The 70,102-nt window shown below is 37.7% G+C and overlaps 3 protein-coding genes and 1 non-coding gene across 6 annotated transcripts; all 4 read left to right on the top strand.

Moving 5' to 3' along the window:
- Window positions 1-264: 264 nt before the first annotated feature.
- GAR1 (GAR1 ribonucleoprotein) lies at window positions 265-8,322 on the top strand. 3 transcript variants are annotated; one of them, XM_036920885.2, is made up of 7 exons: window positions 265-488; window positions 850-1,057; window positions 2,705-2,859; window positions 3,309-3,368; window positions 6,107-6,242; window positions 7,810-7,875; window positions 8,041-8,322. In XM_036920885.2, the coding sequence occupies exons 2-7, from the start codon at window positions 862-864 to the stop codon at window positions 8,052-8,054; spliced, it is 627 nt and encodes a 208-aa protein (XP_036776780.1). In that variant the 5' UTR covers window positions 265-488; window positions 850-861; the 3' UTR covers window positions 8,055-8,322. The 3 variants fall into 3 exon arrangements, with proteins under 3 accessions (XP_036776780.1, XP_036776779.1, XP_036776782.2); XM_036920884.2 differs by lacking the exon at window positions 265-488 and adding an exon at window positions 539-650; XM_036920887.2 differs by lacking the exons at window positions 265-488; window positions 850-1,057 and adding an exon at window positions 1,149-1,325.
- A 138-nt stretch (window positions 8,323-8,460) lies between these two features.
- Window positions 8,461-26,060, top strand: RRH (retinal pigment epithelium-derived rhodopsin homolog). The gene is made up of 7 exons (XM_036920878.2): window positions 8,461-11,742; window positions 16,707-16,897; window positions 20,284-20,383; window positions 20,925-21,078; window positions 22,013-22,181; window positions 23,912-24,090; window positions 25,848-26,060. Exons 1-7 carry the CDS (start codon window positions 11,637-11,639, stop codon window positions 26,020-26,022), a joined length of 1,074 nt encoding a protein of 357 aa, XP_036776773.2. The 5' UTR covers window positions 8,461-11,636; the 3' UTR covers window positions 26,023-26,060.
- Window positions 26,061-35,978: 9,918 nt separating this feature from the next.
- On the top strand, window positions 35,979-55,872 carry LRIT3 (leucine rich repeat, Ig-like and transmembrane domains 3). The gene is made up of 4 exons (XM_036920877.2): window positions 35,979-36,130; window positions 38,949-39,421; window positions 47,739-48,044; window positions 49,420-55,872. The coding sequence occupies exons 1-4, from the start codon at window positions 35,979-35,981 to the stop codon at window positions 50,583-50,585; spliced, it is 2,097 nt and encodes a 698-aa protein (XP_036776772.2). The 3' UTR covers window positions 50,586-55,872.
- On the top strand, window positions 51,889-52,055 carry LOC118930104 (U1 spliceosomal RNA). Its single transcript, XR_005031882.2, has one exon. It is a non-coding gene; the product is annotated as a U1 spliceosomal RNA (small nuclear RNA).
- Window positions 55,873-70,102: the final 14,230 nt, after the last annotated feature.

A 70,102-nucleotide genomic window follows, 5' to 3' on the forward strand; every position in this document is an offset into this window, starting at 1 on the left:
CAATACTTTTCTTAACTGTAAAAGGGGGACATTAAAGGTAAGTACACAATATTACCTATTTCGTATCTTCCTTTCAGCCTCTCAGGGAGAGGCACCACCGGCCAATCCCTGTAAGAGGGCGCGGATCACTAACACCCGCGGTCGCCAAGGGCAACACTGGTGGCCGCACTTCCTGCACCATCCCGACGCAAAGGACTCCGCTATTATACGTCACTTCCTCCGCTCGTCTGTCGGCAAGTCGAGCTGTCGTAAACTAGTAGGTGAAGTTAGATATTATTGCTGCTCTTTCATCCCTGAAGTCTGTTTTGGAAAGGTGACAGTATCGCTGGTTCATTCGGTGACTGGCTTTTTTGTAAACCCATTATTCGAGTTTCTGGTCAGTTTCTTCCCCTCTTTTGTACTGGTACGGTGGCCGGGGAGGTGCATCTGCGGCTGAAGTGCCGGGCGGGTCAGCGAGTGCGCCGGGGCCGCAGGGGCACGTGGCGCCTGTGAGTGACCGTAGAGCCCCAGGAGCTGAGGATGCTGGGCTCGGGGCTCAGGGCTCAGGGCTCGGGGCCCAGGGCGGGAGGGAGGGAAGAAAGAAGGGCATGCAGCTTGAAGACCTTGCTGCCTCCTGGGCGAGGAGGTACTGACCTGGGGAGACGAGGCTGGTGAGTGGTCGGTGCTCACAGGCCTAGCGAGATGACACTAGGCCTTCGGGTTCGCCTCTTGGGGCTTGGCAGTGGGTGAGGTGGCAGGGCTGCTATTATTATTGTCTTCTTTTATGGTGTTCTGACTGAGGCCTAAAGGGTTTAGTGGTGTACCCAGAGGCCCCTATAACCAAAAGGCGAGCGCTGTTTTTCTCCCCAGGTGTGAGTGAGCATGTCTTTTCGAGGCGGAGGTCGTGGAGGCTTTAATCGAGGAGGTGGACGTGGCGGTTACGGTCGCGGCGGCAGCGACAACCACTTTCGAGGCGGAGGCAGTTTCAGAGGAGGTGGCGGCAGAGGATTTGGGCGCGGGGGTGGCCGCGGAGGCTTTAACAGAGGCCAAGACCAAGGACCTCCAGAACATGTAGTTTGTATGTCGCCTTTAAAGCTTGGCCTGATTGGGAGGTGGATGCGGAGGTTGCGGGTTTGTGTTATTAGTAAGTTTGGGAGTCAGACGCTGAAAGATCTATCAGCCCTCTCATACAGGGGTTGCCGCTTGGTTGGGGAGGGAAGTGTGCTGAGACGCTGTAAACTGGCAGCAGTCGTGCTTTAGCATGGAAAGGGCGTTCAAGAAAACTGAAAGGCAGTGTATCATGGACTTGAAACTTGAGCTCAGGCTGAAAGGAAGATATGAAATAGGTAATATTGTGTACTTACCTTTAATGTCCCCCTTTTACAGTTAAGAAAATTATTGTATTTCAAAATATGCTTTATAGGGTCATAGTAATAAGTGATCGGTATGTGTACATTTGAGCCACAAAGCCAAGTTTTCAGACTCTAAAGTCCATGCTTTCAGTTATTCATAAGTAAGAGACATGGCGGGGAAATTTGCTTGGAAGGGAAAGTACAGAGAGCAGTGAAACAAAATACCTAAATGCAGTAGTTTTAGAGTAATTATCAATGATGTGGGATGGAAGTCATGTTAAATGAGACAGAGATTTGACAGTAGTAGCCTACATCAAAAGAGGAGAAAGGGTGAACAGAGTCTAATATAAATAATAGATTGCATCAACATGTAAGATGGTTTAAAGAGGGTAACAGCTAGATTTGAAGGACCTAGCCCAAAAGCTGTTTCAACAGCCCATTTATACATTGGTATTACACTCTTTTATAAACTTGCTCTTTTATAAGGGACATATAAATAGTTCCACTGTTCTCCCTTCTCCAGTGCCTATGGTGTCTGGTTTTTTAGTTTTTTCGGGGGTTTTTTTGGTCTATTACATTTTGTTTCTGTATATGACTGTCTTTTGAATCCACATCTCTCCTCTGTAGTATTTTTTGAATAAATGTTTACAACATTAGAAAAAAAAAGCACGCACGGTGGAAGTGAAGGAATAAAGGAAGAGTAGATGGGAGAGAGACTTCCTTGGAAACAAATTCTTAGTACTTGGCTAATCCTAGGAATAAAAGTTCTCCTGTTTTGAGGTTGAATGAGATAGGGCTGGAATATTGGTTTTGCAGGAATGTGATAAGTATTTTATTTGGTGGTAGCAGTCAATTAGATATGAAGGTACTTATTTGAGATTCCAGACTTCTCTGAAAAAGACTGAAGGGTAATTGGTGAGGAGGTGATAGTGGGAATATATAAAAGGGGAAGAAGAAAAAAGAACAAGAAAGACAGGGATGGGGAGAAGAGACAAAATGAAGCATGCAGTTTAATTAAGTAATAGTTACTGTAATAAAGTAACTACTAGAGGTTGAGCAGTTTCAGTGTCCCAGGCACTTTTCTAAGCCCCTGACATTTATTATTGCACTTAATCCTCACAGTACTCCATCTTAGGTGGTAGTACTGTTGTAGCCCTATATAAAAGTTGACACCAAAGCAGAGAGATGAGAACCTTTCCTCAGGTCACATAGCTAGAATGGTGTAGGGTCGCTATATCAACCCAGGAATGCTTTTCTGCCTCACAAGACAAATACGGTGAAATCCCAGGTAGCCAAGAAGAAAGCTTCCAGAATAGGTTGTTCAGTATCATTTGAAATTGTTTTATATTTAACATTTTCTTATCCTATTTCAGTATTAGGAGAGTTCCTGCATCCCTGTGAAGATGACATAGTTTGTAAATGTACCACAAATGAAAATAAAGTGCCTTATTTCAATGCTCCAGTTTACTTAGAAAACAAAGAACAAATTGGAAAAGTGGATGAAATATTTGGACAACTTAGAGATTTTGTATCCTTTTTAATTGGAAGACTTAGTGATCTCATTAAAAGGTTACTATTTGCCTTTTCTTGAGCCAAGTACTAATTGAATTAACCATGCTTAATTAAATGGATGGAATATTGCTAAGATTGGACCATGAAAGAGTCAAGAGAGGATAATGTATTTTGATATATTGAAAAAATAGGCCCTATGAAGGTGACTTCCAATTGGAGGGCTTTATAAATGATCGCCGCTTGGATAAGTGCTATGGGATTAAGGTACTTCGCTTTGGATGTGATGATGCCCCTGGAATAGTGTAGTGGAACTGGAAGTTTTAAAACAAAAGCAAAAACTTCATATCCTCTTGGAAACTCATTTCTTTTCCTAAATACTTCCATATATTCTAACCTTGTTCTTAAAATTTCACGTGCATTTAGAAGTTTATCTTTCTTATTTCAATTCCTTAATAAAATTGATAGTATTTTTCAGTTAAATTGTCAGAAAATATGAAGGCATCTTCCTTTAAAAAACTGCAGAAGGTGAGTCAAGCTTATGGTAATTAGAATCACTGGTTTTAATAAGCAAATGACCTACACTAGGCCAGTCCTACTTAGGGCAGTTGAGACTCCCCCAGTAAATCCTAGTGAAGCTCTGAGATGTTCTGTACTTCAGACATTGAACTTTAACTGATTTTTAAAAGTAACTTAATACAGTATTAAATTATTAACTGCTCATATTAGCAAATTCTATAAGTGCTAGAGTATGTTTTTTACCTTTTGTAAAACTCTTATTGAAATGCTTACGTGACCAAACATTCTAAGTGCAGCATCAAATTATAAAATTCCTATTATTTGGGAGAAGTCAGATATTAATGATTTCACATTTATTTCGATAACATTATGATGTGTTTTATGAAGGAGAAGTGTGGATTCCTATGAGAATTGCTATGAACATGTGCAACCAAATTTACTGTACTGGCTTTCTGAGGAAGTGAACTTGAAGCTGAGATCTGAAAGTTGACTAGGAGTGATTCCAAAATTCAGAATTATCTGGGGGAGCTTTCAAAATGTATTTCTAGGTCCCACTACTAGAAATTTGACCCAGTAGGTCTTAGGTAGGTACCACGATTCAGTTTTAAGAAGGAAAGCCCCTGGGTGATCTTCATGTAATTAGACCAGCATTTAGGAACCACTGTGCTAGTCAAAGAGGAGGAGGAAGTGCATTTCAAGTAGAGAAAACATGTCTGTGACTGTAAGCCACTTCAAGGATCTGAGAAAGGGAACATTTAAGAGGAGTGGGAAAAGTTGTTATTTCAAGAGAAATGAGCAGGGGCTAGATTACTTTCGGATTTCAAGTCATGGGAAAGAGTTTAAGACTGTTTTGTTTTTAAATAGGGATAAATATGGTTAAGTTTATATTTTAAAAAGAGTACCGGAAGAATAAAAGCGCCCTGGAAGGAAGTCAGTCCTGTATGGGAAGGGCCTATGTCAGAGGCTTGTTGCATTAGCCCTGGATTGTATGGCAGTAGGGTAGGACAGTGGAAAAGGAGAAAAGTAGGTGGATTTGTGAGAGAGAGAGGCAGGAGAATTTCTAGGTCTTGGTAATTGATCACTAAGTTGAAGTAAAAATACCACCAACTTTGAGATGTCTGATTCCATTATTTGTGGATCATGTCACCATTTACTGAAATGGGCAACACTGGAGAAGCAGGGAATTGGGGGAAGATAATGAATTCAGTTATGAACATAATGAGTTTGAAGCACTTGTGAGATATTCACATGGGAGGTCAAAGGAGTCTGGACTAGAGATAGAATTGGGAAATTGTCATTATACAGACAGCATATGATGCAGTCTAGGAAGCAGGAACACCAGGAAAAGAGCTTTGGGGACCCCCTACATTTATATGTGTGTGAGTGGAGACTGAGAAGTAACTGCCAGTAAAAAAGGAGACCAAACCAGGAGAGTTTTATAAAAGTGGTGTCACAAATCAAGAGAACAATGTGTCCAAGAGTAAGTGCTTGCCTGGCAAAATACCTGCAAAGTGTGCAGTGGATTTACCAATATGGAGGTCAACAGGTGATGGAGCCAGTGGAGGGGGTTCTGAGCAGACAGATAGGAGATGATGCGGGGACAGTGCCTTGTTGCTAGTGTGTGGCTGCTGGATGGAACAACCCTGACGGATACCCACGGGGAAACAGCACTGCCTCAGGTGGGCCTGAGGGTCAGGTTTCTCATTTAGGGACCTGGAAAAAAAGAATTTGCCTGTGATAGCCACTTAAATTTGATATGGTGCTTGCCTTTTCCCACAGATTATTTATTTGAGCACTTGTTATCAGTGATTTTTATGCCAGATGCTAAATTGGTATATTCTACTTCTACTCATTTCTAGATCCACTGTTCAGGTTCAGGTCCTCCTTATGCAGCCCAGGTTATTAGCATAATCTCTAGACCAGTACTGTCCAATCAGATTCCTGCCTAATGCAATATAGCGTCTAGCCATTTGTAGCTATTGAGTACCTACAATGTGACTACTGTAACTTAGGAACTGAAACTTTGTTAATTAGTTAAAATCTAAATAGTCATGTGGCTGATGGCTGTCATGTTAGTGCAGAGCTAGACACTATTTTTGGGAGGATGGGCTCTAAAGGAAAGAAGAGTGATAAGGTAATATCTAAAGAGGGATTCAGATATCTTGTTATAAGTAATACCTTATAATTTTGAAACCCACAGGCGTGTTTTGTGTAAAACTACAAAGTATACCCTATTATATTTCATTATGAAAAATATCTTCTTTAACCCAAATATGTGGTGGGCTTACTTTCTTTATATCCTTCATTACTTTGTGTGTTCAATATATGGTTATTGATTTAATCCTTTATCAAAGTCTTGCAAAAGCTAGTATGTCAGTTCTTTATTTTGAATTTTAATGCTAAATTTTAAATACTTTTATTTTGGTGGCAACTCTGTTGAGTACAAATGCAATTTTTGGAAGGCATCTATTTCTAAATAGAAATAAGATTGAATTGGTCTTGGGTTTTATTCATATGCATGTTATGTTTAAGTGCTTATGTATATTATTCTTTCCATCCTTACAAGGACTACGAGAGGTGGGTACTTTATGGCACAAAGAAATCAAGTCCTTGCCCAGGCCTAGACAGTAGTAAGTAGTAGGGATGGGATTTGAAACCAGGCAATTTTGAGTCTAGCATGTAGGTTCTTAACAATTATACTATACTGCCCCCAAGTCATCACACTAATTGGTTCTATTATACTCCAGTTTTACATAGATCCATATAAGCTGCTGCCACTGCAGAGGTTTTTACCTCGACCTCCAGGTGAGAAGGGCCCTCCAAGAGGTGGTGTCAGGGGAGGTCGAGGAGGAGGAAGAGGAGGTGGCAGAGGTGGTAGAGGCGGTAAGTAACTTGTGGAAAATTTCTCATGAGATTTCAAAGTCACAGTCAATCCCTATTATAAAATTTGATTGTGTATGGGCAAATCTCCCTTATTTTTTATTTTTATTTTTATAGTAAAGCTGTTTTCAAATCTTGGCAGATAGCCATAGTAATAATGCTTTGTTTCAATAACTTATTGAAGAAAAAAAAATCTAATGAAATGTAGCTTTGAGGGATTTCATCTCTGGGTTATTTATGTTTTGTTGCACATTTTATAAAGGATGAGATTGTGTTAGCTAATTTAAATTTTTTAGTTAATTTAATATCAGTGAGTGCTGATTGTATGCCAAGAGCTGGTCATACATTGTTTTAATATCTATGTATATTCTTTAATATTCAGCAAAACCCTGTGAGGTAGATGATATCCTTGTTTTATCAATGAGGAAATGGAGGCTTACAAAAGTAACCAAACAATTGGCAACCCAGAAGTAAAATCCTTAACTTCTGATGTTATGTCAAAGACTATTGCCATTAAAGTCACTGCTTTGACTTCGGGATTTTGATATATGTATTTCCCCAAAACTTCGGTACGTTCATCATCATGGGCAGCCAGTGATTGGCAGTGTTGGAGATGAGGTGGGGGGCGTAGGTCTGTGAGTGGTTGGGTGGGCGGCTGCCGGTGTAATGGGCGCAGAGCCAAAGTTGTAGGTAAGGAAGAGGAGCTGAAAATTGGGATTGGACAATTCTGTTACTGGGTCAGGAAAGAGAGAATGCTCTCAATGATCATTTCAGTCTATAAATTTTGGGGTCTAGATAGCTAGGAGGTAATCTCTTAGATCTGAATATGTTTCTTAAATATTTTTTGGAGCACCCCTTGAGAATTTGATAAATGGAGACCTTCTGCATTTCCATTCTATATTCAGTCTTATATATAACATTAAAAAAAATCACAACTTTAATCTGTTTTCTTAAAACTTTATGTTTTTATTTTGGAAGTATATGTTTGTTTCTTCTTTATATAATTCATCTTTCCTTACAGATTTAGACCCCCAAAAAAGTAAAAATGAAGACTGAAACAGGAAGCCAAATATGCTTTGGATAATAGAAAAATGCTATAAAAATTCAGAATTTCAAGGCTCATCAGCATGTGAGCATCAGTGATGGTTCCTATGCAGCTCAGTTAACCTTAAATATTATATTTATTGCAGTTCTCCCCAGAGTGAAACCACCTGTTTCTGCTACCCTTTGTTCTTAGGTCAAAAAGCCTTAGTTCCATCAATGATATTTACCATAAACAAAAGTTGAGGTACTCCTACTCTTAAATGGGGCTAAGCTGAACTTTAACAAGCATTCTAATTCATTAAAACAGGGTAACTTGTTTAAAATATTGCGATCTAGGGTTTCATCTTGCTGCTTGTTTGGAAAAGTACTACAGGTTTTTCCAATTTTAACATTTAAAAAATTCTGCACCATAAAATATGTGAGTTTTTATTATTCTTTATGATTATAGGAATTGTATTGATACTATAATTATAGGCTTATCAGAATAAGATAGGCTACAGTTTAATAAATGTTTCCTTATTTTTAGGTGGTTTTAGAGGTGGAAGAGGAGGTGGAGGCTTCAGAGGAGGAAGAGGGGGTGGTGGTTTCAGAGGTGAGTGTGGAAAAAAATCTGTAAATGACTGAATTTCTAGAATTGGTAAAGTATGTTTTCCCAACCATTATAAGAACTAATGCTGATTTTAAAATTCAGATTCGGGTAATAATGCTATTAATTAATTTTTCTAAATCCTTAATACTTTAATTTTCTCTTAATCAGGGAGAGGACATTAAATGTAACAGTTGACAGAGAAACTTGCTGCATGATCTGCTTCTGTGAATCAGAAACTTGTTTCTTGAGCAAGTTTTGAGGAAGTGGTCATCTAATGACAGTGGAACTAAAATGTCAACGTCATGCAAAAAGACTGCAACAGAATAAGCAGTTTTACTCTTAAAGAGTATGAACAAATATTTTACTGTTTTGTACAATGCTTGGAACTCTGGTTGCTTAATGTACAATTTTCATTTGAATTTTTAAAATAAAGTGTTTTATTCCTTTTAATTTACTTTGAGCTGTATTTATTAAACTAGAGCTATTTTTGAAGCTAAAAGGAACAACTAACACTTAAACCCAGTGGATTTCAGGTAGAAAAAATGATTTGTTTTTATTTATAACTGGTCTCTTAAAATACTGGCTAGTTGAGCAGTACTTCATTATTATTTGTAAATTAACACCCCCCCTTCAAAATCTTTGCCTTTTGTTTTTAAGAACATCAACACCCTTTATTGTATTTCCCTTTTGTATGTTAGTACACAAATAGGAGTTAATAAAGTAATTTCTCTAATTGTAATTAATAATTAGCAAATTTTACTATTGATTATGAATCAAAGGTACAACAGGTCTGTTCAAGTAATAACAAATTCAAGAAATTTCTGAAGAAACGCTTTTTCTCATTCAACATAGGTGGAATGTTGAAAAGTTTAGTGAATGTTTTTATTTTACTTTTTTTTAAGGGACTCTAAAAGTTTAAAATGTTATTCACCATAAATATTTGATTGCCTGATGCATGTTCCTGGGTAGGTGCATCACAAATCAAATTGGTTTTGGTCCCCATTGCTAGTGTAGTATCAAGAAGTAACTATGATAGCAAGTTAGAATATGTGATATGGGACCATTTCCCCTCCCATTGATTTTTTTTCCCCTTCACATGTGTTCATTTTCAGGAGGAATGATGTTGCTATATCTTTTAAATTTTCTAGCATGCTATACCTATACTTGGTTTACCTTGAATGCTTGTTTGAGTAGCATGAGTATTGCCTATGTCAGTAGTTTGTTTTACTTATTTCTTTTATTAATGGGATTGTAAAAGGATTAATACATAGGCCATAAATACATATGATGAACAAATATGCAGAATAGTTTTTCACAGGAAGAAATGGTTGTGCTTTTACAACTTGGAAAAGGAGACTATTTGGTTTAGAATCCTTAGGTTGAAATTTTCAGTGAGAGTTAGGACCAGGGTTTTTACTGTTTGTGAAAGACATAGCAAGCATTAGAAGGGTGATAGCATTGGCCCAAGGACAAATAATACTGCAGTGTTCCTACACTTTTTTTTTTTTTAAACATTTTTCAAAGTCTCTGATGGAAGTAATATACCAGTCGGCAGACAAACCACCTGGAGAACGTCACCTTTTACCTTTTGGTCATTGTAAACCTTTGATCACGCTATATCTTTTGGTCATTGGCCATCTTTAAATTGTTACTTCTACATTTTATTTTTCCCTTTTTTATAGAGTTCTTTCTTCTTTTCTTGGGGGCATTTAGTTCACATGTTTAGGGAGCCTTGCATTAATTAATTTGGTACTGTGGCAAGTATCTCAGTTCATTGTAAAAGGCACTTTGATGATTATTCACATATTAAACCCTTTGAGTTAACTGAATAACATTCTGATTGCTTACATGGTATTAGAGTGCACTTGTTGCTATAGCAATTAAATAGTTTAATGGATCCAAGCAATATTTCCTGGTATTCCTGAAAATTTGAGAAGAATCAGGAAGAGAAGATTGGTTTTAGGCCAATTAAAGAATCATGAACTATGTAAACTTGATACACTTATAGTTACATCTTCTAAGCCTCATCCCAGTGACTTGTCTATATCATTCATGAAGGAAGCATGCAAAAATACTTTGAATGCACCTGACACACTCATCTGTAAAATGATTTATGGTAAATGATATTTATTTATGGTAGGCAGCTGGACATCTTTGGAATTGTTTCTCTTCAGTTCTTATAAATGAAAATAATTATTTCTGGAAAATTTTAAATGGATGCTACAGCTAGGTATAATCCATTACAGAAAAGGAAGGGACTATGAACAAAGAAAACTCAAAAAAAATTTTAATCTGCATGCTGAATGTAAAAAAGAAAAAACTTAAGACCCAATAGCTCATAGATTTTTAAATGAGAGAGTTCCTCTTGGGTATTATTTTCATTGCTTTAGGGTCATTTGAAAATATTTTGATACTGGAATACTCATGAGGTTTGTTTTCTTAGTATAGATATGCTGGAGTATTACTTTACATTTATAAAAATCTGAGTACTTGTAACTATAAGATGTGGGACAAATAAACCAACTTGATTCAACTTCTTCAGTGTATATTTAGCTGAAAGAATAGGCAAAAGGATTAGCTTGGTTTGGTCCCTTCCTGCTAGGCTAAGATTTATAAAAGTGGATAAATATAGCCCTCTAGAGGTTCTGTGCTTATACTGTTTACTTGATGCATCTAGCATTTCTCTGAAGTGAACTGATTTTCAGAAATTCTATTGAGAGGAATCAGATTTTAATAATATTACATGGCATCAACAATATTCGGGGCAAAGGTGGTAGGGATATTTTATTCTAGCTGTAAATGTTCATGTTAGATTGTAACCCACTTTTGTAATCTACTTTTTAACTTACAACAAGATAGCAGAATATTAGAATGCTCAGTATTTTACAAGATGAATGATTGAATCCAGATACTTTGCTGATAAATGCCAAGATTATTATCAGAAAATTCTGCATATGAAAGTGTAGGGTAAATGAACTGAGGTGGCTTGGGAAGGAGATCATACTATATTCATGCCATGAAATATATACTTATTAATAAGGTAGACTTAGGTTTATTGACCTGGAATTTCTGATAGGGCTTTAGGGGAAAACAAGTTACAGAATGATTTTATATATACATACTTCCCATTTTTGCTTAAGAGAAAAGAAAAAATGGGGAAACCTCAAAACTTTGTATGAGCATATGTATCAACAAAGAAAAGCAGAAAGGATATACACTGAACAATATTACCTTTAGGGTAGGGTTTGGAAGGATGAAAGAAGAGTATTTATATATTTCTATTTAAATTGTGATGGAAAAGACAAAAGGGACTGAAATGGGAAAACTTGAAAGGGTCAACAGAAAGAAGGACCTTAATCTGAATAGTTTCAGAGGACTAATCCTAGCTGTTAATTTCAGAACTGATTTCTAACAAATTAGCTAAGTCAGCTCCTGCACATATTTTCTGAGTTTATTATTTAAATGAGATATGTGCACTTGATGATTTCCTTAAATATAAGGTTAATGTCCAAATTGTTTAAAATGTGTGGTGCTTGGTTTTTCTCTTTATTTTGCTAATAAGCTTTTCCCTTGTTCTGGGAATTAAAGTCCTTTCCTCTTTAGCCCAGTTAAATTTTTAAGGGAGGGCCTTTATGAAAAAGCCCTTCTTTGAGGTCTTTAAGTGGAAATGATTGGTTCTGAAAATGTTTGCTCCGTGGCTTTTGTAACATTTCAGAAGTACTGAAGGCGCATTGTGAAGGCTGCCTCAATATCGTTCCTGCAAAATGCTAAGGAATAATTTAGGCAACAGTTCAGAGTCCAAAAATGAAGATGGCTCCATCTTTTCACAGACAGAACACAATATTGTTGCAACTTACTTGATTATGGCAGGTAGGAATGTTTACTCCAATTACAGTTACTTTGCTTTCGAATGGGTGAAAAAAGCAGAGTTTTCATCAGAAGGCAGTAGATAAAGCATGGGTCAGAGAGAATGTTTTGAGTTCCATATGGTGTCCAACCTTGACAAATCCATCCTTTCTGAGTTGAGGTGCTCATGTAAATAAGGATGATATTGCTCTATTTCCTGGCTGTAGAGATCAAATAATGTAGGTGATAGGATAAATGAAATCATTGTTAATGGTGGTTAAAGTGAATCTTGGTGAACAATGTAAGAGCAGTTAAGTGAGGCTGAGAAAAGTTTACTATAAAATGAAAAATTATTTTATAGTAAGCCTTATGTGTCGTTATCACTGTCAAATGTTTTTATTGGGGAAGAGTGCAAACATTAAAAACTTAAATAAAAGATTATTTTAACAATATTTACTATTCTCAAATTTTGTAGTTTTGTCTTTGCTGAGGGAATCTAGTTGAGATTCAAAGATCTTGGAAAGAAAATTAAAATTGTAAAAAGAGAGAGCAGAGTATATTGTCATTAAGGACAGAGTTTGAAAATTCAGCTCATTCCAGATGTTATATTGGAAAACTCGAGCTTTAGGTTTCCTCTTTTAATATCTTTGCAACAGTGAGCAAATTCCTTTACCTTTTTGTTCTTCCATTTTCTTGACCTGTGAAATGGGGGTAAGAAAAAGCTACCTGTCACAATTGTTGTGAAGAGTAACATTAAGTGACACATAAATGCACCTAAGTGACACATGCAATAGGTGTTGGGCAAATATATTTGTTTTTTTCCCCACATACACATTCTCATTGATTCACTTATGCATAGACTTGTTTAAGGTAAAGACTTCTTAGCTGAAAAAATGGAATAGGGGAAATGACAATAGAAATTATCTGCCTATCATCTTTTATGTATAGATTGAACTATGGTTAAATTTTATACTGAGCAGTCACTTCATTTCCAACTTTGTGTTCAGTAATGAGTTTTAGAAGTAACTTTTTATTACTGGATTATTTTTTAGATTGACATTAAAATTTTCAAATATATTCTAAAGTAACATGGAAAGTATAACAAATGCTACTGTACCCAGTTTGTTCTTTATAATTGCTTTGCTTCTCGATAATTCCCAATTAAGACTATTCTGTGCTAGAAATTGTTATCCTCAGCTAATTTTTGTAAATTTTAGTGGTAAGCCTACTTGTTCATTTGAATACCTCTGTATGTTAAGTACTGGACAAGTTCCATTGTCTCTTTGATCATTTATTTGTTGCAAACATATGAGAAAACATATGCTACCTAAATGGAAAATCTCCTTATCACAATTACATGGAAATACTTCGTAAACAAACTTTTGGTTTAGTTAGTGTTTTGTAGATGACTAAGAAAAGCTATATTCTGGTCTGGTTACAGCAAGCAAAGCAAATTTCTCAATAAGAAAATATTCTGATTCTAATCTCTGTAATATAGTAACATTGCAGTAATCTTACTGCTAGTACTACTGTATTCCTACAACTATGAGTAGTAAGACCACTATGTCTACCATCTCTGCTGCTAATGTTACCATTTGAATACTTGCACTATCCTAAATTAACATGCAGAATAATTCATCTTTATGCTAATTTAGTAAGTGAATTAGTTTTATTTTCCTCCATTTATACAGATGAAGAGTTTAAGTAACTTGCTCAACACACACATCTATGTAGCTACATCAGGTTTTGCATGCAGGCATTTTCTTTCCTGAGCCTTCACATCTAACCACATGGGTCAGTTTTATCAAGGCAGACTGTGAGTATGTGGTTGCGTTTTTTGGTAGATGAACTGAAGGGGGCATAGCCAACCCCTTTATGCTTTAAACATTTATTGTTCTTTGGGTCCCCTGATTTTACCCCATTAATAAAACCCATTTGAACTTCCAAATCAAAACCAAAGCTATGAGGAAAATAATGCAGTCTAAGCATTTATTTCATTTCTTACTTTTAATGAGAGCCTATTTGGATTTTTCACTTTAAATTCAATTTTTAATTTAATATTTCTGTTGGATTTTAGCTTGTTCAAATTTTTGCTAACTTAAGCACTCTCCCTTTCTCTGATTGAAGCTGGGAGGAAAGAGGGCATAGTAAATTAAGGATCTGAAATAAATTTATTATGAATGAATTATAAAATGAAGGCTGAAGAGGATGGCTGTGTACCAGGTAATGAAGAATCACATAAGTCATAAAGGTGATAAGGAGTCACTGAATGACATGATTCAATTTGCATTTTAGAAATATGCTATAGTAATTACTAAAAGACCATGTAAAGGGCCCCTGCTTGATTAAGATTCAGAAGGTCCTGAGGAGGGAGGGGACAGAAAGAAGTAAAAGGACAGGAGCTAGAAGTTAGAATTGATAGCTGGATGTGGAGATTGGGGGAGAATATGAGGAAGCATCAAAGATGACAACTAGTTTTTTTTTTTGGGCAACTGGACAGATGGTGAAGCTATTCACCAAAAGAGGGACACAGCTGGGGAAGAACAGTTTGGCGCAGGACATGTCTCTGGGTTAAGTTCGAGAAATGTCCAGTAAAAAGCTGAACATATGGGTTTGAATTTTATGAAATCGATCTGGAAAGTATCAGTATGTATCCTTGGATATGGATGAAATAACTCAGATTATGTGTTGAGTGAAAAGAGAGGGTGTAGGTTGGAAACTTGGACAGTACATATATTTCATTACATGGAGATAAAGAAGGGCCAGGAAGTAGATTAAGAAGCATCTGCCAAAGAGATGAGAGAAAAGCTACAGAACCAAGGGGAAACTGACTTAATTTAGACCTAACTATTAAATGATCTTTTGTCTATTCATTAGAAAACACCTACAGATAGAAAAATAAAGCAGAGCCCTTGAGACAGCTGCAGAGAGAATACAAGAGGAGCTGAATTGTTTACCTCTTACCCTCCATTGTATCTAAGATCTCCCCAAAAGTAGTGATGTTATTCTGGTTGCATACTTGGTAGGTAGCAATTTATTGCACTGTGTTTTATCTGACTATTTAAATCATCAAATCTGTAGGTAGCCCAGAAATTTTCTTGAAATTAATTAAGCTTTTTGGAATATTTCTGTATCCACACTACAATACTTGATGCTAAAAATAGAGCCAAACACTCATCAGATTTGTTATTTCTGTGCCTTAATTATGCTTTCAGGAATAATTGAAATTAAGCAATGTGAGTTTTAGTTGGGGTCCATTTATTAAACAAATCTGTTACATGCCACATACTCAAAGAACATAGAAATCATTATGGAGCCTGACATCTACAAGGGAAGACTAGGAATACATAAGGGTTAAATGATACATCATCATGTAAGATTCAGGAGAATATAAGCAAGTACTTTGGGAATTTAGAGAAAAGAGTATATTTAGGTAGGGGAAGGCTCTGAGGGCAGAGCTGGGCTTCAAGAGAAATGTGAAAGATGGGTAGCATTGGGATAGAGGTAAGAAGTAGGGTGTTCTAAGTGAGAGAAATATGAGTCACAATTTACAACAAGCCTGGCATTGTATTTGATAAATAACTAGAATGGAGAGCTTATTTGACAAGTGTAGAAATTTGCTTAGAGTGTGAAAACAGATTGAGCCAAAGAGCCTGGAATAATCAGATTGGGACACGTGGACTGGACACGTGGACTTTGGTCCCGCAGACAATAGGGGGTTATTAGAAGTTTTGAGGAGGAGAAGGGCTGTGGTTAATTCTAGCAGGCTTACCCTTCCGCAACATGGAGAAGGAAAACAGGAATCTACAAGATTAGTGTAATTGGATGCCAAACGGGAAGTTCTGACCAAGGTGCAAACATAAAAGTTCTTCCTTAGCTGATACTTTCGTGTGTTGGTGCTTGGAAACCTTCCCTCCCTCTGCTCACATCTCGGGGCTGTTCAGCAGTAGTACTCTTCATGGTGGTGAACACAACTCCATTTCTTTTTTACTCACTCCTCCTTCAGCCCCCACATATCTGGTAGTGGCTCTAGCTTCTCAGCTAAATCTATTCATCACCCACCCACACCCTTAGGACCTAGTATGACCCACATCTGTTTTATGGGAAATTTATGCATCCTTTGCAGCACGAAGAGGGTGTTCCTAGGGCTAACATGTGCATCTGGTCTTCTCATTGTGAGTTAATTCATTACATTCTGATTAAGAGGTTCAGTCCTGCACCTATCTGAATCCAGCCAAATCTGGGGCACTGAAAAAATGGAGTTTCTGGACCATCAAGGCTAAACGTCAGACTGTGGAAATGGCAATGTCACCCGTAAGGCTTCTCAATGTACCTGAAGCCAGCTTGACTTCCTCTCTGGATAGCCAAAACTTGCGCTGTGTATTCTTGTGTGCGAGTGTGTGTGTTGGATGAAGAAATCAGATTTGGACATGTTGAGTTTCAAGTAATATTGGAAGAGTCAAATGATCTACTACACAGTAGATACTTAATAAATGTGTGATGGCAATGAGTTGAGTGAAAAGGGACGTGGAGCATGAGTTAGGGCTGGAAAGTGACAGATTGGGATAGAATGACAGTTGAAGCTTGAGAAAGGAAACTAGAGAATAAAGGTCTCTGGCCTCAGGAAGGAGAGGAGGAGATTATGCTGCCAAAAGAGAATGATATGGTCATGCATATATCCTAAAGAACAGCAAGGCTAGTATCAGGAAGGGCAAGGGAGGAATTTCAAGGACGGGGTGATGAATAACGATGACATTAACACAGACCCTCACTGCTGCTTATGCAATCGACAGATTCTTCACGTTTTAATTTTCTTCTATTTCACAGAAGGGCTGTGAAGATATTGCAACTGGTGTTAAGAACAGCTGGAGCTCTTCAAATAATTGAACTAAAGTGGATTTGCTATGTTTGTGAAGAGGCTTAAATATTTCAATACTACGTTCAAACATTCGAATTAAAGGGTATGGGTTTTTTGTGTATGTTCTCAGGTATGATAAGTGTTCTCAGCAACATGATAGTTCTGGGCATCTTCATTAAGCACAAGGAACTTCGGACATGCACAAATGCACTTATCATTAACCTGGCTGTTACTGACATAGGGGTCAGTAGCATTGGCTATCCCATGTCTGCTGCTTCAGATCTGAATGGAAGTTGGAAATTCGGATATGCAGGATGTCAGGTATTGGAGATCTCTGGAATGAAAGTAAAATATAGTAGATAAAAGAGATGAAAATTTAAATGTTTGAAAAGTATTCCAAAGGTTATAATAAAAGAAGGTCATGTAGGATAGTAGATATGGTGCTCTTATTGAAAACAACCTCAAGAGTGACTGAGATACAGATTCTTTAATAAGGGAAATGGTGTTGACATCATTACATTTTCAAAATTTCCCCAACCTAAAGGAAAAAAACAAATTAGCAAAAAATTAGCATTTATTTAGAAAGAAAAATGAAAATTTTCATATTACAAATTCAAAAAGAAACCTACTTTCATTTGAAACAATGAAATATTTAATGACTATAACATCTAAACAATATTAATTAAGCTACAATGTCATTGATTTTTCCCTATAGAAAGTCTTCTATGAGAATTGCTACTTTATATATATATATATATATATATATATATAGTATAGTTTATAATTATATACTATTATTCTTACTGACAAGGAAATAAATGTTGATTTGCATTAGAATAGTAGACAAATATGACTTCTGGCCTGACTTTTTTTAAACAGTTTACTATTTTGGGTATGAGATTATAAAGAATAAAATGAGAGCAATAGAGAATAATGAACACCCAAATGTACATCAACCAGTTGTGTCAAATCTTAATGTTTTGCAATGTATGCTTGAGGTTGTTTTTCTTTTTGAAGATATAAAACTTTACAGATACTATTGAAGGCCTTTGCGTACCATCCCCAGTCTTATTCCTTTATCTCCCATGAATGTTTTTCTATTTTACTACATAGTTATGTGTTCATAAACTATATACTGTCTGAATGGTTTAAATTTTGTAAATAAAATAACATTGTTTGCATTATTCCTTTCAGTATGCAATGTTATATTTTTGAGGTTTATCCATGCTGTTGATATAGCTATGAGTCACTCATTTTAATTGCTGTGTGATATTCCATTTCATGAACATATTCAATGTACTTACTCATTTTCCTATTATTGAGCATTTATTACCAATGTTTTTCTGCCACAAACAAGGCTTCAGTAAATGTTCTTATACATGTCTCCTACAATATGTGAGTTTTAGACATACTGCTTAGGAGAGGGATGGGGGGTTGCAGAGAATATTCATCAACTTTATTGGATGTGGTCAAATTGCTTTCTAAAATGGTTATACCAACTATGAGAACTATTATTCCACATTCTCCCCAGTGCTTGGGATTGTCAGACTTTTAAGTTTTTATCATTTTGATGGTTGTAAAGTGGTATCTTATATTTTACATTTCTTTGAATACATAATGCAGTTTTACATATTTTCTTTTTCCAGTTTTATTGAGATATAATTGACAATAACATTGTGTATAACATGTTGATTTGGTACATTTTTATACTGCAAACTGATTACCAACATAACATTAGTTAACACCTCCATCCCCTCACATAGTGAACATTTCTTTGTTATGATGAGAACATTTAAGGTCTGCTCTTTTAGCAATATTCAAATATATATAATACAGTACAGTTTAAATTTTTTAAATTTGGCATTGAATTGAGAGTTTTTGCTCATGCTGTTAAATAGTCTACAGCATCATTTAAAATGCAGTTCTTTCTACCGAAGTAAGAATACCAACAGAAAAGTGTACAGATTAGAAGCAAATGGCTCCATCCCACAGTGTTTTTTTAATATCAAAATTTTTTATTGAAGTATCATTGATATACAATCTTATATTGGTTCCAAATGTACAACACAGTTGTTTAACAGTTACCCATATTATTAAATCCTCACCCCCTCTAGTGCAGTTACTATCTATCAACATAGAAAGATGTTACAGAATCATTATTTCTCCAAGCTGTACTACTGTCCCTGTGACCAACTTAGATTGTGAATGTTAATTATTGTGCCCCTTTATCCCCCTTACTCTCCCTACCCACAGACCCCAAACCCTCCTCCGTAGTAACCACTAGTCACTTCTCAGTGTCTATGAGTCTACTGCTGTTTTGTTCATTCCATTTTGTTTTTATATTCCACAAATAAGTGAAATCATATGGTATTTGTCTTTCTCCACCTAGAGTTTTTGATTACTAATTCAGTGTCATTGCTGGTAATTGGTCAGTTCTGATTTTCTGTTTCTTCCTGGGTTGTATTTTTCTAAGAAGTCCATTTCTTCTAGGTTGTCTTATTTTTTGGCATATTTTTTCTAATCTCTGAAGTCTTTGTGTTTCTGTGTTATCTGTTGTGACTATTCCTTCTTTGTTTCTGATTTTGTCTATGGGTGTACTCTCTCCTTTTTTCTTGATAAATCCAGGTAGGGATTTATCTATTTGGTTTATTTTCTCAAAGAACCAGCTCCTGGTTTCACTGACTTTTTTCTATTGTTTTATTCTTCTCTACTTCATTTATTTCTGTTCTGATCTTTATTATGTCCCTCCTACTAACTCTGAGATTCATTTATTCTTCTTTTTCTAGTTTCTTTCCATCCCACAGTGTTTTTAATGACTCCATACTGTTCCACTGATTGGTGACATGGCTCTTAATTTAACCACTCCACTCCCATTGACTCTTTAATCTGTTTCCAAAATTTCCCTTTTATCCATAAAGCTGCAGTAAGGAACATTTCTAGAACTATTTTCAGCAACGCCAGAAGCCACGGAAGAACTGATAGGTCTAGATGCCACACAATTCTCAACAAGAACACCACCTGGGGCGTGAATCTAGCTGCTGCCCCAACCCCTTTCTGCCCAAATATGAACACTCTTAATCCTGAACCAAGTCATCTTGCCTCCCATCTCTGTCCCGTTTCCTCCAGGCTGCCTAGTCCCTCTGCCAGCTTCCTTGCCCTCTGATGGGTGTGAAGGTGGGGTTGCTACAAAACCCTGTTGGAGATAGTGCCCTGGGCATTTGGAAGGGAAATCGAGTCAGATACTTGCAGGAGGTGAATGTTGTCGGTGAGGGAAGTTATGTCTTTGGTATAGTCATAAACATTCAGGTGTGCTTTTGTGTGACTAACCCATTTTTTTCCTGTCTTTTCCCTTTATTAAATTGCCTGTTTTCTGAATACTAATCTTTCATTGATTATTTTCACTGCACCTGATTTACGGCTCATTTTTATACTCTGTTTATGGAGTAAGTTGTGTAGAAGTTTTGTATAGAATTAAATAAATTTTAAAACTTATAAAAAAGCTTATTTTAATTAATGAAGTACCAAAACACTTTCCATAATGCCTTTATTACACCAGTTATAATTTGACAATGGAAGATACATTTTAAAATTAGTAAACTAAAAAACATTCAATGTATTTGAAAGATACTTTGGCAATGGGATAGAAATGTAGATGTCTCTTGGGAGATTGTGTAGAATGGCGGATTCTTTCAAATTTTGATTTTCAGATTTATGCTGCGCTGAATATCTTTTTTGGAATGGCAAGCATTGGGTTACTCACGGCTGTGGCCATGGACCGATACCTGACACTCTGCTGTTCTCACACGGGTACAGCCCTTCTCTCAACTTTCTCAGGGAATCCATTTCTTGCCTGAGCACCACTTGTCACAGATAGACTTTAAAATATAAATGTGGTGGGTTGCAGACACTGTCACTCTTAATTCTCTGACAATCCCTGTTCAAAAGTTGCAATGATATCCTATTATATTTAGAATAAAATTCATATTTCCTAACAGCCTCCAAGGCCCTGCATGCTCTAGCCCCTGCTACCTTTCCAGCTTTGGCTAAGGCCCTCACACTTCAGGATACTGGTGAAATCCTTTCCAACTTTGGGGTCTTTGCAAGTGTTGTTTTTCCCTAGACTCAGAAAGTGCTTCCCCCTACTATTCCTCTGGCTGATCCTTTTTTTTAAGGTTTCAGCTTATATGCCATTTCTTTTTCAGAATGTGAATTCATATAGATAGGCTTTGTGAACTAGAGTGCTCTGTAAAGAATCTATTTGATAACAACTTTGAATAATCAGCTAAAAGAAAGTGAAAAGATGAATCCTACCCTTGGCAAATGATGCGAATATTTCATGTATTAATAGGAAGAAGAATGACCACCAACACTTATATCTGCATGATCCTGGGAGCCTGGACCAATGGCCTCTTTTGGGCCTTGATGCCTCTCACTGGGTGGGCTAGTTATGCCCCAGACCCTACTGGGGCCACCTGTACCATAAACTGGCGGAAAAATGATACGTAAGAGACATTTACACTTCATAATCAAATGCTTCTAATGTAGATATTTTCTTAGTATTTCAAATTTCAGCTCTGATCAAATGCTTTCCAAACAATGTGGTAAAGGGCTTCCATGTTAGTGACTGGGGGACCCCCGCATTGACTTACACTTTTTTGCCAGTGAAGGCCTTCCAGCTCCCTTTGTCACCCTACACTGTCCCTTCCTCTCTCTCCTCTGGCAACAAAGGGGGTACAGAGCTCCCTTCTGATACTTGCACCTCAGAGGTAGGATCTGAGAGGGGAATGGGGTTGTTAGCATTGCTAGACAGCAGCTCTGCGAGAGCCCAAGCAGACTCCCTACTATCTTTTCAGGATGAACTGGTGCTCACGCATCTGCCGAGAATCACACAGCAAAAGCAGTCGTCCCTGCCCCACCTCCCCCGCGAGGCTTTGCTTGCCGGTTTGTGTTGTTCCTCTGTATTTACCAGGGAAAAGAGGATAATTTGTTAACAGAAATGAAAGATGACTCAGAAAAGCAAATAGAAAATCTGACTCTCAAACTAAATCTAAATCTAAAACATTTTCTGTAAAAGGTCGACAGGTAAGTATTTTAGGCTTTACAGGCAAGACTGCCTCTGCTGCAACTATTCAACTCTGTCCAGCCGCAGGCAGTATATAAATGAATGTGGTTCCAACAAAATTTTATTTACAAAGATAGGTGATAGGCTGGATTTGGCTCACAGGCCATAGTTTGCCAGCCCCTAGTCTAAATGAAATAGAAGTCAAATAATACTTCCTAAGCCATTTAATAATAGAATGATTGCCAGACAGTGCCAGTATTATTTCTAGTAATTACTTTGTTTCCCTCCCCCTACTTAGTATAGTTAACAAGTACTAGTGATTTAAAGTAGTGACTTAAAGCAGTGATGTCATGGTTCCCTTTTCTTACTTCCAGATCCTTCATTTCTTTCACGATGACAGTTGTCGCAGTGAATTTTATTGCGCCCTTGACGGTGATGTCTTACTGCTATTATCACGTCTCTCGAACCATTAAGGGCCACACTGCTGGTAACTGCACTGAGGACCTGGACAGAGATTGGTCAGACCAGGTAGATGTAACAAAGGTAAGACACTAAAATCTTTAAAAATACTTTTGTAATTGAGTTTTTACTCGATTCTTACTCTCTGGATCTCTTTTTTTTTTTTGGTTTGCCTCCATGTTTCTAAACGATGTGCTTATCTGCTGTTTTGGATTTTTTTTTTGCTATTGCTTCTTGATTTTCTACCACAGACAATGAGAATTAATTTTCTTCTCCACCAACCTTTTGTATTCCTCTGCCACAACCTTTCTCCTTTTCTTGTCATTATAATGTTAATATTGGGTTAGAAGAAGAGTCAGTTTTACATTATTGTGATAAACTATTTTAGATAATTAGATTTCTTGCAGATCTCTGTAGAAGTTTATGATTTGTGTTTCTTTTTCTCCCTTGGAGTTCGTAATCCATTCGTTTTCTCTCTCTCCTCCTCCTCCTCTCTTTCCCTCTCTCTCACTTTCTCTCTTTTTGTAATTTTGTTTGCTTACTGTTCTGGTTACTTGTCACTAACTGATCTCAAAACTCTCCAGAAGCATCAACCTCCTTTCAGTATTTTCAAATGCATCAGAACTAGACTAGATTGGTTTTATCTTTTCCTTGGAACTATCCCCACTGGCACTCTCGGGCCCCTTACTCTACGCTGGCCAACATCTGAGACCCCTGCCAGAGAGCCAGCATCCTTAGGTCTCCTCCATCACAGCTGCAGAAGCCTTGGGCCTCTCTCCTGGGTTGGATTACCTGGTTTCTGGATTGCAGGCCTTCCTTTTTCTTGGTTGCTTTCTCTCTTCTGGTGTAGCATGTTCCCAAATAGATTTCTGGGAAAGATTTTGCAAGTTTGAAAATGCCTTAATTCTGTTATCATACTTGACTGATTATTTGCCTGGTATAGAATTCTAAGTAGAAAAAATGATTTTCAAAGGATTTTGAGGGCATTGCTCTGAAGTCTCCTGGCTTCCAGTGCTGCTATCACAGAGGCTGACAGCATACTGGTGACTGACACTTTGTCATGATCTGTGTATCCTTTCTGGAAGCTTTAAGGGTCATCAGTGCATCTCTAGTTTTCTAGAATTTCATCTGGTTATTCAGTTTTAATTTTTACAAGGCTACTGTATAATCTGTGATTCTCAGTCCATAGGAGTTTATATTTTTTTAAACCTCTTTTCCATCATTTTAATGGGCAATCAGGAGGGAACAAGGTAAAAATTATAAGGTTTCATTTAAACGAGATGCAAGGGGAGCTCATCTACAAAACTAGCTGCACTGTACATAGTATACATTGAGTTCAAATTGTATTCGAATTCAATAAACTCAATATAGGATTTTGTTTTTTTTCTAGTTTGAGTTTATAAAGTTTGAAAGTCATTTTTTTAGATTAGCAGATGACAGTGAGAAAACAAAACGCAATGCCTGAAGCCCATAGCACAATTACTAGAAATGGGTGAGGAGTGGGTCTTCATCTTACACTCATCAAGTCAGATTTTGCATTCTTCCCTAGCACACCCAAAGAAAGAGGGCATTCTTTATGTTCCTGGAACATCCTACCCCTTTCACAAGCTCTTCTTATCATAGATGATTTCTGGAACACAAGCAATGACAAGGAAGGGCAAAATTCAGTTTTTCCTTTATGTCATCAACAACATAAACTTACTCAACTTCTAATCTAGAGAGTTTTTCATGCTATTTTAGATATATTAGCTATTTGAGTATTTTAGATACTGCATTTGGCAAATACTGATTTTACATCTTTTTATCTTTTACAGATGTCTGTGATAATGATATTCATGTTTCTGGTGGCCTGGTCCCCTTACTCCATCGTGTGCTTCTGGGCTTCTTTTGGTGACCCAAAGAAGATTCCTCCCTCCGTGGCCATCATAGCTCCGCTGTTTGCAAAATCTTCTACATTCTACAATCCCTGTATTTATGTGGTTGCTAATAAAAAGTAAGTAATGTCTAAGATACTTCTGAATCAAAAAGTGGATACAGAAAGAATGCTAAAAAGGCAATGGAGAGTGTTCTGAGACATTTTGGGAGTAAATGACAGAAACTCACTTCAAATTAGTGTAAAAGTTTTTTTGGCTCATGCAGCTGGAGAAGCTAAGATCTTAAATACCTAAAGCTCCAGTTCTGTGATAAGTTCTTCCCACATAGACATGAGATGATCCTGCACAGCCCCAAACCCAAGTTCTACCGGCTAAGCATCCCCAAACATGAGATTCAATCTCAGATGGCTCTCTGGCAGAAAAGCCCCTGGAAGGTCATTGGTGGGCTCAGTAGTCTTCATGGCTACTCTACCCAAAATACATGGAGTTGGTTTCCAAAGAAGAGTGGGTCTATTACTGGAAAATGGGCAAGGCAAGTCAATGTTGGGTCCCTAAATGGGTAACATAATTATATATTTAATAGAAAGAAGACCTATCATTCAAATGCAGGGGAAAACCCCAGTGCTAAGGTAAAGGGCTTCAGGACTGGGTAGTCATTCAGGACAATGAATTAACCCTCTATTGGGACTCTCAGTAAGGATTTCTTTTCTGCCTCCTCAGGGAAGTTTCGGTTGTTTTATTTCCTGCTACTGTTAAAAGATGGAATGAATCAATATACTGTCCTTAAATATTTGACCAGAGAAGTCTCAGTAGAGGTCAGGTGAAAATTTGATCTTGGAAAGCCAATGCTGTTTCTGTTAAACTTAGGTATTTATGCACATGTTTGGGAGAGCAGCTTTAGCTATAGGAATGTGAAGAAACAAACAAACAAAAAATAGACCTGTCAATCAATAGATGAGTGAATAAAGAAGTGGTATATGTACACAATGGAATACTATTCAGCCATAAAAAATACTGCCATTTGCAAGAACATGGATGGATTTAGAGGGTATTATGCTCACTGAAATAAGCCAAGCAGAGAAAGACAAATACCATATGATTTCCTTATTTGTGGAATATAAAAACAAAACAAAACAAAATGAACAAAACAGTAGACTCAGAGACACTGAGAAGAGACTAGTGGTTACCATGGGGGAGGTGTTTGGGGAGGTGTGTGGGAAGGGGAGGGGGATAAAGGGGCACAAAAATTCTCAATCATGATATAAGTTGGTCATGGGGATAGAAGTACAGAATGGAGAATATAGTCAATGATTCTGTAACATCCTTCTGTGTTGACAGATAGTAACAGTACTAGATGGGGTAAGGATTTAATAATATGGGTAACTGTTGAACCACTGTGTTGTATATTTGAAATCAATATAAGATTGCATATCAATGATACTTCAATAAGAAAAGAATAAACATCCATATAGAAGAATGAAGAACCACTTTTAATTCAGTGTCAATTGGTAGTTCTCTTGAAAAGATCAGTCATTCTCAAGCTCCCTTTAATTCTCAAAAGAACAAGTACATGAAATACACATTCTCAGTTCAAATAAATAAATCTTTGCACCTGACATTAAATGTGTCATCTTAGACATAATTATTGTTAGTAAATGTCTTTAATGTTTATAATCGATGACACAAAATTGGTCTTTAACTGTACCATATAATTGATACATTTATTAAAGTTCTCAACTGGAGATGTTAAAGTTGGAGGCAGAAATTTATTTGAAGGTGTCAGTTGGCAGTAGTGGCATCTTAATCATATTTGAAAGTGATTTAAAAGTTCCAAATCATTATAGGATAATGCCATATTTTCTCTTTCTTATTATAGGTTCCGGAAGGCAATGTTTGCCATGTTAAAATGTCAGACTCACCAAGCAACTCCCGTGACCAGTGTTTTACCAATGGATGTATCTCAAAACCCACTGGAAGAAACTGAAATAAGAGAAAAAGCACACATTGCCAAAACATGTTATTTACTTTTTCCCCCCACTGGTTTAATTTAATTTGGAATTTGAGTCCAATTAGATTACCTACTAAACTGTAAATTCTTTGGAATCTGAGTCCAATTAGATTACCTCAAGTGTAGCTCATAGGTCTTCTGCTGGCACACTTGTTACTCTAATGAATGTGTCTCTTTATTTCCTTTATGTGAACTGGCTGCTCATCTCCTTTGATGAATCCAGGCACATGAGTTTAAGGCCCCTTCTCTTTCACCCTGTCATGCATGGCATGCATTACACTGTATTGATAACCTGGTAACTTGCTTGGGTTCTAGAAGCAGCTGCTAGTTTGTTAGAATAAATCAATAATAATAGTTAATAGTCTTCAAGAAGTAATTACTGAATGAGTTGCTGAATGTTTCCATCTAGAATGGAAAACATTTTTAGCACTTCACAATTTAAAAATTTTAATGCAATTATTAATTTATACTATTTGACAAAAATAATCAATTAAATACTTGCTTCTAAATCAGATGTCGGTCAATGCACATATATATATTTTATATAGCCATATAATATCTGTGCATATTATTGTGTACTCTGCATTTTTAATCACATTTTTTCTGTATGTATTTCCATATATTTGCCACTAGAAAAAAGTTCAATCAGAGTCAGGGTGTTTTTATGTTTGTGCTTTTCTCTCCCATCATTTTTGTTTGTTTGAAATTTAATTTATTGTGGTCAGAACAAAACATGAGATCTACTTTCTTAAATTTTTAAGTGTACAATACAGTATTGGTAACTGTAAGGACAATATTGTACAGATCTCTAGAATATATGTATCCTGCTTAACTGAAACTTTGTGTGAGAATAATTTAAATTATTTAATTTAATATTTAAATAATTTAAATAAAATTAGCTGTGTGTTCGTTCTTTGATGATCTATTTTGCCTGGCACATATAAATAAATATTTGTCGAAACTTGAATGAATTTGTAGACTCTCATATTTGTCTTGTAAATGACCATTAAGCATAGCATGGTAATAAACCATTGTTTAAAATAGTGTACATTTAAAATATATAGTATCTTATTTTAATTTAACATATTCTTCTGACTCTATTGTTCCTATGTGTATTCTATTTAAATATTATTTCCTGTAATTATCATATTTTTATAGAATTGATTTTCTTCTAAAAAGTTTTTGGTGTAAAGAGGATAGGTAGAGGGGGGCGGAGCCAACATGGCGGCGTGAGTAGGACAGTGGGAATCTCCTCCCAAAAACATATATACTTTTGAAAATACAACAAACACAACTAGCCCTAAAAGAGAGACCAGAAGACGCAGGACAGTGGCCAGACTGCAGCTACACCAGCGAGAACCCAGCGACTGGTGAAAGGGGTAAGATACAAGCCCCGGCCCAGCGGGACCCGAGCGCCCCTCCCCCCAGCTCCCGGCGGGAGAAGAATAGGCAGAGCGGGAGGGAGACGGAGCCCAGGACTGCCGAACACCCAGCCCCCGCCATCCGGGCCAGAGCGCAGACACAGTATATGCCCAGGGGGCCCTGGATACTGGGAGAACAGGGGGTAAGACCTCAGAGCGGGTGCTGAAGCTGATGCCCCTGTGACAAAGAAAAGCGGGGGCTTTTTGAAAGTCTTAAAGGGACAGGGACTTAACAGCTTGACGGAAACAACCCAGGTCACAGTACAGCAGCTGGAAATTACAGGGAAAACCGGGTGCACTAACCCCCTGGGCAACAGCTCTGAGACCCCTCACGGAGGCAAACAGTCAAGCAGCCCCCCCATCCATCACCCCACCGGGCGCTGCGAAAGCAGAGAAGCAGCCTGAGACAAATTCCGCCCACAGAAAGGGAAATTTCTCCCTCCCGGCCAGGCAAGACACAAAGACCCACTCTACACGCAATTACCCAACACAAGCCACTAGGGGTCGCAGTTGCCCCAGTAAAGAAAGGCCAGTAGTAAGTGAAAATTTTGGCCCTCCCAGCTGACAGTCAATAGCACCTGTCAACATGAAAAGGCAAAAAAATATGATTCAGACAAGACTAACCCAGACAGCTTCAGCATCTGCTACATCTTCCCCTGAGAAGGAATCTGGGGAGATAGATTTAGCCAGTCTACCTGAAAAAGAATTCAAAACAAAAGTCATAACCATGCTGATGGACTTGCAGAGAAATATGCAAGAACTAAGGAAGGAGAATTCAGAAATAAAACAAGCTCTGGAAGGACTTCAAAACAGAATGGACGAGATGCAAGAGACCATTAATGGACTAGAAAACAGAGAACAGGAACGCAGAGAAGCTGATGCAGAGAGAGATAAAAGGATCTCCAGGAATGAAAGAATTTTAAGAGAGCTGAGTGATCAATATAAAAGAAATAATATAAGAATCATAGGCATTCCAGAAGAAGTAGAGAGAGAAAAGGGGATAGAAAATGTCTTTGAAGAAATAATTGCTGAAAATTTCCCCAAACTAGGGGAAGAAATGGCCTCTCAGACCACAGAGGTACACAGAACTCCCATGACAAGGGATCCAAGGAGGGCAACACCAAGACACATAATAATTAAAATGGCAAAGATCAAAGACAAGGACAAAGTATTACAAGCAGCCAGAGAGAAAAAAAAGGTTACCTACAAAGGAAAACCCATCAGGCTATCATCAGACTTCTCAACAGAAACCCTACAGGCCAGAAGAGAATGGCATGATATACTTAATGCAATGAAACAGAAGGGCCTCGAACCAAGACTACTGTATCCAGCACGAATATCATTTAAATATGAAGGAGGGATTAAACAATTCCCAGACAAGCAAAAGTTGAGGGAATTTGCCTCCCACAAACCACCTCTACAGGGCATCCTACAGGGACTGCTCTAGATGGGAGCACTCCTAAAAAGAGCACACAACAAAACACCCAACATATGAAGAAGGGAGGAGGAGGAATAAGAAGGGAGAGAAATAAAGAATCATCAGATTGTGTTTATAATAGCTCAACAAGCGAGTTAAGTTAGACAGTAAGACAGTAAAGAAGCTAACCTTAAACCTTTGGTAACCACAAACTTAAAGCCTGCAATGGCAATAAATTCATACCTTTCAATAATCACCCTAAATGTAAATGGACTGAATGCACCAATCAAAAGACACAGAGTAATAGAATGGATAAAAAAGCAAGATCCATCCATATGCTGCTTACAAGAGACTCACCTCAAACCCAAAGACGCGCACAGACTTAAAGTCAAGGGATGGAAAAAGATATTTCAAGCAAACAACAGAGAGAAGAAAGCAGGTGTTGCAATTCTGGTATCAGACAAAACAGACTTCAAAATAAAGAAAGTAACAAAAGACAAAGAAGGACATTACATAATGATAAAGGGCTCAGTCCATCAAGAGGATATAACCATTATAAATATATATGCACCCAATACAGGAGCACCAACATACCTGAAACAAATATTAACAGAACTAAAGGAGGAAATAGAATGCAATGCATTCATTCTAGGAGACTTCAACACACCACTCACTCCAAAGGACAGATCCACCAGACAGAAAATAAGTAAGGACACAGAGGCACTGAACAACACACTAGAACAGATGGACCTAATAGACATCTACAGAACTCTACATCCAAAAGCAACAGGATACACGTTCTTCTCAAGTGCACATGGAACATTCTCCAGAATAGACCACATACTAGGACACAAAAAGAGCCTCAGTAAATTCCAAAAGATTGAAATCCTACCAACCAACTTTTCAGACCACAAAGGCATTAAACTAGAAATAAACTGTTCAAAGAAAGCAAAAAGGCTCACAAACACATGGAGGCTAAACAACACGCTCCTAAATAATCAATGGATCAATGACCAAATCAAAATGGAGATCCAGCAATATATGGAAACAAATGACAACAACAACACTAAGCCCCAACTTCTGTGGGACGCAGCAAAAGCAGTCTTAAGAGGAAAGTATATAGCACTCCAAGCATATTTAAAAAAGGAAGAGCAATCCCAAATGAACGGTCTAATGTCACAACTATCAAAATTGGAAAAAGAAGAACAAATGAGGCCTAAGGTCAGCAGAAGGAGGGACATAATAAAGATCAGAGAAGAAATAAATAAAATTGAGAAGAATAAAACAATAGCAAAAATCAATGAAACCAAGAGCTGGTTCTTCAAGAAAATAAACAAAATAGATAAGCCTCTAGCCAGACTTATTAAGAGGAAAAGAGAGTCAACACAAATCAACAGTATCAGAAATGAGAAAGGAAAAATCACAACAGATCCCGCAGAAATACAAAGAATTATTAGAGACTACTATGAAAACCTATATGCTAACAAGCTGGGAAACCTAGGAGAAATGGACAACTTCCTAGAAAAATACAACCTTCCAAGACTGACCCAAAAAGAAACAGAAAATCTAAACAGACCAATTACCAGCAACGAAATTGAAGCGGTAATCAAAAAACTACCAAAGAACAAAACCCCCGGGCCAGATGGATTTACCTCGGAATTTTATCAGACATACAGGGAAGACATAATACCCATTCTCCTTAAAGTTTTCCAAGAAATAGAAGAGGAGGGGATACTCCCAAACTCATTCTATGAAGCTAACATCACCCTAATACCAAAACCAGGCAAAGACACCACCAAAAAAGAAAACTATAGACCAATATCCCTGATGAACGTAGACGCAAAAATACTCAACAAAATTTTAGCAAACCGAATTCAAAAATACATCAAAACCATCGTACACCATGACCAAGTGGGATTCATCCCAGGGATGCAAGGATGGCACAACATTCGAAAGTCCATCAATATCATCCACCACATCAACAAAAAGAAAGACAAAAACCACATGATCATCTCCACAGATGCTGAAAAAGCATTTGACAAAGTTCAACATCCATTCATGATAAAAACTCTCAGCAAAATGGGAATAGAGGGCAAGTACCTCAACATAATAAAGGCCATCTATGAAAAACCCACAGCCAACATTATATTGAATAGCGAGAAGCTGAAAGCATTTCCGCTGAGATCGGGAACTAGACAGAGATGCCCACTCTCCCCACTGTTATTTAACATTGTACTAGAGGTCCTAGCCACGGCAATCAGACAAAACAAAAAAATACAAGGAATCCAGATTGGCAAAGAAGAAGTCAAACTGTCACTATTTGCAGATGACATGATACTGTACATAAAAAACCCTAAAGACTCCACCCCAGAACTACTAGAACTGATATCGGAATACAGCAAAGTTGCAGGATACAAAATCAACACACAGAAATCTGTGGCTTTCCTATATACCAACAATGAACCAACAGAAAGAGAAATCAGGAAAACAACTCCATTCACAATTGCATCAAAAAAAATAAAATACCTAGGAATAAACCTAACCAAAGAAGTGAAAGACTTATATTCTGAAAACTACAAGTCACTCTTAAAAGAAATTAAAGGGGACACTAACAGATGGAAACGCATCCCATGCTCATGGCTAGGAAGAATTAATATCGTCAAAATGGCCATCCTGCCCAAAGCAATATACAGATTTGATGCAATCCCTATGAAACTACCAGCAACATTCTTCAATGAACTGGATCAAATAATTCAAAAATTCATATGGAACCACCAAAGACCCCGAATAGCCAAAGCAATCCTGAGAAAGAAGAATAAAGTAGGGGGGATCTCACTCCCCAACTTCAAGCTCTATTATAAAGCCATAGTAATCAAGACAATTTGGTACTGGCACAAGAACAGAGCCACAGACCAATGGAACAGACTAGAGAATCCAGACATTAACTCAGACATATATGGTCAATTAATATTTGATAAAGGAGCCATGGACATACAATGGCGAAATGACAGTCTCTTCAACAGATGGTGCTGGCAAAACTGGACAGCTACATGTAGGAGAATGAAACTGGACCATCGTCTAACCCCATATACAAAAGTAAACTCAAAATGGATCAAAGACCTGAATGTAAGTCATGAAACCATTAAACTCTTGGAAGAAAACATAGGCACAAACCTCTTAGACATAAACATGAGTGACCTCTTCTTGAACATATCTCCCCGGGCAAGGAAAACAACAGCAAAAATGAACAAGTGGGACTATATTAAGCTGAAAAGCTTCTGTACAGCAAAAGACACCATCAATAGAACAAAAAGAAACCCTACAGTATGGGAGAATATCTTTGAAAATGACACATCCGATAAAGGCTTGACGTCCAGAATATATAAAGAGCTCACACGCCTCAACAAACAAAAAACAAATAACCCAATTAAAAAATGGGCAAAGGAACTGAACAGACGGTTCTCCAAAAAAGAAATACAGATGGCCAACAGACACATGAAAAGATGCTCCACATCGCTAATTATCAGAGAAATGCAAATTAAAACTACAATGAGGTATCACCTGACACCAGTAAGGATGGCTGCCATCCAAAAGACAAACAACAACAAATGTTGGCGAGGCTGTGGAGAAAGGGGAACCCTCCTACACTGCTGGTGGGAATGTAAACTTGTTCAACCATTGTGGAAAGCAGTATGGAGGTACATCAAAATGCTCAAAACAGACTTACCATTTGACCCAGGAATTTCACTCCTAGGAATTTACCCTAAGAATGCAGCAATCAAGTATGAGAAAGATCAGTGCACCCCTATGTTTATCGCAGCACTATTTACAATAGCCAAGAATTGGAAGCAACCTAAATGTCCATCGATAGATGAATGGATAAAGAAGATGTGGTACATATACACAATGGAATACTACTCAGCCATAAGAAAAGGGCAAATCCAACCATTTGCAGCAACATGGATGGAGCTGGAGGGTATTTTGCTCAGTGAAACAAGCCTAGCAGAGAAAGAGAAATACCAAATAATTTCACTCATCTGTGGAATATAAGAACAAAGGAAAAACTGAAGGAACAAAACAGCAGCAGAATCACAGAACTCAAGAATGGACTAACAGGTACCAAAGGGAAAGGGACTGGGGAGGATGGGTGGGTAGGGAGGGATAAGGCGGGGGGAGAAGTAGGGGGGTATTAAGATTAGCATCCATAGCGGGGTGGGAGAAAGGGGAGGGCTGTACAACACAGAGAAGACAAGTAGTGATTCTACAACAGGTTGCTACGCTGATGGACAGTGACTGTAAAGGAGTATATAGGGGGGACCTGGTATAGGGGAGAGCCTAGTAAACAAAGTATTCGTCATGTAAGTGTAGATTAATGATTAAAAAAAAAATGCAGTTCCTATGTGGTGACCTCTAATGAGTTCTACACAATGATATAAAGGACACATAAAAGTGTAGGCAAAGGGTCTGTTTGTGTTTATACAGAGGATCAAAGCCTAATTTGGCTACCCCGAAAATGAACTAAGAAACGATATGAAAGAGAACTTCCAACATCAGCACTCTCGGGAAGACTCATGCCAGAAGATGATCATCAAAAAACCCCAACAAAGATCCACGCACTGCTACTGCTGTAGATGCACTCATCCCACCAGCTCCTGGACTTGCCATGGGAATGAAGGAGATATCTAAGCTGGCCTGTGCATACAGTAAAACAACAAATTTGACTGGATCTATACTGTTGGAACTCAACCAAGAATTAGGAGAAGTGCAAATTGTAGCGCTCCAAAATCTTACAACTACAGACTATTTACTGTTAAAAGAACATATGGGATGTGAACAGTGCCCAGGAATGGGTTGTTTTAATTTGTCTGATTTTTCTCAAACTATTCAAATTCAGTTAGATAATAACCATCATATCATTGATAAGTTTTCACAAATGCCTAGGGTACCTAACTGGTTTTCTTGGTTTCACTGGAGATGGCTGGTAATTACAGGTATGCTTTGGTTATGTAACTATACTCCTATTATGTTAATGTGTGTGCGCAATTTAAGTAGTAGCTTAAAATCTATACATGCTGAAGTTACTCTACAAGAAGATATGTCAAAGAAATAATCAATCTTCCCATGTTTTCTCCCGCCTGCTACTTCTATAGCTTTTCTTCTTCCTTCCTAATTACAACGAATTCTTAAATAGAATTCGTGCCTCATATCAAATTTACCAAGTATCATAACTCCTCCAAGTGGTAAAGATACCTCAAGACAAATGCTTGGGCATAGAAGCCACAGGGCATAAATATGCAAAGAAATAAAAAGCTAACCATTTCAAACAATAAGGCTTCTCTCTCACTTACCAACTTTACATTTCTCTGTATGGCCCCGGAAGATGACTGGTTAGCCAGAGACGGGTAAGATTCCTCAAGGGAGGAACAACCTAAGACAGGCACAGTCGCAGGGGGGTCATCAGGTGAGAAATTGGGGATCAACAGAGGTGAGGCTTAGAACCTCACCCCCCCTGTTCTGAGAGAAATCTTCTGCATATGTGGATGTTTTATTGCCCTTGTCTAGCTTGGATTAACACATAGTCTACAGGCACACACCTGATCATCTACATTTGCTCTCTTACAACACTAAACTATGTTTTCTACCTTTATGTTGTATCTACCTACCACTTCAGCATCTTATTAAAAATAATAAAGAGAGAAATGTGGTATCCACATATAAATCAAGTATAAAAATCAAATGAGTATTCATATTTGAACTGTTTATAGTTCATAATGCATTAGCAAAACTGAAAGTTTCTGTGATGACTGCCCTTGTACTGTTCACCATGTAACTTATTCACTATGTAAGAATTTGTTCTCCATGTAAGAACTTGTTCGTTATGCTTCAGAAGATTGGAGACTGACGAAAATTAGGCTTGGGGTGGATTAATGATTGTGCATTGAGCATTGACTCCCCTATACAGAATTTTATTGTTGTTAACAACCATTTGATCAATAAATATGAGAGATGCCCTAACAACAACAACCAAGAAAAAGTACACACTTCCAATTGTAAAATAAATAAGCAACCGGGATGTAATGTATAGCATAAGGAATATAGTCAAAATATTGTAACAACTTGGTATGGTGATAGCTGGTACTTAGAATTATCATGTATATAAATGTTGAATCACTGTGTTGTACACCTGAAACTAATGTAATGTAATACTGTGTGTCAACTACCCTTCAATAAAAAATAATTATCTAAAAAAAAAAAAAAAAAAAAAAAAAGAGGATAGGTAGAACCACCCAACAGGAAGATACAATGCCTTATATACATATTACCTGTATCGTTGATCATCCCTGAGGAGTCTCCATCTTAGGTGTGGATGTGGTTTTTGAATTATTTAATTTACTATTTATTTTAAGAACAGGCTCATTTTGCCAAAGACATGACAGTTGATCTTCAGAAATGGCTTGATGCCCATAACTTGGGAAACTAGCTTGGAATAAAGTGTATTCTTGGACAGAGATCATGGCCTTCTTCAAAATAAATGTTCTCGGATAAGCCTTACTCTGCACAGAGTTGACCCAGGATGGCTGCAGGCCACACTCTCCCTGGAGTCTTAGTCTTGCCTATTTAGTGGTGGACTGAAGCATTTTGCCTAAAAAATCTAGATACTGTTTATTTTGTAAGATAGCCAATACAAGGCAATATTGATAACTGTAAATCAATTTTATGCCTTGTGCTTCTATCTTTAAAGCTCAATTTTATAAACCTGAATGTTAGGCATGGTTATAAAAAGCAAATGCAAAAGGGAAAACTTATAACACATAAATAATCTGCAGTATTTTCTAGTATTGGCTGATATACTGAATTATTTTTAACATTAACTGTATCTGATAGGTATAGTAGCAATTAAATCCATAGGAAAGAGATTTAATTGGCAAATCCTTCCAAATCTAGATATAAGCAACTACTGAAATTTTCTTGACACATGTTTGATTTTCATTTTCCTTAGAATGTGTTTGTTACTTTGCTGAAACCATATTCAAAGTCTAGGTCAACTGATTCCCCCCTGCAAGGTACACTTGAAGGTTAAGTAACAATAGATCTCAGCTAATCCCGTGTAATCTGCTGTTACTAAATGGCTGTTTGCATTCCTGGCACACCAGTTTCTGAATGCTTAGGATTTGGCTTTTACCTCTGAAAAGAGAGATGCTTCTCTTAGCATGTCTGTGCCTTGTGCTTAGCTTTTTGGAAGGAGTGAGCTGTGAGTGTCCTTCACAGTGCGCCTGCAGTTATCAAGGCAGAAATGATGGCACAGGATCAAGGTATGCTCCTCCCCTTGCTACTGGGTGTTCTAGTGATTCTGAGAAAAAGTACTCCAACCAGGCAGCCTTGTTTTGAAAGCAAACTGTTGATTAGAAGTCAGAGAAGTTTAATTTGATTGCCTCCTCCATTGTTTTTATTTGAATAGTTTAGCTCTTGAAAGTCCTTTAAATTAAGACTGTCAAATACATTCTGTGTTACAAAAATATTCATTGCACTTGTATATTCACAAAATGTCCTTTCAGGAAGTCAAAGCACTGAAATATGTGTGGCCAGCTCAGTCGGATGATAGAAAGCACAAGGGGGCAGGGCCCCAGAAGGTGCTTGACATGCCCACATGATTTCTTTCTGTGTGTTCCATTTCATTTTGAGGGTTATTCATGCCAACTGGATAGACCTTAGGAAGTAAGAAGGAATATCACAAGAGTGAAGTTACAGAGGTTCATAATTAGAATATTTCATTTTAAGATATTGGAGTTTACAAAGAAACAAGCTTTGAAAGATACAGACTGACTCCATCTGTTGCAGAAATTGTGGGACCTCACAGAAGTTATTTCACCTCTAGGTTGCTTTACCATCTACCTGTGAACTGAAAATAATTACATACTTTTACTATATGAGTCTTTTGAGATAGAAGTTAAAAGTAAAACAAAACTCATGTTAGCTAAACATGGTGAACGTTGATTTTTTTTTTTTAGGGGTTATTTAATAACAAAATCCTATTTTTTTATGACTTGGTCAAAGTGAACAGTGAGCCTCTAAAAGTAATTTGTTAAAAGAATTTCCCAACTCATGTTTTACAACTTTAAACAAATAACAATAATTAAAGCATATTTTTGAGTAATTTGTCTTGTTACTGTATAATCTTTACTTAACCAACTGTTGGTATCTCTGAGATATTCAGTAGGTGGTTTAAGACAAAGCGAATGTAAAAATTAAAGACCTGCTTGGCAAAAGAAATGTAGCTGCTAATGACTCAGGCCAGGGTACTTTTGAGAACATAATCACAGAAATGTTTCCTTTCTCCATCCTGGACCCACTGTTGACAGATTTTATAAAAATCATAGTGTATTATGCTTGGCAAGAACTCTAGAAATAATCTTGTTCTACCACCATGATTTTATGAGCAAAGAAATGAAACCAGACTAAATGACTTGTCTAAGATCATGGCTTTGGGTTGATGCAGTGACAGCTGATAAATATGCAAGCTATCCAGGTTGTTTTCTCCTATAGCACAATGGAATACTGACTTAATGAGTAGGAACTGGATCATTCTGGTATAAAGTAGCTCTGAAATTTGTGTTAAGGAATAGAGATGAAGAATCAGAGGTGTCCTAGAAAATCCCAATGATTCCATAGGGTTTCTTTTAAAGTTATGGAAAGGAGATGAAGCTCCAGTATACGGCAGAGTTAAGATACTCACCTCTCCTTACATTAGAGGTTGACTTTAAAAATTCACTGATTTAATGTGATGTTTTACTGAATGGCTGTGTATTGTTATTGTTTGCTACCTGTATAATGTAGCATAATTTAGATCATGTGTTACAAAATTGTTATTGTTCATTTTCAGCAATCCAGTGAGGAGTTTATAAGAGGTCTTTTTCAAGTTAAAGTGAATCTAAGTTCTCTGATTCTTAATGCTTGACTCCCACATATAGGACAGGCTTGTTTTTCTAAGCCTGTTTTACACGTGCCACTAAACAAGATCACAACGTGACTTGTTCAAAGTCACTAAGTTAGTGAGTAGGAAGGGAATAATCTCATGTTTTCTGGTTTATTCCTTGAGCTGAAAGCAATGCATAGGTTGCATATTAAAATAGAGCACAACTTCAAGCATTTTGTATGAACACTTGCATTTCTTTCCTCCCTCCCTCCCTCCTTCCCTCCTTTTCTCTTTTCTCTATTTCTTTTTACTCTCTCCTTCCTCCCTCCCTTCCTCCCTCCTCCTTCCCTCTCTCTCTTTTCTTTTCTTTCCGTCTTTCTGGAGATCTGGTCTTTCTTTCCTACTCCTTCCACCCTTCCTTCCTTTTAAAAATTAATTTATCCTCTTAGAAAGGATCAATTTATAGTATCAGTAGGGTATTCTTTTAAAATGAGCCATTTCCTAAAGCAATTATGTGCGTGCACTTTGGAGTTGGGCAGGTGTGGCAGGAAAGGGGACTGTGTAGCCCACCAGCTATGTGACCTTGGGAAGTTACCTTCTCCGTGGTGGTAGGCCTCAGTTGTTTTATCTTTAAAAATTAGATTGATGACAAAAATAGTAAACATCCATTGAGTGCCTTTTATGTGACAGGACTGTGTAAAACTTTACATCCATTTCGAGCATTCATCCTGGCAGTGCTGGATGGGCAAGTGAGGGTGAGGGACTGGTAAGGTGGCTTTTCATGGCCGCAAAGGAGGTGGCAGAGCTTAGGCTTGAACCGAGGTCAGCCTGATCCCAGAGCTGCTGCCTTTACCTGTTAGTAGTATCTGCCTCCCATGGCTGTTGTGGTTAAATAAAGAGTGGATGTGAGGTGCACTGTGCAGGCCTGACTCACAGAGAGCTCCCTCAATATTAGGGTGAACCACGTGAGATTGCTGATCTTTGATCATTTTTAACTACAAAAATGGCCATTTTGTATGGCTCAACCTAGAGGAAGATGATGACAATGATGAATTATTCAACCAGGCTGAACAGATATTTTATGAAAACCAGTAGGGAACACATAACTGATGCATGTTTCAAATAAGTATGTTTTCAAATACATATTTCAAATAAGTATGTTTTTAAATGCATCTCAGAAAGCAGGTTCCCTTGCATTGCCCTTATTGTGACACCAGGTTGGTGCTGTGTAATGACCTGGATATGAATGAGGTCCCTACAAACTTCCCTGTGGACACCGAGAAGCTTCGCATAGAGAAGACAGTCATCCGTAGACTCCCCGCCGAGGCCTTCTACTACCTGGTGGAGCTCCGGTACCTCTGGGTGACTTACAACTTCGTGGCCAGCCTTGATGCCAGCAGCTTTTACAACCTGAAGCAGCTGCATGAGTTGCGCTTGGGGGGGAATGCTCTGGCTGCTTTCCCCTGGGCGTCTCTGCTCGACTTGCCCCATCTGAGGACCTTGGATTTGCACAATAACAGAATAACCAGTGTGCCAGCTGAGGCAGTCAGGTACCTGAAGAACCTTGCCTACTTGGATTTGTCAAGCAACAGACTAACCACATTGCCACCAGATTTTCTGGAGAGCTGGTCGCATTTGCTGACAACACTGTCTGGAAGCCTGGACCTTTCACCACGAAGAATTATTCTTGGTAAGCTCACAAGCCTCCGGACGTCTCAGGTCCAGATAACTTGCTTTGCATACCTTCAGTTGTCCAGCCTTTTCAAATATATTGCATTTGAATTCTTAGTCTATACTTGTTGTTTTAATAGAATACAACTTTATCAGTCGACCTAGGTCAATTTACCCATCCAGCCTGTGCGAGGTATAATGGTTCTGTGAGTGTGCACACGTGTGTGTGTGATGGAGGAGTAGTGGAATGAGGGGAGTTGGCTTCATAAACTGAGAGATTAATTAATGCTGCTCTCAGAGCCTGTGGCTGAGGGACAAAATTCACCAACATGCCCATTTAAATGAGCACACCACTGCTCGGTACTCTCCCCCAGTCAACCTTCTCTGCTCTCTTGTCTTTTCAACCCTTCACCCCGTTCTTCAGGAGTGGGAGGGGCTTTGGCGTCTTTATGAGATGGCAGTGATTTAATTAGTTAAGGAGAAGAGCCTCCACATTTTCTTAATCTAAAAAGAAATGATGAAGATACCAGTTACTTTATGAGCCCCAAATGGTTCTCCTATTGGATTTGATCTCTCAGTTTAACTGTGGTTACTTTTGCATATTTGTTCTTGATTTTGTTTAGGTTTTATGGGTACTTTTGTGGGGGGAGGGTTGTGAATATTTGTCTTAGGTTCTTAAAGTTTAAACTCCTTCCAGTTAAGCCCTCTCTCTTCCTTTTCTGTATCTTCCCACAGTGTCTCTGCACAGCCCCCTGCCCGTAGTGAATGCCCAGTAAATGCAGCTGCCCAACTGAAATCAGTGAACTTAGGCCCTTCTCAGGGTTACCTGTGGACAGTGAGACCTTTCACAGTTGTGTATGAGACTCAGTCAGTTGGTTTTCTAAAAATTTGTTCACCCAATAAGGCTGTGTTGTCAGTTCACACGGTATATCCATCAGGACTGCAGAAGAGGTTAAATTTCTCAGAAGGAAAAAAGAAGCTGCTGGTTGTTTGGCCAGTGAAATGACTTATCAGCCTTTTGGAGTGAGAGGCAACTAGATGCTAAATTTGTGCCAGGAGTCCCTACTGACCAATAGCACATGCTCAAATATTTGCTAAAGTAAAGTGTAAATGAAAGATAAATCTGGGATTTTTTTGATAAAAAGGAAAAGGCTGTGACAGTGCTCACATGCTTTTAGCATTGCTTTTGTTGAAACGTATATACAGTTTGGTGTTTATGAAACCATAACTATGAATAATAAGCACCAGAAAGAGGAAAAATCATAAGCTTTTCTTATATAGCTATTTCTCATTTTGCTACTGCTTATCTAGTACTTCAAACATTTTTATTAGAGAATAAAAGAAGTACTGTAGGGTGGATTAGAGGAAAAAACATTAGTTCAATTACAATAGTTATGGAGTCCTTAATGTATATACTGTGATAGGTACAGGGTAAAACTATACTATAGAATATATTTACTTTATTTGAGCCACTAATATGAATAACTACAAATTTTCTTAATTTAAGCCTTGAAATTGTGTTTGTCTTCCTATTTTTCTAGGTTTCTTTGGAAGCAATTCTTGGTTCTAATAGAATTACCCAATGGCGATAATAACTCTCTAATTTTTAGTTACTAATATTACTATGAAGAAGTAATATATAGGACATTAATTTTTTTTGCTTTTCAGTAAAATGTAGATGAGAACTTAGGGATCAAATGAAAAACGGTTATAAAATTTCATTGCCCATGGAGATAAATAGCTTAATCCATGTTTTAATATTCCAGTTATTTAAATGCAGATTCTTTAAAGGCAGTAACATGAAAATACTTCTGATGTAACATTACACTTAAACAGTAGAGTGTATTTTTGTACATAAAGTACAATCATAACTTTTAAAATGTGCAAAGAAAAAGACTGAAAAAGTAGACTGGCTTGTTGATTGTCCTCTTTGGTGGTGAGACATCTTTTCACTTTCCTATATTTTCAAAATGTTCTGCAATGATCACGCATTATTTTTGTGATAATGATAATAATTATGATAATAAATAACAAAGGATATTGTGGAACACATCCAGCTATGTGTAGCAGCTGACCTTAGCAAAACCATGCCTGCTGTGTAACAAAAGGAGAAAGTACTCCCCTGTCAGAAGAGGACTAGTTCATGTGTGTACATCACATACAGAAAACTCAATTCTCTCACTGGAAGAATGGAGATGTGAGGACTTATTCCACCTTGCTTTTAGGACTGCAAGGGGAATGTAATGAGATATTTTATGTGACAGTCCTTTAGAATATGAGGCAGATAGTCTCTGAGGTTATGATTTTAGATCAACAATAATCCTTTGCAGGCATTACTGAGATGGCAGTGTCTTATAAAGAGAGAGCTCCCTACTTTGATGCTTTTCATTATTTGAACTATATTTAAGTCTTCCAATTTCATCACTAAAATGTGATGAGAACCAGTTCTCAGTGTTTAACTGTAGCAATTATATCTTTCTAGGTACTCTGTAGAATTTACTTTTGCACATGGTTGTGGAGTACATCATGCTTTTATATAATTGTTATTGTCCTGTGTTTATTATCATTAGCAGATGGAGGTTCTATTTAAAATAATAATAGTATTAGGTAATATTGATGGTGAGCTTACTCAGGGCCAAGCCTAGTTCTTATGCTTTACAGATAGAACTTCCAGTCTTATGTTAACCCTGGGATAAATACCATTTCATTCCCACTGCATAGATGAAGAAAGGAGGCACAGGGGAAGCCACTTGCCCACACTCACTCATCACAGAGAGGTGGAGCTGGGGTACAAGAGCAGGCTGGTTGGCTCCAGAGCCCACACCTGTCCCCACTCCTTTGCAATACAAGGTATGGTATGTAATGATACCACGGTTATTCTCCTCATATATGCACTGTTTTTCTGATTTCTTTAAGTCATGCATTTATTTAATAAAAAAATTGGGGGAGAAGCTTTTCCATTACTCCATCTTCTACATGAGTAAAAATATCAATTTAATAAACTTGTCCTTTAATATATCCATAAAAACATAAACTTGTATCCTGCAAGTAAACATTTAAGTTAACTATGAAACTAGACATGGTTTTTGATTTGTGATACAGATAAATTTCCATGGCCTCTTTCTCAAGAATAAGCAAATATTTACACAGGTGGACTCTGCAAGACCGACACTATTTATCTTGGAAGAAAAAGCCTGCAGTAGGAGAGGGTGTACAATGCTCTTTTCGGGTGCTTTTTACTGGTATTCAAATTTGTTCAAATATAAACATGGGCTCTTCTCCTATTGAGAATGGAGTCGGCCTGCAGGGCAAGTGGTGGCTCGAGTACTCCCACAAAGTTTTCTAAAATGTCATTAATTTAATTCAACAAACCCTCTTCAATTCCTGTCACTGTGCCTGTTCTTTGTAGCCACAGAGTAGACAGATCTACATGGTTAAGGTTTACTCTGTGCCAGGTGCTCTTCCGAGGACTCCGTGGCAGGATCTCAGCCTTTAGAACAACTCCTTGAGCTGGGTCTGTAATTATCATCACTCTCTTTTTACAGCCGGTAAAGAGGCAGAGTCAAGCTCCAAATTTACAGCCATCTCTGAAGATATCATTCTTTAATTTTTTAAAAACTTTTTTGAATTCAGGTATAATTTGCACACAGTGTATCTTATGAGTATAATTTGCTAAATGACAATTAATGTATACCCCTATGAAACCCACACCCTCATCCAGATACAGAATTTGTTTAACATCCAGGGAAACTCCCCTGTGTTCCTTCTCAGTCAACCTTCTCCCATTCTAGACAACCACTATTTTTATTTCTATCACCATAGGTTTTGTCTGCCCTAGAATTTCATGTAAATGGACTCATATAAGATGCACTTTTGTGCCTGGTTTCTTTCTCTCCGCATTATGTTTCTGAGATTCATTCAAGTCATTGCATGTATTGGTGCTTCCTTATTGTTGAGTCACATTCAGTTTTATGAATGCACTGATTGTTCATTCTCTCTCCAGTTGTTGGACATGTGGGCTATCTCCAGTTTTTAGCTATTACGAATTAGGCAGCTATTAACATTCTTGTGCAAGGCCTTTTGTAGCAATGTTTTCATTTCTCTTGGATAAATTCCTAGGATTGAAATTGTCAGGCCAAATTGTAAAATAAATAAGTAACCGGGATGTAATGTATAGCATAAGGAATATAGTCAAAATATTGTAACAACTTGGTATGGTGATAGCTGGTACCTAGAATTATCATGTATATAAATGTTGAATCACTGTGTTGTACACCTGAAACTAATGTAATACTGTGTGTCAACTACCCTTCAATAAAAAATAATTATCCAGGAAAAAAAAAAAAAAAAAAAGAAATTGTCAGGCCATAGGATGGCTATATATAACTTTTTAAGAACCGCCAATTTTCCAAAGAGGTGTACTGGTGCATTCCTATGAGCACTGTGTGACAGCCCACTTGCTCCATATCCTCACCAACACTTGATGTTGTCAGTGTTTTTCATTTCAGCCATTCTTAGTGATGGGTGGGTCAGGGAGCAATATCACATTGTGACTTGAATTTACAATCCCCTTGTGACAAATGGTGTTGACCATGTTTTCATTTGCTTATTGGTCATTGGCATTTTCCTTTATAATTTTTAAATGTTGGTTATCTTTTATTATTGCATAGAAGTCTTTTGTCAGTTATATGTATTATGAATATTTTCTCCAAGTCTGTGGCTTGTCTATTTCCTCATGGTGTCTTTGATAAGAAAGTTTTACATTTTAATGACATCTAATTTATCTGTTTTTTCTTTTAAGTTAGTGCTGTGTTCCCATCTAAGAAATATTTGCCTACCATCTAAGAAAAAGGTCACAGAGATATTCTTTCTTTTACTATAGTTGTAACTCTTATATTCAGTTTTTAGCTTTATATTCCTAGATTTTATACTTAAGACTGTGATCCATCTTAAAATAGTTTTTGAGTATATCATGAGGTAGGGGTTGACGTTTATTAGTTTCCAGGCAACTGTCCAATTGTTCCAGCACCATTTGTTGAAAGGAATCTCCTTTCCCCCTTGAACTGTTCAACACCACTGCGTCGGCAAAGCTGACTAAGGTGTGGTCTTTGCCCTTGGGTTACAGTCTGCAGAATAACTTTTGTACAGGAATTTATTGCTGCTCTTTCACAAAAATAGCACATTTAATCCAACCACTGTGGTGCATTGAAAACACAACCCTCTTAGGAAAGGGATAAGGCAAAGTTCATTTGCCCCTGTTCATGAACAATTATAGAAAATAAATAAATTAATACAAATGACCATGTCGGTGGTTAGTGTGTTGCCTGGAAGGAATGCAGTACAAGTAACAGTTTAACTTCAGAGAGTTCTAGTACCTTTAACCCCAGATGAAAAAACATGTGATGAATGCGTTCAGCACTCAGATTGCTACTATGATTAAGGTTTTAAAAGTTGTATCTGTGATCTTAGATGGTTCAAAGCTGAAATAAACAAACATTTTATTTTTGAGAGATTTCAAGATATTTTCCTGGCTTATAGAACTTTTAGCCATAAATAGTTGGATTAATTTTTTTTTAATTTGTTTCATTGTTAACACATTTTTATAAGTTTCAAAATATGAACGAAACTGTTAATGTTATAGTTCTTGGATCTTTCCCTATATAGACATTTGTGCTCCAGACATTGTTTGACCCTTGTTAATTGTAGATAACAGCACTTATAACTGCCACACATAACTCTAGATGATTTTAGGTAATGACAAAATGAGTTATAGTAAAAGGAATATCAGATTAGGAGGCTAAAATATCTGGGACTTATAATCTCAGCTACTTGTAAAGTCAAGGTAGTAATCTGCTTGTATTTCAGTGTCCTCTGGTGTGAAACTGGAATGTTCATACTAGCTTCTTGGGGTCAGTATAGGACATATACATGGTGGTTGATAATGAGAGCTTTAAGATCAGGATACCAAGGGTTAAATCCTAACTCCATCCACTTGTGACCTTGGGCAGATCCCTTAACCTCCCTGAGCGTTGATTTCCTCCTCTTTAAAATGAGGATGATGCTAGTATTATCCACCTCATGCTTTTGTCAGGATGGAGGTAGACAAATCTTCTAGCATCCCGAGTCTGTTGGGAGACAATTTTCCATGATCCCTCATGTTTCTGCATGTCTTGCAAGCACAGGTAGGCACTGACTGCCTTTTGTTTTGAACTATCTTCTCAAGGATGTTTGTATAGAGAACTGCTTTGGAAGGCAGAGGTATACCTCCCTCCAGGGCAAAGAGTAGGCATGATACTGCTGAGTATAATAACGCTAACATCTCCCCCCAGAGCTGTGGGTAATAAACTCTCCTTTGTCTCTGACCAGGAGTCGTATGTCTTCTGCCAACATCTATAGACTGTGGCAAACTGGGATGAGTTGGTCACCCTAAATTAGGGTAAAACTCAGACCCTTTATAATTCTTGACAAATGCAGTATTTGTCACAAAAGAAGCAATAAATAGCTATTACTTGTGTTGTTGTTATTTTATAAAGAAAAAAATCTGGCATAACAAGTATTTTGAAAGTATAAAGTATTCTATACATTACTACATGACAGAATGAATTTGATGTTTGTTGGCAGGTTGGATTGAAGTTAAATCAATTTTGGAAAACTGGTCATAGATTCATAGGATTAAATATAAGAGGGAGAATTTCAAAGTAATTCACCAATGGAAAAAAAATTTCTAAGATAGCAAATTAAAAACAAACAAACAAACTTTAACCAATGCTGGCCGAAAAATATGAACCAATCATGAGGTATTATTATAATAAAAATAGGCATACAGATATCTAGAATTTATGAATCAACAGTTAAGTCTTCTACCCATGGTTAGAATTTTTGAAAATTGCACTCTGTCTTTTCTCTTTATGAATCAATTTATAATCCACCCCATTAGTAAAAAACCACAATGATAAGCCTTTCTGAGATAAATCCTTTTCATCCTTGGACTCTATGTGAGGCTGCACTGGAACATCACCCTTAAGATCCTCAGGAAGACTTTTGTCCTACTGGCTCTGAAGCACCATCTTAGATCCTTCTATGATCTTAGCAAATAATTTTATAGCCCCACCCATGCTGGGTTTGATTTTCACTCTGAAGCCCTTTCTTAACCCGAGAACTTTGGAGAGGCTGGAAGTAAAAAACTGTTTTATTATTGAATGCAACAGGTTCTGGCTCCTCTAAATTTCATAGGTCTTCCTGTAGCTGCCGTCTCTCCTTCACGTTTCACTATGAGCAGCAAGGAGACGCCAGGAAGCAGTTTCCACACGTGGTGTTGAAATTGCCTCAGCTAGAATATTGATTCCACTAAGTACGTTAACCATGGTTGAAGTTGTTGCTAAACTTTCTGCTGCTGCATATAACCAGGGTTCCCTTTCCTCTAGTTCCCAGCAACATTTTCCTCACATTCCCATAAGATCTCACTGACAGCTCCCTTGAAGGCGGTAACACCGTGGCTAGCAGTTCTGGAGGCAGAGGCAGATCCTGAAGGCACTTGCAGCTGGTGGCTGTCGGCTGACTGTGCTCCTCACCGCTGATACTCTCTTGAAGGAGATGTGAGCCAGGCACCTCCGTGGCTACCCTATGACATTTGTGCCAAACCGTATCTTAGCCTTTACTAGTCTGTTTGCTCTTGTCTCCTGGCATTGCCTGCATGTCAGCTTATGTTATCGCTGCACAGAACTTGTACTACTTCAATATGTCTTCAGATCACATAAATCCATGACATAGTACAGGCTGAGTTAGGTGCCCCTCAACACCCTATAATACTTATGATAATACAAGTACTTTCCTAGCACCCTAGAAATGTCTCTGTTATTGTGTATGTGGCATTCTGTGGTACTTAGTTCCAGATCTTGGCTCTGACAGTGACCAGCTATGTGACATTCATCAAATCATTTGGTTTCTATGTATATTGGCTTCTTCCTCTTTTATGAGACTGAGCACTTCCTATTGCGCTAAGAAGGCACACATTCTTCCTCTTTTAAATGGGTATAATGGTAGTCTCCTCCTCACAGAATTGTCAGGATTAAATGAGATAATAAGGGTAAGTGCTTAGAACAGAGCCTTGCACAGAGTAAATGCTCAGTAACTGTTAGCTATGATCATGGATGGTCTGACCTGGCAGAATACGTTCGTCCAGGTAGCTGGTTTACTGACAGAGAGGTGACTCCATCTCATCCCTAAAAGCACTTCTGTTTCTAGGGATACAGTGTGGACCATTCCCCAAGAGGTTGTGATGTATACTGAAGTCATCAGAATAACTTTCCTCAACCTTTTTCTTCCTTCTGGTTTAGGTCTGCAGGACAACCCTTGGTTCTGTGACTGTCACATTTCTAAAATGATTGAGCTGTCAAAAGTTGCTGACCATACTGTAGTGCTTCTTGACCCACTGATGATTTGTCGTGAACCTGAGCACCTGACCGGGATTTCGTTCCAGCGCGCTGAGCTGGAGCAGTGCCAGAAGCCGTCGGTGATGGCCTCAGCCACGCAGATCACCTCTGCTCTGGGCAGTAACGTTCTGCTGAGGTGTGATGCCACTGGCTACCCAACCCCACAGCTCGCGTGGAGCAGATCTGATGGCTCACCTGTTAATTATACAGGTATTTTCTTAATTCAGGCCTATGAAACAGGAGTTTTCAAAGGTCTGAATTTAATCTCTTGTTTTTGTATGATTTGAAATTGACTGGTTAGTTCTAATAAAATATGGCAAGATTGTTGAGTGAAAGGAATTTGAAAGGCTCACTTTATTGGCTGATATTTCCTCATAGATGAAATCTGACAATCTAATTTTTTCTTAGCTAGAGAACAAATGATCCAGTGGATGCATGACTGTAGATAAGATGTCTTGCTGCATCATCTTGCATATGGCTCACTTTAAAACATATAATCAGTACAACTTTTTAAAAAAGGGATTTTCATAGTTTCTCATTTTTGAATGACTATATAAATAATAAATTACAAAAGAAAAACTATATGCAAATGTAGTCTGAAGCAAAAGTATGATTTTTAGAAATACTGGGTATATAGACATTTCAGATACTCAAATGACCAATTCAGTGCTTTGGCCTTAGTTTTCAATAGTGATATTTTGATGATTAAATCAATATATTTTTAAAACTCTAAAATTAAATTTAAGCTAAAGTTGAAATAATGAACACTAATAGAATAAAAATAAGTTGAGGCTTAATATTCCTACAAATAATAGATAGTAAACAGCCCACAGCTTAAGGTAGTTAAATTTTGGGCTACTGGACTACTACTCACTGCTGAAGAACTACTATTCTTCAGAAAGCTTCATAAATAAAGACAGAATGGAAATATGTTAGAGTTTAGTGTTTAGGAAAGTAAAATTCCAATTTTGAAAAAGTTATTTATTTTTTACAAATAAAAGAATTCATGTTTTACAATTTGATCTAAATGAAATATAAAATGAATGATAGAGGATGCAAATTATGGTGCCCTCATACCAGCTAGCCTTCCGGCTATGTAGATAGATGGCATTTAATTGAAATGAAAAATATTTTGGGAAATGTTCAAGTAAGGTCTTGTGATAAACATATTATAGAATCACAGTGAGGTAAAATTGGAAGGGATCTTTGAGATCACTTTGTCTTATCCCCTCATTTAAAAAATACAGAAACAGATGCCTGAAGACACTAATTGACTTACCTGAAATCACATATTTTAGTGGACAAAAGTTACTAAAACTAAGTCTCTTAATTTGCAGCTTGTGTCTTTTTAAACTGCTATTTCCCATACATACCTCATGGTACCTGGCTTGTCCTAGACCCACATGTAAACAATTTACTGAACTACCATCCACCATCAGAAACATGAAGTCTGCCATTTTCCCCTTGGCTTATGTGAAAAGGACACATGTAGATCCAGAAGGTTGCTTCCTTTGCAGTAGGCACATTGCTTGAGTTTTTGCCTGTTTCTTACTTAACAGAGTATGTATGTATTTTTTTCTTCCAGTAATTCAAGAATCTCCAAGGGAAGGTGTCAGATGGTCCATAATAAGCTTGACAGGCATTTCTTACAAGGATGCTGGGGATTACAAATGTAAGGCCAGAAACCTGGCAGGGATGTCAGAAGCTGTGGTTGCTGTGGCAGTGGTTGGTGTCGTCACGGCCACCATATCATCAGATACTTCCGCAAGGAGACCCAGAGATCCTCCTGAGCCAGTGGTCCAGCCGGGATCTAGAAGGTCAACATCTGCACCTCATTCATTGTCATCCCCTTGGCTTTCTTCCTCCTCTTTTTCTCCCCCTGCTTCTTCCAATTTTTTTTCCACTTCCACTTTGTCTCCTCCCTCTACTGCTTCCTTCTCGTTATCCCCTTTCTTCTCCATTGTTTCTTCCACCACAATTCTAAGCACCAGAATTTCAACCAGCACCCCAGTGGCCAGCTGGCAGTCATTTCAGCTCCACCCAGATGGAAAAAGAAATGTAAAGGTGGAGATGGGTGGAAGCAAGCTTCTGCCAGCTAGTGCAAGTAAAAAAGGAGAGTTGGCATTATTGGATCAAGCAATGCCAAGGGAGACAAATACCACAGTAGAGAATCTCAGGGTCATCAGCAAGGCTGAAGACAGAGTGACTCTGATGTGGAACACCGTCAATGCCACGCATGGCTCTGAAGTGACGGTGCTGTATTCCAAGCATGGTGAGAAGGACCTGTTGCTGCTGAGTGCAGACTCCAGCAAGAACCAAGTAACCATAGAAGGCTTGGAGCCCGGTGGGCAATACATAGCATGTGTCTGTCCAAAAGGAGGGCCTCCCCGGAATGACCAGTGTGTCACCTTTTCCACTGACAGAATTGAAGATGAAGGTGCCCCCCAAGGGTCTTCTTTCCTTGTGGTGGCGAGTGGTGCTGCCTGTGTGCTGGTCTTGCCATTGATCTTTTTCTTGTTGTACAAAGTTTGCAAGCTGCAGTGTAAGTCGGAGTCCTTCTGGGAAGAGGATTTGGCAGAAGAGACTTATATCCAATTTGAGACCCTGTCCCCAAGGTCTCAAAGTGTAGGGGAACTTTGGACGCAAAGGCACAGAGATGATTCAGAAAGATTGCTGCTTTATTCTAGGTCAAGTGTGGAGTCTCAGGTGGCTTTTAAAAGTAAAGGTTCCAAACCAGAGTATTACTGCTAAGGTTTTATAGCTCAGGCACATGTGGATGCCACAAAATTAAGGACCTGAGTGAGTGTGTGGCTTGACCCTCTCTTTGGATGACTTTGGGACAGATTTTCACAGTCTGTATGAAAATCACAAATGGAGTGCTTTTAATTGTGTTTAAAAAATATCATAAGGCTTCTGGACTGAAAAGATAATCTTGATTTTTGTCATGTAGAAAATTTCCATAGAAATAATTTTTAGGGTCCCAGGTTTAGTAAATTTTATGGTAATGTTTTAGTTCCTAAAAATAAATTCATGGGAAAATAGTTGTAAAAAAGTGAAGTTTGAATTTACACATGTAACTTTTGGGCAGTGAAGAAAGATTAGCATGACCAGCTAAGCCTTGATGATCATTCACATTCAAAGTGCTTTATACCTTTACTGTGGACATAGCTTGTGGATGAGAGGGGGTAGTACAGAGGTTTGTGCTCACTAAAAGGCTAAATCCAACCCAATGGAGGGGACAGGCTCCAGCTCTTGGTACCATTATGCAGTACAGTATCGTCTAGTTGTATTCCTATTGCAGGCAAGAAAAAAAATTATCTTGTCATTAGAAATATAGGTATTAGTAAAAATAAATTTTAAAAGGGGATAAACAGTAAGGCCATTTTCAAAAATAGTAACAATTGCATTCCAATACATCTGCTAAAAGGACTGTATGGATCTTTTTTTTTTAATGTGATCATTTTAAAACAATCTCTTTAACATTTTGATGTTTACTCTTCTTTTCTCCCTCATTCCTTCCCCTACACCTTCCTTCATTGTTTTTTTTTTCTCTTTGGCTTTGTCAGAAGATATTCATAGCCAACAGACCACAGCTAAGCTATTTGTCCTTTGCCATGTTTTATTTTGATTTCTTGGAGAAAGGGAAGAACTTTGAAAGTTGTTTTTAGATCCAAAAGGGATGTTTTAGTATTTTGAAAGAGTGGTTTCAACTGATTCACTTGGTCAAAGTTTCTAGGTTAAAAAACATCAGGGAAATTGAATTGGACTGGGTCACATGACTGGATAGGATAGGAAAGGGGTTTAGTTTTTTATTTTCAATAAGTTTTTCATCATGTTTCTGAAGGATTATAGTCCTTTAACAGTAAAGACTTTGCAGTACAGAACAGACTTATTAAACATGTGTCAGGAGTCCTGAAATATTCTGAGAAATTACTATATTTTGCATAAGAAACAGATAGGCTTTAATGCAACACATTGTGGAAACTATAATACAAGCAACGGTAGAATAAAAAATTGTTCATTCCAAATGCTCTTAATTAAAAAGAAAAAAGGAAAACATACCTGGCAAGGGAGATACCATGATTGCAAAGATGGTTTTCCCAGGGCGAGGCTTACCCAGTGCACTCTGGATGTGCTGACCCCTGAGATTTCCCCAAAGGTGGGAAACTCGACTGAATAATTTGTGGTGGGGGCGGGGGACTGCATTCATGCTTTCTCCTGTAAACAACAGAAGAAAAGAAAAAGAAAAAGGGAATTCTAGTTTAGCTATAATCTGCATTCTAGAAGACCAGCATGGATGGATAGCTTGCCTCGCACTCCCCAATTTCTCCTTCTTGTATAATTTCCTTCCGTGTCTAACCTTTTGGTGGTGCTTTCATCACTGAACGCAGTGTCCAGTGATCTAACAGCATTTAGTTCAGTATTCATTGTTAGGATTTGTTAGAAAAATGCCTTTGGCAGACAATTTTGTGTTTAGCCTCGTTATGTTAGATCACCTTATTTTAGATTAAAAGACTGCTAAAGCTTGCATTTCTTATTCTAAAGACATCTGGAGTTTCACTGCCGTATTTCAAAGGCTCATATAAACAGGCTGCCAAACTGCTGTCACATTAGTAACAGTATGAATGGGGGAGAATGTTAACAGGCTTCTGAGCCAAATGCACCCAAATTGTCCAAAGACAGGTTGTTTGTCAAGAAAGGAGACTTGGACCATCCTGATGAGATAAATTGCTGACTATCCTCACAATCAAAACCAAGTGAGGCCTGGACCTACTTTGGACCAACGAGGAAAAGCTAGGTGCTGGTATGGGAGAGAGAAAGCACCTTTGTTATCATCCACCTGGTCTTGGCACATGAGGCAAGTTGCAAAGTAACTTGTTACTCTTAGTGAAAGAACCCAAATTGTAAATCATTTACTTTAAAAAATGCATACATTTTGGTGTAGCCAAGGTTATCCTGATGACATCGTTGCTCTTATGGCCTTACAAGTATGCTTTCTGGAGTAGGAGAGACCGTTCAATGTTACAGCAAGCAGCATAGAATTCTGCATGACCAACAGCCTGTTTATCAATGTCAGCATGAGCAATGTGGAGAGCAATCATAACTGACACATAGCCAATGTATGTGGCAATTGAATATGATCATGTTTTATTTTCAGACAAAGTGTGTTGGAGAGTTGTAAAATGGGGTACACAGTGAGGGCGTGCCATGTGTGAGACTATCAGTGATGTGCTATGACATAAAAAATGTTGAAAAATCCAGCTAACAGTTTATGATCACCAGAAAAGTGATGCCCTGGATTTTGGAGTCAGACAAATGTCCTGAGCTTTGGGGAAACTTTTACAAAAAGTTCAAAGAAGAAAAACACTTTTGCCCCATGGACTTGAGTCTTAGAAAGGGCTTATGGTTAACAAAAGGGAGATTTTTAAAAGCCCCCAAAGTTCTAGCTGAATAATTGTTAAGTAATCAGATAAAATGGGAGACTGCTCAGGAAAATTAAATGACTGTCTACTAATCTGAAATTTCAAATGTTATGTATAAAAGATACAAAGAAGGAGAGTAACCATTGGTGAAGATAGAAATGTAGCAAATCTATGATAAAAGTATCATAAATTAAAGACCCTAGTAAACTAAGGATCAAAAAAATGGTGAAGCTGACCAGAAGGAAATGTAAGGCTTGTTTTTTTTTTAGTCCAAAAAAACAAGGAAATAATAAGTCTATTGCTTAAAGATGATAACAGAAAGTATATCAGAGAAGTAGCAGAATCATTCAACACTTTTTCTCCCTTCTCTTTTCTAGATGGGTTTTTAAACTGAATAAGGAGAAGAAACTATGAAAAGTGAGAATTTCGACCCAAGGTAGATGAGGGATTAATAGGATAACTCCAGGATATTTAAAATGAGGCCCCATGAATTACATGCCAGAGTGGTAGCAGAATTTTCAGCTATAATCTCAGAGCTACTGTTCAGTAGTCTTGAAAAGTCATGGCAAATAGGAGAGATACCACAGACCACCAGTGGGCAATTTTCATCTTTATTTTTGAAGAGGGATAAAGGGTGGACCCTGGAAATTATAAACAATTTGATATATGTTTGCAGAATTGACAACGGATTGTTAAAAGGCTCGTTTTTGAGCATGCAGAAATGTGTGTTATGGTCATTACCAACAAATGTCAACTAAGGAGAAGCTTTGATAAACCGATACTTTGTTTTAATGATACTAGGCAAATAGGTCAAAGGACTGCTTGAAAATCAAACAGCAGCTTGCTGTTGTTATTTGTCTTGACATGATGGAATAATATGAGTTACCTTTGCTCAAGAATGTCTAGTAATGGCTTTAAATAACATGAGAAAGTGTCTAGTAGGGTGCCTGTACCCTATTCTATTTAGCATTTTTGTAAACGACTGGATGACATAGACGTCTCAACTCTACAGAGGACATGGAAATAGACAGGGTATCTTATATCAGTGCTTCTCAAACCTTTCCATGGAATATTCCTAACAGAAGGGGAAAGTGAGTATATACATTTGGAGAAACCAGAACAGTTGTCTCAAGTGGCTGCCAGAAGAGAGACATTTCTCTAAATTATTTTGTCTTAATTAAAACCATTTGAATTTCCACTCTAAACCATAATTTTTTAAAAAAGAAAGGATTCTCCCTCTAATCAGTCTCATTTTTTAAGGCAATATCGGCATTTCTGTGCCTGTGAATAGCTTGGCACATATTCCCCCAGAGGTGATCTGCTTATCTTTACCCAAGTCAATGATAAAAACCTCAGATAGAATTAGGATAAAGGACAGAGACCTGCGGCTCTCTATTGGAAACTATTTCATGTTGCCTCAAGCTGCCAATAAATGCATGTATATGATAGGTGAAGAAACCAGATCTTGAAAATTATCTTAATAAGATGGCGTATTACCAGAATTAAATTTAATAGAGATAAATATAAAATTTTGGATTAGCACAAATATGGATTTTGTAGTGAAAAACATCTGTGATTTTAGTTGATTACAGTCATGCTATGAACCAGCGGAGTTTTGTAATTGCTAAAAATATTACCATTAATTTACTTTAATATGAACAGTAGTTAGATCAAGTAAGGTAAGAGTCCCTCTGTAATCTGCATTAATAAACCATTTCTATGGGAGCAGGTTTAATTTTGGGTGCCAAATTTAAATAGAGATCTTGATAAATTACAGAGCATCCACAGGAAGGCAACTAAGATCACCAAGCAACTAGAAACTTTATTATGCAAGACAGGATGGGGAACCTGGAGCACAGCTATGGGGACATGAATCCAGCTTAGTGCAGCCCATGGCACTAACTGTTGCCCTAGAACACCATGCTCAGGAGCCTCTGCTTACCTTGGTAAAATGGGGACTACTGGGTTCTACAGGTAGAACTTTCAGTTAGCTGCCCGGGGCTTGGGAAACTGCATTTTGACACTTGACCCAGGGGAACCATGCAGGTGACGTAAACACTTTGAGGAATACTGTTCTATCAGTGGATGTAGAAGCAATATTGAAATTACAAAGAAGGAGAATGGTTCCACATTAAAGAAAACTACAGCTTTTTGGGGGGCAACAACCAGAGTTGGAAAACAGTGGAGTAAACCATACTGCAATAATATTACTTATGAAATTCCTGGCTATTTCACGAGTCAAGGATGATGCAAAAGGGACACTGAAGGACATTGTAGACTAAAAGCCTGCTGATCAATTGTTTGGATTATAGCAGAAAGAAAGAAAAATTAATGAAACTACATTCATTGGTTTCAGTGGAAAAAGAATGTTACTTGTATTGATAAGTAACCTCTTTGTTTAATTAATAATGAAATTGATTTTGTATACAAACACCTGACTCTTGATTTGTTTAAATAGTGAAAATAATTAGACTATATTCCTGGTTCATATGTTTGTGTTGTCTTCTATTTATGCAATTAATTTCAACCATGTGGCTGGATGAAAGAGTCATTGTATTTTTCTCCTCTCCAGCATAGGGTATAACACTGATGATTCAGTCCTTGATTATTCAGGAAAAAAAAGCCCCAGTGTTTACGTATTATTTTCGTACAAGCTCAGATAAGTCCCTACAGAGAAAGAAGCAGCAACTTTCCTATCAATGCCATTATTTTAATACATCATTTATCAGGGAACTACCTGTTTTTTTGTTTTTATTTATTTTCTATTAAGGCATCATTGATATACAATCTTATGAAGGTTTCACATGAGCGACAGTGTGGTTACTACATTTACCCATATTATGAAGTCTCCGCCACACACCCCATTGCAGTGACTGTCCATCAGCATATTAAGATGCTATAGAGTCCCTACTTGTCTTCTTTGTGCTATACTGCCTTACCCACGAGCCCCCTACATTATGTGTGGGTACTAGCTGTTTTTAGCTTTGGAATTCCCCAAATGTTTAACATTGTGACAATGGTAAGGAATTAAATTAGTGGAGTAATTGCATAGATTTCCTTTGATGCTGAGTTCCTTATCATACTTTCTGTGATAGCAGGTCTGGAGAATAATGGTGTCCATCTGAATCCTTGTATCTCCACACATTCTTCAAAAACAAAACACACATGCTCCAAGACTATTAGTTAAACAACAACAACAAAAATGCAGTTAAAGCCACACATGACCCATGTTTTTAGCAGTAGGAGGAGATAGAGAATACTATGAACCATAAATTGCCTGTAAAGGAAATAAACATCAAATTCCAATGAAGATTCTGCCACTGCCAAAAGCCTGTGGGTATGGAAGCAAGACAAAAAAGACTTAAGAGACTGTGAGAAAGAGGAAAGCTGGATGTTTATGAGAAGCAAAGGCAATACCACACCAGAGGCTGAAAGGTGACCAAGTCCAAGTATACCAGCCTCACATCTTAACCTTGGTAATTCATAGCATGAGCTACTGGAAGGGGCATAAAAGTGAGTGGCGGAGGAGGAGCCAACATGGCGGTATGAGTAGAGCAGCAGAAATCTCCTCCCAAAACCATATATATATTTGAAAATACAACAAATACAACTTCTTAAAAGAGAGACCAGAAGATACAGTGCAACAGCCAGGCTACATCTACATCTGTGAGAACTCAGCACCTCACAAAGGGAGTAAGATACAAGCCACAGCCCAGTGGGACCCGAGCACCCCCCACCCCAGCTCCCTGGTGGGAGGAAAGGAGTCAGAGCCGGTAAGGAGTGAAAGCCCAGGACTGCTAAATACCCAGCCCTAGTCATCCACACCAGGAGTGCAGACACACAGTGCGTGGTGTGCTGGATATTAGGGAAACAGAACAGTAAAATCTGAGAGCAGGTCCCCACAGCCGGCGCCCCTGGGACAAAAGAAAAGTGAGTGTGTTTTGAAAGTCTTAAAGGGACAGGGGCCTCACAGCTGGACAGAAGCATCACAGCACACTCAGCCCAGCAGCTGGGAATCCCGGGGAAATTCAGTCACTCCAGCCCCCTGGGAGGCAGCGCAGATCTGAAACCTCTCATGGCAATAAACAGCCTCCCATCCATTCCCCCTCTGGTTCATCCCTGCCAAAGCAGGGGAGCAGCTTGAGAGCAGCGGTGCCCACAGCAACCACCCAGAGCCTTCTCTGCAGCAGCCTGGGCCAGACTCAGAGGTTCTGCCAGAGCCCACAGGCAGAGGAAGCTGGGACAGGGTGCCAAGGGCCACCATTCTCACAGGAGAGCACACCCAGAAGGCCTATCCCTCCCCGCAGGGCTCTGAACTGCCCCGACAGCTGCCCCACCTGCGGTGGCTCAGGAAATAAAACCAGAAGCTGCTCCGAGGAGGGCAAGGTGACCAGCAAGCAGGAAGAGACTTGTGTGGCTCATGTGTTAGGCCAAGCTAACACATGGGCCAACTACCCACCACTACCTCTATAGTCATGAAAAGGCAGAAGAATCTGATCCAGTCCATAATCACCCTGAGACAGGGCCTTCGGGAGATAGATTTAACCATTCTTCCTGAAAAAGAATTCAAAATAAAGGTCATAACCATGCTGATGGCCCTGCAGAGAAATATGCAAGAGCTAAAGGATCAAGCTAGGAGGGAGAATACAGAAATAAAACAATCTCTGGAAGGACTTAAGAGCAGACTGGATGAGGTACAAGAGGCCAATAATGGAATAAAAATCAGAGAACAGGAACACAGAGAAATTGAGGCAGAGAGAGATAAAAGGATCTCCAGGAATTAAAGAATACAAAGAGAACTGTGTGACCAATCCAAATGTAACAATATTCATATTACAGGGGTACCAGAAGAAGAAGAGAGAGGAAAAGGGATAGAAAGTTTATTCAAAGAAATAATTGCTGAAAACATCCCCAAATTTGGGGAGGAAATAGTCTCTCAGACCACAGAACCCACAGATTTCCCAACACAAGGGAACCAAGGAGGACAACACAAAGACACATAATAATTAAAATGGCAAAGATCAAGGACAAGGACAGAGTATTAAAGGCAGCCAGAGAGAAAAAAAAGGTCACCTACAAAGGAAAACCCTATCAGGCTATCATCAGACTTCTCAACAGAAACCTTACAGGCCAGAAGAGAATGGCATGAAATATTCAATGCAATGAAACAGAAGGGCATTGAACCAAGGATACTGTATCCAGCACGATTATCATTTAAATATGAAGGAGGGATTAAACAATTCCCAGACAAGCAAAACTTGAGGGAATTTGTATCCCACAAACCACCTCTATAGGGCATTTTAGAGGGACTGCTCTAGATGAGAGCACTCCCAAAAAGAGCACAGAACAAAACACTCAACATATGAAGAATGGAGGACGAGGAATAAGAAGAGAGAGAAATAAACATCAGACTGAGTTTATAATAGCTCAATAAGCAAGTTAAGTTAAACAGTAAGGTAGTAAAGAATCTACCTTGAAACTTTGGTAACCACGAATCTAAAGCCTGCAATGGCAATAAGTACATATCTTTCAATAATCACCCTAAATGTAAATGGACTGAAGGCACCAATCAAAAGACACAGAGTAATAGAATGGATAAAAAAGCAAGACCCATCTATATGCTGCTTACAAGAGACTCACCTCAAACCCAAAACATGCACAGATTAAAAGTCAAGGGATGGAAAAAAATATTTCATGCAAATAACAGAGAGAAAAAAAGCAGGTGTTGCAATACTAGTATCAGACAAAATAGACTTCAAAACAAAGAAAGTAACAAGAGATAAAGAAGGACACTACATAATGATAAAGGGCTCAGTCCAACAAGAGGATATAACCATTATAAACATATATGCACCCAATACAGGAGCACCAATATATGTGAAACAAATACTAACAGAATTAAAGGAGGAAATAGTATGCAATGCATTCATTTTGGGAGACTTTAACACACCGCTCACTCAAAAGGACAGATCCACCAGACAGAAAATAAATAAGGAAACAGAGGCACTGAGCAACACACTAGAACAGATGGACCTAATAGACATCTATAGAACTCTACATCCAAAAGCAACAGGTTACACATTCTTCTCAAGTGCACATGGAACATTCTCCAGAATAGACCACATACTAGGCCACAAAAAGAGCCTCAGTAAATTACAAAAGACTGAAATCCTACCAACCAACTTTTCAGACCACAAAGGTATAAAACTAGAAATAAATTCTACAAAGAAAGCAAAAAGGCTCACAAACACATGGAGGCTTAACAACATGCTCCTAAATAATTAATGGATCAATGACCAAATCAAAATGGTGATCCAGCAATATATGGAAACAAATGACAACAATAACAGAAAGCCCCAACTTCTGTGGGATGCAGCAAAAGCCGTTCTCCCAAGAGAGGAAAGTATATAGCAATCCAGGCATATTTAAAGAAGGAAGAACAATCCCAAATGAATAGTCTAATGTCACAATTATCGAAATTGGAAAAAGAAGAACAAATGAGGCCTAAGGTCAGCCAACAGAGGGATGTAATAAAGATCAAAGAAGAAATAAATAAAATTGAGAAGAATAAAACAATAGAAAAAAATCAATGAAACCAAGAGCTGGTTCTTTGAGAAAATAATCAAAATAGATAAGCCTCTAGCCAGACTTATTAAGAGAAAAAGAGAGTCAACACACATCAACAGAATCAGAAACGAGAAAGGAAACATCATGACAGACCCCACAGAAATACAAAGAATTATTAGAGAATACTATGAAAACCTATATGCTAACAAGCTGGAAAACCTAGGAGAAATGGGCAACTTCCTAGAAAAATACAACCTTCCAAGACTGACCCAGAAAGAAACAGAAAATCTAAACAGACCAATTACCAGCAATGAAATTGAATCAGTAATCAAAAAACTACCCAAGAACAAAACCCCCGGGCCAGATGGATTTACCTCAGAATTTTTTCAGACATACAGAGAAGACATAATACCCTTTCTCCTTAAAGTTTTCCAAAAAATAGAAGAGGAGGGAATACTCCCAAACTCATTCTATGAAGCTAACATCATCACCCTAATAGCAAAACCAGGGAAAGACCCCACTAAAAAGAAAACTACAAACCAATATCCCTGATGAACGTAGATGCAAAAATACTCAACAAAATATTAGCAAACCGAATTCAAAAATACATCAAAAGGATCATACACCATGACCAAGTGGGATTCATCCCAGACATGCAAGGATGGTACAACATTCGAAAATCCATCAACATCATCCACCACATCAACAAAAAGAAGGACAAAAACCACATGATCATCTCCATAGATGCTGAAAAAGCATTTGACAAAATTCAACATCCATTCATGATAAAAACTCTCAACAAAATGGGCATAGAGGGCAAGTACCTCAACATAATAAAGGTCATATATGATAAACCCACAGCTAACATCATACTGAACAGTGAGAGACTGAAAGCTTTTCCTCTGAGATCGGGAACAAGACAGGGATGCCCACTCTCCCCACTGTTATTCAACATAGTACTGGAGGTCCTAGCCACGGCAATTAGACAAAACAAAGAAATACAAGGAATCCATATTGGGAAAGAGGAAGTCAAACTGTCACTATTTAAAGATGACATGATATTGTACATAAAAAACCCTAAAGACTCCACTCCAAAACTACTAGAACTAATATCAAAATTCAGCAAAGTTGCAGGATACAAAATTAACACACAGAAATCTGTTGTTTTCCTATACACTAACAATAAACTAAAAGAAAGAGAAATCAGGAAAACAATTCCATTCACAATAGCATCAAAAAGAATAAAATACCTAGGAACAAACCTAATCAAGGAAGTGAAAGACCTATACCCTGAAAACTATAAGACACTCTTAAGAGAAATTAAGGAGGACACTAACAAATGGAAACTCATCCCATGCTCCTGGCTAGGAAGAATTAATATTGTCAAAATGGCCATCTTGCCCAAAGCAATATACAGATTCGATGCAATCCCTATCAAATTACCAACAGCATTCTTCAATGAACTGGAACAAATAGTTCAAAAATTCATGTGGAAACACCAAAGACCCTGAATAGCCAGAGCAATCCTGAGAAGGAAGAATAAAGTGGGGGGAATCTTGCTCCCCAACTTCAAGCTCTACTACAAAGCCACAGTAATCAAGACAATTTGGTACTGGCACAAGAACAGAGCCACAGACCAATGGAACAGAATAGAGACTCCAGACATTAACCCAAACATATATGGTCAATTAATATACGATAAAGGAGCCACGGACATACAATGGGGAAATGACAGTCTCTTCAACAGATGGTGCTGGCAAAACTGGACAGCTACATGTAACAGAATGAAACTGGATCACTGTCTAACCCCATACACAAAAGTAAATTTGGAATGGATCAAATACCTGAATGTAAGTCATGAAACTATGAAACTCTTAGAAAAAAACATAAGCAAAAATCTCTTAGACATAAACATGAATGACCTCTTCTTGAACATATCACCCTGGGCAAGGAAAACAAAAGCAAAGATGAACAAGTGGGACTATGTCAAGCTGTAAAGCTTCTGTACAGCAAAGGACACCATCCATAGAACAAAAAGGTACCCTACATCTGTTTGTGTTTATACAGAGGATCAAAGCCTAATTGGGCTACCCTGAAAATGAACTAAGATAGGATATGAAAAAGAACTTCCAACATCAGCACTCTCTGGAAGACTCATGCCAGATGATCATCAAAAAACCCCAACAAAGATCCACGCACTGCTACAGCTGTAGATGCACTCATTCCACCAGTTCCTGGACTTGCCATGGGAATGAAGAAGGAGATATCTAAGCTGGCCTGTGCATACAGTAAAACAACGAATTTGACTGGATCTATACTGTTGGAACTCAACCAAGAATTAGGAGAAGTGCAAATTGTAGCGCTCCAAAATCTTGCAACTACAGACTAGTTACTGTTAAAAGAACATAAGGGATGTGAACATTCCCCAGGAATGGGTTGTTTTAATTTGTCTGATTTCTCTCAGACTGTTCAAGTTCAGTTGGAAAATATCCACCATATCATAGATAAGTTTTCACAAATGCCTAAGGTGCCTAACTGGTTTTCTTGGTTCCACTGGAGATGGCTGGTAATTACAGATATGGTTTGGTTATGTAACTATACTCCTATTATGTTAATGTGTGTGCGCAATTTAAGTAGTAGCTTAAAACCTATACATGCTGAAGTTACTCTACAAGAAGATATGTCAAAGAAATAATCAATCTTCACATGTTTTCTGCTGCCTGCTACTTCTATAGCTTTTCTTCTTCCTTCCTAATTACAACCCTTAAATAGAATTCGTGCCTCATATCAAATTTACCGAGTATCATAATTCTTCCAAGTGGTAAAGATACCTCAAGACAAATGCTGGGCATAGAAGCTACAGGGCATAAATATGCAAAGAAGTAAAAAGCTAACCTTTTCAAACAATAAGGCTTCTCTCTCACTTACCAACTTTACATTTCCCTGTATGGCCCTGGAAGATGACTGGTTAGCCAGAGACGGGTAAGATTCCTCAAGGGAGGAACAACCTAAGACAGGCACAGTCACAGGGGGGTCATCAGGTGAGAAATTGGGGATCAACAGAGGTGAGGCTTAGAACCTCACCCCCCATTCTGAGAGAAATCTTCTGCATATGTGGATGTTTTATTGCCCTGGTCTAGCTTGGATTAACACATAGTCTACAGGCAGACACCTATCATCTACGTTTGCTCTCTTACAACACTAAACTATGTTTTCTACCTTTATCTTGTATCTACCTACCACTTCAGCATTTTATTAAAAATAATAATAATAAAGAGAGAAATGTGGTATCCACATATAAATCAAGTATAAAAATCAAATGAGTATTCATATTTGAACTGACTGTTTATACTTCATAATGCATGAGCAAAACCGAAGGTTTCTGTGATGGCTGCCCTTGTACTGTTCACCATGTAAGAACTTATTCACTATGTAAGAATTTGTTCTCCATGTAAGAACTTGTTTGTTATGCCTCAGAAGATTGGAGACTGACGAAATTTAGGCTTGGGGTGGATTAATGATTGTGCATTGAGCATTGACTCCCCTATACAGAATTTTATTGTTGTTAACAACCATTTGATGAATAAATATGAGAGATACCCTCACAAAAAAAAAAAAGTACACACTTCCAATGGTAAAATAATAAGTAACCAGGATGTAATGAATATAGTCAAGATATTGTAACAGCTTGGTATGGTGATAGCTGGTACCTAGAATTGTCATGTATATAAATGTTGAATCACTATGTTGTACACCTGAAACTAATGTAATGTAATACTGTGTGTCAACTACCCTTCAATAAAAAAATAATAATAAAAAGAAAAAAAAAAAAAGGTACCCTACAGTATGGGAGAATATATTTGTAAATGACAGATCTGATAAAGGCTTGACATCCAAAATATATAAAGCGCTCACCCACCTCAACAAACAAAAATCAAATAATCCAATTAAAAAATAGGCAGAGGAACTGAACAGACAGTTCTCCAAAAAAGAAATTCAGATGGCGAACAGACACATGAAAAGATGCTCCACATCGATAGTTATCAGAGAAATGCAAATTAAAACCACAATGATACACTACCTCACACCAGTAAGGATGGCTACCATCCAAAAGACAAACAACAATAAATGTTGGCAAGGTTGTGGAGAAAGAGGAACCCTCCTACACTGCTGGGGGGAATGTAAATTAGTTCAACCATTGTGGAAAGCAGTATAGAGGTTCCTCAAAATGCTCAAAATAGAGTTACCATTTTACCCAGGAATTCCACTTCTAGGAATTTACCCTAAGAATGAAGCACTCCAGTTTGAAAAAGACATATGCACCCCTATGTTTATCGCAGCACTATTTACAATAGCCAAGAATTGGAAGCAACCTAAGTGTCCATCAGTAGATGAATGGATAAAGAAGATGTGGTACATATACACAATGGTATATTATTCAGCCATAAGAAGAAAACAAATCCTACCATTTGCAACATGGATGCAGCTAGAGGGTATTATGCTCAGTGAAAGAAGCCAAGCAGAGAAAGACAAATACCAAATGATTTCACTCATCTGTGGAATATAAGAACAAAGGAAAAACTGAAGGAACAAAACAGCAACAGAATCACAGAACCCAAGAAGGGACTAACAGTTACCAAAGGGAAAGAGACTGGGGAGAATGGGAGGGTAGGGAGGGATAAGGGCGGGGAAGAAGAAAGGGGGTATTATCATTAGCATGTATAATGTGGTGGGGGGGGTAAGGGGAAGGCTGTGCAACACAGAGAAGACAAGTAGTGATTCTACAACATTTTGCTACACTGATGGACAGTGACTGCTATGGGGTTTGTTGGGGGGACTTGGTGTAGGGGAGAGCCTAGTAAACATAATATTCTTCACGTAATTGTAGATTAATGATAAAAAAAAAGGGGGGAATTACTCCCTGATAGGGTAAAATTAACTGCAAATCAACAATTAATGCATGCTTTACTATCCTTAATTTTGATCTTTTAAAGGGTGTCAGATGATCAGCTATGGAAGTACATTTTTCTGATAATATTTCTTTCTCTTAAAAAAAAAAAGCAGTTCCCATGTGGTGATCTCCAATAGGTTCTTCACAATGGTATAAAGGTCATATCAAAGTGTGGGCAAAGGGTTTGTTTGTGTGTATACAGAGGATCAAAGCCTAATTTGGCTACCCAGAGAATGAATTAAGATATGATATGAAAAAGAACTTCCAACATCAACATCCTCTGCAAGAGTCATTCCAGAAGATGATCATCAAAAAACTTCAACAAAGATCCTGGCGTTGTTGCAGTTGTAGCTGCATTCATCCCACTGGTTCCTGGACTTGCCACTGGAATGAAGAAGGAGATATCTAAGCTGGCCTGTGCATACAGTAAAACAACAAATTTGACTGGATCTATATTGTCGGAAGTCAACCAAGAATTAGGAGAAGTGCAAGTCGCAGTGCTCCAAAATTGTGCGACTATAGACTATCTACTGGTAAAAGAACATGTGGGATGTGAACAGTTCCCAGGAATATGTTGTTTTAATTTGTCTGATTTTTCTCAAACTACTCAAATTCAGTTAGACAATATCCATCACATCATTGATAAGTTTTCACAAATGCCTAGGGTACCTAACTGGTTTTCTTGGTTTCACTGGATATGGCTGGTAATTGTAGGTCTCCTTTTGTTATGTATCTGTATTCCTATTCTGTTAATGTGTGGACACAATTTAATTAGTAGTTTGTTAAAACCTGTACATGCTTATGTTACTCTACAAGAAGATATGTCAAAAAAATAATCAATCTTCCCATGTTTTCTTCCATCTGCTACTTCTATAGCCTTTCTTCTTCGCCCCTAATTACAACACTTTAGTAGAATTCGTGCCTCATATCGAAAATTACCGAGTATCATAATTCTTCCAAGTGGTAAAGATACCTCAAGACAAATGCTGGGCATAGAAGCCACAGGGCATAAATCTGCAAAGAAGTAAAAAGCTAACCTTTTCAAAGAATATTGCTTCTCTCTCACTTACCAACTTTACATTTCCCTGTATGGCCCTGGAAGATGACTGGTTAGCCAGAGACGGGTAAGATTCCTCAAGGGAGGAACAACCTAAGACAGGCACAGTTGCAGGGGGGCCATCAGGTGAGAAATTGGGGATCAACAGAGGTGAGGCTTAGAACCTCACCCCCCCTGTTTTGAGAGAAATCTTCTGCATTCATGGATGTTTTGTTGCCCTTGTCTAGCTTGGATTAATACTTAGTCTCTAGGCACACACCTGATCATCTGCATTTGCCCTCTTACAGCACTAAATTATGTTTTCTACCTTTATCTTGCATCTACCTACCACTTCAGCATTTTATTTAAAATAATAATAATAATATTAAGGGAGAAATGTGGGATTCACATGTAAATCAAGTATGAAAATCAAACGAATAACCATATCTGACTTGATTGCTTATAGTTCATGATGCGTGATCAAAATCGAAAGTTTCTGTGATATGTCTGCCCTTGCACTGTTCACCATGTAAGAACTTATTCACTATGTAAGAACTTGTTCATGGTGTAAGAACTTGTTTGTTATGCTTCAGAAGATTTGAGACTGTTGAGAATTAGGCTTGGGGTTGATTAATGATTGTGCATTGAGTCTCCTATACAGAATTTTATTGTTGTTAACAACCATTTGATCAATAAATATGTGAGATGCCCTCTCAAAAAAAAAAAAAAAACTACCCAAGGGCAAAATCCCTCGGCCAGATGGATTTACCTCGGAATTTTATCAGACATACAGAGAAGACATAATACCCATTTTTTTAAAGTTTTCCAAAAAGTAGAAGAGGAGGTAATACTTCCAGACTCATTCTATGAAGCCAGCATCACCCTAATATCAAAACCAGGCAAAGACCCCACCAAAAAAGAAAATTACAGGCCAATATCCCTGATGAATATAGATGCAAAAATACTCAACAAAATATTATCAAGCCGAATTCAAAATTACATCAAAAGGATCATACACCATGACCAAGGGGGATTCATCTCAGGGATGCAAGGATGGTACAACATTAGAAAATCCATCAACATCATCCACCACATCAACAAAAAGAAGGACAAAAACCACATGATCATCTCCATAGATGCTGAAAAAGCATTTGACAAAGTTCAACATCCATTCATGATAAAAACTCTCAACAAAATGGGTATAGAGGGCAAGTACCTCAACATAATAAAGGCCATGTATGATAAACCCACAGCCAACATCATACTGAACAGTGAGAAGCTGAAAGCTTTTCCTCTAAGATTGGGAACAAGACAGGGATGCCCACTCTCCCCACTGTTATTCAACATAGTACTGGAGGTCCTAGCCACGGCAATTAGACAAAACAAAGAAATACAAGGAATCCATATTGGGAAAGAGGAAGTCAAACTGTCACTATTTAAAGATGACATGATATTGTACATAAAAAACCCTAAAGACTCCACTCCAAAACTACTAGAACTAATATTGGAATTCAGCAAAGTTGCAGGATAGAAAATTAATGCACAGAAATCTGTTGATTTCCTGTACACTAACAATGAACTAGCAGAAAAAGAAATCAGGAAAACAATTTCATTCACAATTGCATCAGAAAGAATAAAATACCTAGGAATAAACCTAGCCAAGGAAGTGAAAGACCTATACCCTGAAAACTACAAGACACTCTTAAGAGAAATTAACAAAGGCCTCTAACAAATAGAAACACATCCCATGCTCTTGGCTAGGAAGAATTAATATGAAGAACACTATTGAGATAAGTATTATATCAATGTTAAATTTCTTGAGTTTAAAAGCTGTACTGAGGTTATATAAGAGAATTGTCCATATCTGTGTTCTTAGGAGATGCACATGTAATATTGAGTAACAGGATGTGATATATTATTATGTATGAGACCATACTTCAATACATATTTGGAGAGAGCAAGAGATTGATAATACAAATGTGGCTAAATGTTAACAACTGATGAATCTGGATAGAGGACACTTTGGAGTTCATTTGCAACATTTTTTGTGAGTTGGAGATTGTTTTGAAGTAAAAAAGGCAAAAACCAAAATAAAATAGGATAGTAGATCAACGATTGTAATGAAAGTAGGAAATGGAAATCTTGCTTTCTGAATTACAGATAAAATTCTGTAATGAAAATAATTTTATTTAGGTTGGCAGAACTTACGATTATAGTCATTTCAATATTCTCAACATGAGCCGGAAGAACCACCAGAATGTCAATGAACACAGAGAGTAGATCAGGTTCCTTACTTTAAGAAAAGACTAACATTTAAGAAGCAATGGAAATTGAAATATTGAAAATTGACCTTGATATTGATAGAATGAAGATGCATCAATGGTGCATGTGTATTATTAGAATATAAGTGCTTTAGGCAGGCATTTTTGCTATTTGTTTAAACATGATCTTTGCCATATGTCCAGACACACCATATCTATAGCTAATGTCCAAATACAGCAGCTGGTTCTCTTTTCTTCTGGACAAATGGAGAAGTTCCCTTAGTGCTGGGAAATACTTACAAACTCAACATCTATTGAATTCTCTTTTCTTAGGAGTCCTTTTCCCCCTTCTCACACACTCCTGCCCATCCTGGTATCCTTTTACCCTCAGCAGAATCTCATTTCACTTTAGCAGTCTGCACATTTGTAAAATTGGACACCTAGGGTTTTACTTTTCAAAGCATTGCTCAGAGGGGTGTGTCCCAGTTTCTTTAAATATGCATGTGCATCTGTGTGTATGTACTTCTGTGCATGCATGGTGGAATGCTCCTTAAAGAACTGGCATTCAGATAGAGTTCTTGAGGTATGGCTAAAAGTTTTTTGACTATGGTCATGTTCCAGAGTCCAACTTTTCAAAAGAAAATGACCGTATCTCTTAATTTGCCAGATATTACATATGTTATTTAGTAAGTGTTAGCATGATGACCAAGGAAATGCTTTTGCAGAATAGTTTTATGGTTCCAATATCTGCTAATATATCTAACAAGTTTGAGTTAAATTATTAACTTTTTCTCAATGGCAGAAAGCACAATTCTTTCAGAGTAATAAAAGATTGAAATAGAGATGCAAAGGTAATAATGAGGAGCAAAGGGACACGGTCTGTTATGATGTATGCAAGCTATTCTTCAGTATGTATTTGAAGAGAGCAAGAGGTTGATGATGCAAATGTGACAAAATGTTAACAATAGGTGAGTCTGAATAGTGGATATTTTGGAATTATTTCCCTACCAAGAGAATCAAGGCCTCCTTATAGCCCAAAAAGTGGCCATTTATTATTTCAATTTGAATTAATTTTTTTTCTTGCTGAGATTGAACATCTGCCCATATGTTTTGATTACTTATGCTTCTTTTGTGAATAGTTTAGTTTTGGACTCTTCACATTTTTCCATTGGGTTGATGGTTTTGACTTTTTAATTTGTAAGAATATTTAAATATTAAGGATATTAACGGTGTGCCTGATACATATATCATAAATATTCTTCCCTTGCTTTTCATATGTCTTTTAGCTTTATTTATGGTGATTTTATTTTTCTTATTTGAAGTATAGTTGATATACAATCTTACATTGGCTTTAAGCATACAACACAGTGGTTCAGCAGTTACCCACATTATTAAATCTTCACCCTAACTAGGGCAGTTACTATCTGTCAACACAGAAAGATGCTACAGAATCATTGGCTATATTCTCCATACTGTACTACCATCCCTTGACCAATTTATATTATGACTGAGATTTTTTGTGCCCTTTTACCCACGTCCCCCTCCCTACCCATCTGCCCCAACCCTTTCCCCATGGTAACCACCAATCACTTCTTCGGTGTTTTTCAAGAAGAAGTTTTACATTGCTGTGTAATTAGATCAGTTCTTATTCAGGTTTCTGGTTTCTGGTCTCATTACTGTACTTAAAAAGGCCTACATCCCCAAATTGCATATATATTCGCCAAATGTTCTCCTGTGCTTTTAATAGCTCTTATACTTTGGAGTTGCTAATTTACATGCAATTTTAATTGATGTGTGATGTGAAGTAGAGAGCAAATATAAAACAAAATATTGGTGAATTAAAATTAACTTAGTTTCATAAATTTAAGAATATTTCTTGGAACTTCACAATGGAAAGATCAGACTATACATGTTTGAAATATAATACATTAGTAATAAATATTAGGAAAAAATAATTGGAAAACAAGAAATACACCAGTCTCTGGTTATCTCTAACCTACATTTTGGGACAAGTGTATAACAGATGTTTT

This window comes from Manis pentadactyla, chromosome 5 (assembly GCF_030020395.1).
Source record: "Manis pentadactyla isolate mManPen7 chromosome 5, mManPen7.hap1, whole genome shotgun sequence".
In the NCBI taxonomy this organism is placed as follows: Eukaryota; Metazoa; Chordata; class Mammalia; order Pholidota; family Manidae; genus Manis; species Manis pentadactyla.

Coding starts and splice junctions, on each gene's coding strand:
- GAR1 (XM_036920885.2), top strand. CDS start 862: ATGTCTTTTCGAGGCGGAGGTCGTGGAGGCTTTAATCGAGGAGGTGGA. Junction 3,369..6,106: donor CCTTTAAAAAACTGCAGAAG/GTGAGTCAAGCT, acceptor ATTATACTCCAG/TTTTACATAGATCCATATAA. Junction 6,243..7,809: donor TGGCAGAGGTGGTAGAGGCG/GTAAGTAACTTG, acceptor CCTTATTTTTAG/GTGGTTTTAGAGGTGGAAGA.
- RRH (XM_036920878.2), top strand. CDS start 11,637: ATGCTAAGGAATAATTTAGGCAACAGTTCAGAGTCCAAAAATGAAGAT. Junction 21,079..22,012: donor AACTGGCGGAAAAATGATAC/GTAAGAGACATT, acceptor TCTTACTTCCAG/ATCCTTCATTTCTTTCACGA. Junction 22,182..23,911: donor ACCAGGTAGATGTAACAAAG/GTAAGACACTAA, acceptor TATCTTTTACAG/ATGTCTGTGATAATGATATT.
- LRIT3 (XM_036920877.2), top strand. CDS start 35,979: ATGCTTAGGATTTGGCTTTTACCTCTGAAAAGAGAGATGCTTCTCTTA. Junction 36,131..38,948: donor AATGATGGCACAGGATCAAG/GTATGCTCCTCC, acceptor TTGTGACACCAG/GTTGGTGCTGTGTAATGACC. Junction 39,422..47,738: donor ACCACGAAGAATTATTCTTG/GTAAGCTCACAA, acceptor CTTCTGGTTTAG/GTCTGCAGGACAACCCTTGG.